This window comes from Phyllobates terribilis, unplaced genomic scaffold, assembly GCF_046119375.1.
Source record: "Phyllobates terribilis strain yellow unplaced genomic scaffold, ASM4611937v1 Scaffold_291__1_contigs__length_2406647, whole genome shotgun sequence".
Taxonomy (NCBI): domain Eukaryota; kingdom Metazoa; phylum Chordata; class Amphibia; order Anura; family Dendrobatidae; genus Phyllobates; species Phyllobates terribilis.
In genome coordinates this window covers 2073786-2145874 of record NW_027363051.1, presented here as the reverse complement: position 1 = coordinate 2145874, position 72089 = coordinate 2073786, and the positions used below count along the sequence as shown (strand labels likewise).

The following is a 72089-nucleotide window of genomic DNA, read 5'->3' as shown; positions in this document are numbered from 1 at the left end:
GAGACCACCAGAAGATTATTACACTTCACCCTGGAGATCATCTCCCTGCTGAGCGGAGAGGTAACTCCTCTACATTTCTATCAGCTTTATTGTGTTATGTAACAAGTCCGACATCGGGAAGAGGAAATCCAGAAGAGGAAGAGAAGGATTCTTTACTGTAAGAGCAGTGATTGTGTGCAGCTCTCTGCCAGGAGGAGTTGTCATGGGGATTCCCTATAAGAGCTGTAGAGGGGCCTGGATGTCTGTCCTGAGTGTAATAATATTCCAGGTTATGGCCCCAGATTACTGGAGACGGTTATTGATCCCGGGATTTCTACTGATTGTCAGATCTGGAGTCGGGAAGGAATTCTTCTCCCTAAGTGTCTCTCTCCATACACAGGATTACACAATAGTGAGGAAGACACCGGGGGAGGGTGTGACTCCCATCATCCATCTCCAGGAGTCAGGAGGGCGGAGCCCGGACCCCATCACAGAGCCTCCCCCGCACCCCCCGATACATGAGAGGAAGAAGAAGATCCTAGAGCTCAGCAACAAGATGATTGACCTGCTGAGCGGAGAGGTGACTGCTGGGACATTATACAGGACAGCACTGAAGGATTCTGGGTGATGAGCGGAGAGGTGACTGCTGGGACATTATACAGGACAGCACTGGAGTATTCTGGGGGATGACCGGAGAGGTGACTGCTGGGATATTATACAGGATGGCACTGGAGGATTCTGGGTGATGAGCGGAGAGGTGACTGCTGGGACATTATACAGGATGGCACTGGAGGATTCTGGGTGATGAGCGGAGAGGTGACTGCTGGGACATTATACAGGATGGCACTGGAGGATTCTGGGTGATGAGCGGAGAGGTGACTGCTGGGACATTATACAGGACAGCACTGGAGGATTCTGGGTGGTGACTGCTGGGACATTATACAGGACAGCACTGGAGGATTCTGGGTGATGTCCGGAGAGGTGACTGCTGGGACATTATACAGAACAGCACTGGAGGATTCTGGGTGATGAGCGGAGAGGTGACTGCTGGGACATTATACAGGACAGCACTGGAGGATTCTGGGTGATGAGCGGAGAGGTGACTGCTGGGACATTATACAGGACAGCACTGGAGGATTCTGGGTGATGACCCGAGAGGTGACTGCTGGGACATTATACAGGACAGCACTGGAGGATTCTGGGTGATGAGTGGAGAGGTGACTGCTGGGACATTATACAGGACAGCACTGGAGGATTCTGGGTGATGACCGCAGAGGTGACTGCTGGGACATTATACTGGAGGATTCTGGGTGATGACCGCAGAGGTGACTGCTGGGACATTATACTGGACAGCACTGGAGGATTCTGGGTGATGGCGGTGTCGCTGTTGTCAGGTTCCTATAAGGTGTCAGGACGTCGCTGTCTATCTCTCCATGGAGGAGTGGGAGTATCTAGAAGGACACCAGGATCGGTACCAGGAGGTGATGATGGAGGAGCTCCGGCCTCTTACACCAGGTTCGCTGTAGATGACGTGTAATGATGAATCTCCCATTTTCGGCTTTTCTCCTCTTTTTTTGCCTTGTACATGTGACTCTTGTGCTGCTGTTCTCGCTCCCTCCCTGTCTCGTCTTCTCCGCTCCGCTCCCCCATCGCTCACACAGGAGAGTGATTGTCAGCAGCGTTTGATTTTACATTCTGTGGATAAATCAGCAGATTTCCGATTGTGTTTGGAGGACAATGAAGCCTCATAAGGCGACAGCAGAAGAAATATTAGGAAGATTCATTCCTTCATGACATAATGGCCGATCAGTAATGAGGGCTATGAAGGGTCGTTCCTCCTGAGCTTGTTGGTGTCTCAGGACTCCTGTTCTGGTGACTGATGTGGTCCTCTGTTCCCTTATCCGACGTCCCACACTGGGCGGTTACTCCGGTGATGTCCCCCCCGGTATCAGTATGGTACAATATAAGGGAGGGCCCTGCTCACAGTCTACATGTTAGTGGGGAATAGAAGGAGTTTCTTATTGGACACGACCAGAATAAGATGTTACACGTCTCTGAGGTCTCAGATTTCATAGAATCATAGAATGGTAGAGTTGGAAGGGACCTCCTGGGTCATCTGGTCCAACCCCCTGCTCAAAGCAGGATTCACTAGATCATCTCAGACAGATGTCTGTCCAGCCTCTGTTTGAAGACGTCCATTGAAGGGGAACTCACCACCTCTCGTGGCAGCCTGTTCCACTCATTGATCACACTCACTGTCAAAAAGTTTTTTCTAATATCTAATCTGTGTCTCCTCCCATTTAGTTTCATCCCATTGCTTCTAGTCTTTCCTTGTGCAAATGAGAATAAAGATGATCCTTCTACAATGTGACAGCCCTTGACATATTTGTAGACAGCTATTAAGTCTCCTCTCAGTCTTCTTTTTTGCAAGCTAAACATTCCCAAATCCTGCAACCGTTCCTCATAGGACATGGTTTGCAGACCAGTCACCATTCAGGTCGCTCTTCTCTGAACTTGCTCCAGTTTGTCTATGTCTTTTTTAAAATGTGGTGCCCAAAACTGTACACAGTATTCCAGATGAGGTCTGACCAAAGAGGAGTAAAGACCGATAATGACTTCACGTGATCTAGACTGTATGCTTCTGTTAATACATCCCAGAATTGTATTTGCCTTTTTTGCTGCTGCATCACACTGTTGACTCATGTTCAGTCTATGATCTATTAGTATACCTAAGTCTTTTTCACATGTACTGTTGCTTAGCTCTATTCCTCCCATTCTGTATATGCTTTTTTCATTTTTATTGCCCAGATGTAGTACTTTGCATTTTTCCCTGTTAAAAACCATTCTGTTGGTTGCTGCCCACTGCTCCAGTTTATTTAGGTCTTTTTGAATCCTCTCTCTCTTCTCTAGTATTAGCTATCCCTCCTAGCTTTGTGTCATCAGCAAATTTAATCAGTTTACCCTCAATTCCTTCATCTAAATCATTGATAAAGATGTTGAACAATACAGGTCCCAGGACGGAGCCCTGTGGTACCCCACTTGAGACATTCATCCAGCTGGATGTGAAGCCATTTACAACCACCCTTTGAGTCCGATCACTAAGCCAGTTATGAATCCACCTAACAGTTGCCTGGTCCATTGCATACTTGGTCATTTTTTCAATAAGGATGGTGTGAGATACTTTGTCAAATGCTTTGCTGAAGTCAAGATATACTATATCTACAGCATTTCCCTGATCCACCCAGTCAGTGATTCTGTCTGACATGACTTGTTAGTTACAAACCCATGCTGACTCTGGTTAATCACTTCATTATTATCCATGTACTTACATACATGTTGTTTAATAATTTGTTCAAAGATCTTTCCTGGTATAGAAGTCAGACTCACCGGCCTATAGTTCCCTGGGTCCACCTTCTTCCCCTTTTTGAAGATAGGAACAACATTTGCTCTTCTCCAGTCTTCTGGGACTTCTCCTGTTCTCCAAGAATTTTCAAAGATTATGGAGAGTGGTTTTAAAATTTCTTCTACGATCTCCTTCAGTACTCTGGGGTGTAATTCATCTGGACCTGGAGACTTGAACTCATTTATGTTAGCTAAATATTCCCTCACAATCTTTCTGTTTACAGATAACTTGGATTCCTCTATTCCTTTAAAAGGACAGTGAAGATCAGTTGATGTTACATTTTCTTTCTGAGAGAAAACAGATGCAAAATAGGAATTAAAAAGTTCGGCCTTCTCAACATCCTCTCTTACCATTTCTCCATTTTCATCCTGTAAAAATCCTATAGCATCTTTGACTTTTCTTTTACTTTTGACATACCCCCAAAATCCTTTTTTATTGCTTCTGACATCTCTTGCAAGCCTTAATTCATTGTCAGCTTTAGCTAACCTGATACGTGCCCTGCAGGATCTGCAGACTGCATTATAATCTTCTTTAGATATGCCTACCTCTTTCCATTTAATAAACATTTCTTTCTTTCTTTTTAGCATGTGTTTAAGTTCTGTGTTCATTCATCCTGGTTTCCTTAAATGCTTCCCATTCTTCCTACTTTTTGGGATTGTTAACGATTGTGCTTTGAGAATCTCATTTTTAAAAATTTCCCATCCTTCCTGGACATTTTTGTCCTTAAGGACATCCAGCCATTGGATCCCTCCTATTCTCTTTCTGAGTCTCTTAAAATCTGCCTTTCTAAAATCTAACCTTGAAGTTTGAGTCTTCACATGTCTTCCTCCTCTAGTTATCCAAAATTCTATAATAGCATGATCGCTGCCTCCTAGGGTCCCAGCCACCTTTACCTCCTCAACCATTTCCTCCCTGTTTATAAGGATTAGATCCAAAGTAGCAGATCCCCTTGTTTTCTCCCCTACCTTTTGGAAGATAAAGTTGTCAGCAAGAGAGGATAAGAATTTGCTTGACCTGTTAGTTTTACTTGAGAGAGATTCCCAACAAATGTCTGGATAGTTGAAATCTCCCATGACCACTACGTCATATTTTTTGGAGAACTTGGTCATTTGATACATAAAGAGTTCATCCATATCTTCAGCTTGCCCAGGTGGCCTGTAGTAAATGCCTACAATGGTGTCCTTTCCGTTGTTCTCTCCTTGTATTCTTACCCAAACAGTTTCCACAGAACTCCCAGTCTCTGAAGCTTCAGTCTCTGTGCAGATATACGCTTTTCTAACATACAATGCAACACCTCCTCCTCGTTTATCAAGTCTGTTTCTTGCAAATAAGTTGTATCCTTTTAGCCTTTTATTCCAATCATGTGTATCGTCCCACCAAGTTTCAGTGATTCCAATGACATCATATTTCTTTTCCTGCATTAGTAGTTCCAATTCTCCTTGTTTGTTGCCCATGCTTTGTGCATTTGTATAAAAACATTTTAGTTTGTGATTGGTTTCTCTTTCTCCCCTATTTTTATTATTTAAATTGTTTTGTCTTTGTTCTTCCTTTCCACTTCCAGTAGCAGAGATCTCAATAGTATTTGTCAGCTGTATGGCTTTTTCTGGCCTTTTGCTTCCCTTCCCACATTGTTCTAGTTTAAAGCTCTCCTGATGAGTGTAGCAAGGCGACTTCCAAATACATGTTTTCCAGTCTTCGTAAGGTGCACCCCATCTCTAGCAAGTAGTCCATCGTATAGGTAATTCATTCCGTGATCCAGAAATCCAAATCCTTGTTGACGGCACCATCGACGTAGCCAGTTGTTCACCTGTAGAATCTTATTCCACCTCATTGTTCCATGGCCATCCACTGGGAGGATGGATGAGAAGACCACCTGCGCTCCCAATTCTTTCACTTTCTTGCCTAAGTCTTCAAAGTCACTGCAGATGGTTTCCAGGTCCTTTCTTGCGGTGTCATTTGTCCCCACATGTATTAGCAGGAATCAGTAATTTGTAGTGATTTACATTTATTATTTTTATTATTATTTATATAGCGCCATTGATTCCGTGGCGCTGTACACGAGAAGGGGTTACATAAAGAATACAGATATCACTTACAGTAAATGAATTAACAATGACAGACTAGTACAGGGGGAAGAGGACCCTGCCCTTACAGGCTTACATTCTACAGGAACGGGGAAAGGGTTATTGTGCATTGTTCCTTACAGGGAACCTGTCTGGTTGGATATCGCCAGTAACCTGCACATATGGGGTTAATCTGCTGGTTAATAACATTAGGGAGGTGCCCGGCCGCTGTACTGAGTGTGCGGCACCCGGAAGCTGCCGGCTTTCAGTCATGGAGGCGCCAACGCAGCTACAGTCACCGTACGCAGCACTGAGCGGCGTCTGTACCTGCGCCCGGGACTGAGACTGGCAGCCGGCTCAGCAGTGCATCAGTACAGAGCGACCGTCACTCAGTGTCGGGGCGCAGGTACAGCTGTCGCTCACAGTGCTGCCAATGGTGACTGTGGCTGCGCCGGCCCGTGTGTGTGACTGTGGCTACGCCGGCCCGTGTGTGTGACTGAAAGCCGGTGGCTTTTGGGAGGAATGAAGTTCATTTTGTCCTGGGTGCCGCTCTTCTAGTACAGCGATCAGGCACCTTCATAACGATATTAACCCCTTTGCGACCTTTGTCTTATAGGTACGTCATAGGTCACCTGCCCTTTTCTAGTGCAGGCTCCAGCGATGAGCCCGCACCTTTTTGAGCACATGACAGCTGATCTGTACAGCTGACATGTGCCTCTAACAGCCGCGATCCACCCGCAGTTGTTAAATGTTCAATCTCTGACAGCGGCATTTAACATCGCTGCCCCGAAAGTGAGTCACTGGCTGCGCCCACAGGCGACCCCGTCACATGACGGCAGGGGGGTTGCAGGAAACCCCTACGGTTGTCATAGCGGGGATGCTATGATCGCCGGCCCGTGGTTGGCGCTCATAGTAAGTGAGCAATTCTGCTACACCTAGCAGTACTGAAGCCCTGTGCAACACAGGCGATCAGATGATCACAGCTACAAGTCTATGGAGATTATTGAAGCAAGTAAAAAAAAAAAAAATGTTTTTAAGAATGTTAAAAAAATATTAAAGTTCCAATCACCCGCTCTTCACTCCATTCAAAATAAAACAATAAAAATCAAATATACACCTATTTATCATTGCTGAGTTCAGAATCTTCTGATCTTTCAAAATATAAAAATAATTAATTTGATCAGTAAACGGCGAATCAGGAAAAATAGTCAAAATGCCAGAATTACGTTTTTTTGGTTTCCACAACATTACAATAAAATCAATAAAAACGTCAGATCAGCGCAAAAGTAATAAGCTAACCACTGAGCCACCATGCAGTGCTAACCACTGAGCCACCATACAGTGCTAACCACTGAGCCACCATACAGTGCTAACCACTGAGCCACCATACAGTGCTAACCACTGAGCCACTGTGCTGCACACAGATGCCATTTACTTGGATCTGTGCCCTGTGACAATACAGCCCCCACTTCGGCCGTGTCAAACTCTACAATAAATGGCTGAGTGACGTCGGGCTGTATAAGGCTATGTGCCCACGATGCAGAAATGCTGCATATTTTTTCCGCTTCTCCCTGGCAGAAAAAACGCATGCGTATTTTCCATGAGTTTTTCCGGCCAGGTAGAAGCGTATGTCCCGTGTTTTTCACTTGTGATTTCTGCATGCAGGTTGACAAGCGATTTTAGTATCACTTGGAAAGTGCTTGACAACTTGGTCACACTATATAAATCCATGCTACTGGCATATGTAGTGTGACCAAGTAATAGTTAAAAATAATGGTAAAAAATAAACATATACTCACCTTCTGATGGCCCCCGGTCTCCTTCTCCGGTGTGTTGGGCGGCTCGCAGTGGTCTAAAAGGACCTTCCATGACGTCATTTAGTCATGTGACAGGTCACGCGACCTCCGACGTCAGCGGTCGCGTGACCTGTCAGATGACTAAATGACGTCATGGAAGGTCCTTTTAGACCATCGTGAGCCGCCGGTGAGCCAGGACGCATCACTAAGGAGACCGGGGGCCATCAGAAGGTGAGTATAATGTATATTTTTTATTTTATTCTTTTTTTTACAGGTACAATGGTACCCTGGTCCGGAGGAGAGTCTCCTCTTCTCCAAACCCGGGTATCATCCGCACATTGAGCCTCATGATATCCACATGTCCACACGTAGTCATGCTTATATTAAGCGATTCAATGCAAGTCAATGGCGGCGAAAACACAGCGATTACACAAAATAAATGGTAGTGCTGCGGATTTTTCCGCAATGATATTCTGCAGCGTAAACTTCCACAGCACATGCGGATTATCATTGGGGAACATGGCGGACCTTCTACCAAGCGTTTTTGAAGTGTTCCCACGGCGTAATTGCTGCTGCGGAAACGCTTAAAAATCGCATCGTGGGCACACAGCCTAAGAATTGGAACAAACAACTTGGCAATCAATATAGAATAAAGTTCCTTTTTCTTTGCATTCACTATAGGGTTAAACGTTTTCGGTCTTGAGTCAGACCTTCATCAGAACTACAAAAGGAGGTTAAGGGGTATACAGAAAAAAAGAGCAGTCCACCATTGCATAGGTGACCAATGTACATCCAATCTGGTAAATAGTCGCGTCAATGCTCTGAAAGAATAATTAGTTATTGAATACATAACCAAATCCTCCAGTGACAGATCAAGTATATACAGCAACAGTAGGACATACGATATAAAGTATAATAAAGGTACTGGCATCCAAACTAGTGTGACCGAAGAGAGAAAAGGATACAGGAACTTTCCATATGAGAAGCGGAGGAGCGTCCGGGTATTGCCTCCACGTTACAGAGGGAATGTCGTATCTCAGAATTGTGAAAACCTCCAGGGAGATCCCAGAAAAAGGAGATGGCACCCGGCAAAGAGGGGGTTAAAAACAACATCAGAGGCACAGACGAGGCTAACAGTCCGGAGAAGGCAGAAGGCGCTACATTCCCTCTGTAACTGGGAGACAATACCGGGAAGTTAATGCAAATACGGACAAATAGAATATTACACAGAATGGCGGCCTCTCCTACATCACACGTGTTGGGAGTCCTCCTATAATCCATGTGGTGACGGCTCGGAGGACCTGCTTCTCCCGCTGCTCAGTGACTGCGCTTCTGTATCTCACGTTATATCGTCCCCTGTGATCTCCATCTTCTACTTTTATTGTAAAGATGCCGGCAGGACGAGATCCCTCCAGATTATCCAGTGTTCATCCCTCCTTCTCCTGAATGACCCCCCGAGGATGGACGAGGACGAGACCACCAGAAGATTATTACACTTCACCCTGGAGATCGTCTCCCTGCTGAGCGGAGAGGTAACTCCTCTACATTTCTATCAGCTTTATTGTGTTATGTAACAAGTCCGACATCGGGAAGAGGAAATCCAGAAGAGGAAGAGAAGGATTCTTTACTGTAAGAGCAGTGATTGTGTGCAGCTCTCTGCCAGGAGGAGTTGTCATGGGGATTCCCTATAAGAGCTGTAGAGGGGCCTGGATGTCTGTCCTGAGTGTAATAATATTCCAGGTTATGGCCCCAGATTACTGGAGACGGTTATTGATCCCGGGATTTCTACTGATTGTCAGATCTGGAGTCGGGAAGGAATTCTTCTCCCTAAGTGTCTCTCTCCATACACAGGATTACACAATAGTGAGGAAGACACCGGGGGAGGGTGTGACTCCCATCATCCATCTCCAGGAGTCAGGAGGGCGGAGCCCGGGCCCCATCACAGAGCCTCCCCCGCACCCCCCGATACATGAGAGGAGGAAGAAGAAGATCCTAGAGCTCAGCAACAAGATGATTGAGCTGCTGAGCGGAGAGGTGACTGCTGGGACATTATACAGTACAGCACTGGAGGATTCTGGGTGATGACCGGAGAGGTGACTGCTGGGACATTATACAGGACAGCACAGGAGGATTCTGGGTGATGACCGGAGAGGTGACTTCTGGGACATTATACAGGACAGCACAGGAGGATTCTGGGTGATGAGCGGAGAGGTGACTGCTGGGACATTATACAGGACAGCACAGGAGGATTCTGGGTGATGACCGGAGAGGTGACTTCTGGGACATTATACAGGACAGCACTGGAGGATTCTGGGTGATAAGTGGAGAGGTGACTGCTGGGACATTATACAGGACAGCACTGGAGGATTCTGGGTGATGAGCGGAGAGGTGACTGCTGGGACATTATACAGGACAGCACTGGTGGATTCTGGGTGATCACCGGAGAGGTGACTGCTGGGACATTATACAGGACAGCACTGGAGGATTCTGGGTGATGACCGGAGAGGTGACTGCTGGGACATTATACAGGACAGCACTGGAGGATTCTGGGTGATAAGTGGAGAGGTGACTGCTGGGACATTATACAGGACAGCACTGGAGGATTCTGGGTGATGAGCGGAGAGGTGACTGCTGGGACATTATACAGGACAGCACTGGTGGATTCTGGGTGATCACCGGAGAGGTGACTGCTGGGACATTATACAGGACAGCACTGGAGGATTCTGGGTGATGACCGGAGAGGTGACTGCTGGGACATTATACAGGACAGCACTGGAGGATTCTGGGTGATGACCGGAGAGGTGACTGCTGGGACATTATATAGGAGAGCACTGGAGGATTCTGGGTGATGACCGGAGAGGTGACTGCTGGGACATTATACAGGACAGCACTGGAGGATTCTGGGTGATGACCGGAGAGGTGACTGCTGGGACATTATACAGGACAGCACTGGAGGATTCTGGGTGATGACCGGAGAGGTGACTGCTGGGACATTATATAGGAGAGCACTGGAAGATTCTGGGTGATGACCGGTGAGGTGACTGCTGGGACATTATACAGGACAGCACTGGAGGATTCTGGGTGATGACCGGAGAGGTGACTGCTGGGACATTATACAGGACAGCACTGGAGGATTCTGGGTGATGACCGGAGAGGTGACTGCTGGGACATTATACAGCACAGCACTGGAGGATTCTGGGTGATGATCGGAGAGGTGACTGCTGGGACATTATATAGGAGAGCACTGGAAGATTCTGGGTGATGACCGGAGAGGTGACTGCTGGGACATTATACAGGACAGCACTGGAGGATTCTGGGTGATGACCGGAGAGGTGACTGCTGGGACATTATACAGGACAGCACTGGAGGATTCTGGGTGATGACCGGAGAGGTGACTGCTGGGACATTATACAGGACAGCACTGGAGGATTCTGGGGGATGACCGGAGAGGTGACTGCTGGGACATTATACAGGACAGCACTGGAGGATTCTGGGTGATGAGCTTAGAGGTGACTGCTGGGACATTATACAGGACGGCACTGGAGGATTCTGGGTGATGACGGGAGAGGTGACTGCTGGGACATTATACAGGACAGCACTGGAGGATTCTGGGTGATGACCGGAGAGGTGACTGCTGGGACATTATATAGGAGAGCACTGGAGGATTCTGGGTGATGACCGGAGAGGTGACTGCTGGGACATTATACAGGACAGCACTGGAGGATTCTGGGTGATGACCGGAGAGGTGACTGCTGGGACATTATACAGGACAGCACTGGAGGATTCTGGGTGATGACCGGAGAGGTGACTGCTGGGACATTATATAGGAGAGCACTGGAGGATTCTGGGTGATGACCGGAGAGGTGACTGCTGGGACATTATACAGGACAGCACTGGAGGATTCTGGGTGATGACCGGAGAGGTGACTGCTGGGACATTATACAGGACAGCACAGGAGGATTCTGGGTGATGACCGGAGAGGTGACTTCTGGGACATTATACAGGACAGCACAGGAGGATTCTGGGTGATGAGCGGAGAGGTGACTGCTGGGACATTATACAGGACAGCACAGGAGGATTCTGGGTGATGACCGGAGAGGTGACTTCTGGGACATTATACAGGACAGCACTGGAGGATTCTGGGTGATAAGTGGAGAGGTGACTGCTGGGACATTATACAGGACAGCACTGGAGGATTCTGGGTGATGAGCGGAGAGGTGACTGCTGGGACATTATACAGGACAGCACTGGTGGATTCTGGGTGATCACCGGAGAGGTGACTGCTGGGACATTATACAGGACAGCACTGGAGGATTCTGGGTGATGACCGGAGAGGTGACTGCTGGGACATTATACAGGACAGCACTGGAGGATTCTGGGTGATAAGTGGAGAGGTGACTGCTGGGACATTATACAGGACAGCACTGGAGGATTCTGGGTGATGAGCGGAGAGGTGACTGCTGGGACATTATACAGGACAGCACTGGTGGATTCTGGGTGATCACCGGAGAGGTGACTGCTGGGACATTATACAGGACAGCACTGGAGGATTCTGGGTGATGACCAGAGAGGTGACTGCTGGGACATTATACAGGACAGCACTGGAGGATTCTGGGTGATAAGTGGAGAGGTGACTGCTGGGACATTATACAGGACAGCACTGGAGGATTCTGGGTGATGAGCGGAGAGGTGACTGCTGGGACATTATACAGGACAGCACTGGTGGATTCTGGGTGATCACCGGAGAGGTGACTGCTGGGACATTATACAGGACAGCACTGGAGGATTCTGGGTGATGACCGGAGAGGTGACTGCTAGGACATTATACAGGACAGCACTGGAGGATTCTGGGTGATGACCGGAGAGGTGACTGCTGGGACATTATATAGGAGAGCACTGGAGGATTCTGGGTGATGACCGGAGAGGTGACTGCTGGGACATTATACAGGACAGCACTGGAGGATTCTGGGTGATGACCGGAGAGGTGACTGCTGGGACATTATACAGGACAGCACTGGAGGATTCTGGGTGATGACCGGAGAGGTGACTGCTGGGACATTATATAGGAGAGCACTGGAAGATTCTGGGTGATGACCGGTGAGGTGACTGCTGGGACATTATACAGGACAGCACTGGAGGATTCTGGGTGATGACCGGAGAGGTGACTGCTGGGACATTATACAGGACAGCACTGGAGGATTCTGGGTGATGACCGGAGAGGTGACTGCTGGGACATTATACAGCACAGCACTGGAGGATTCTGGGTGATGATCGGAGAGGTGACTGCTGGGACATTATATAGGAGAGCACTGGAAGATTCTGGGTGATGACCGGAGAGGTGACTGCTGGGACATTATACAGGACAGCACTGGAGGATTCTGGGTGATGACCGGAGAGGTGACTGCTGGGACATTATACAGGACAGCACTGGAGGATTCTGGGTGATGACCGGAGAGGTGACTGCTGGGACATTATACAGGACAGCACTGGAGGATTCTGGGGGATGACCGGAGAGGTGACTGCTGGGACATTATACAGGACAGCACTGGAGGATTCTGGGTGATGAGCTTAGAGGTGACTGCTGGGACATTATACAGGACGGCACTGGAGGATTCTGGGTGATGACCGGAGAGGTGACTGCTGGGACATTATACAGGACAGCACTGGAGGATTCTGGGTGATGACCGGAGAGGTGACTGCTGGGACATTATATAGGAGAGCACTGGAGGATTCTGGGTGATGACCGGAGAGGTGACTGCTGGGACATTATACAGGACAGCACTGGAGGATTCTGGGTGATGACCGGAGAGGTGACTGCTGGGACATTATACAGGACAGCACTGGAGGATTCTGGGTGATGACCGGAGAGGTGACTGCTGGGACATTATATAGGAGAGCACTGGAGGATTCTGGGTGATGACCGGAGAGGTGACTGCTGGGACATTATACAGGACAGCACTGGAGGATTCTGGGTGATGACCGGAGAGGTGACTGCTGGGACATTATACAGGACAGCACTGGAGGATTCTGGGTGATGACCGGAGAGGTGACTGCTGGGACATTATACAGCACAGCACTGGAGGATTCTGGGTGATGATCGGAGAGGTGACTGCTGGGACATTATATAGGAGAGCACTGGAAGATTCTGGGTGATGACCGGAGAGGTGACTGCTGGGACATTATACAGGACAGCACTGGAGGATTCTGGGTGATGACCGGAGAGGTGACTGCTGGGACATTATACAGGACAGCACTGGAGGATTCTGGGTGATGACCGGAGAGGTGACTGCTGGGACATTATACAGGACAGCACTGGAGGATTCTGGGGGATGACCGGAGAGGTGACTGCTGGGACATTATACAGGACAGCACTGGAGGATTCTGGGTGATGAGCTTAGAGGTGACTGCTGGGACATTATACAGGACGGCACTGGAGGATTCTGGGTGATGACCGGAGAGGTGACTGCTGGGACATTATACAGGACAGCACTGGAGGATTCTGGGTGATGAGCGGAGAGGTGACTGCTGGGACATTATACAGGACAGCACTGGAGGATTCTGGGTGATGACTGGAGAGGTGACTGCTGGGACATTATACAGGACAGCACTGGAAGAATCTGGGTGATGAGCGGAGAGGTGACTGCTGGGACATTATACAGGACAGCACTGGAGGATTCTGGGTGATGACGGTGTCGTTGTTGTCAGGTTCCTATAAGGTGTCAGGACGTCGCTGTCTATCTCTCCATGGAGGAGTGGGAGTATCTAGAAGGACACCAGAATCGGTACCAGGAGGTGATGATGGAGGAGCTCCGGCCTCTGACATCACCAGGTGAGAGGAGACTCTTGTTGGCTCCGGTGGATGTGATGACGTCTCTCGGCCTCCTCCTATAATAGATGATTTTTCTCCAGACTTGCTCTGGTTTTCTCTACATTTTCTCACAGCTTTCATTCCCTGATTCTTCTCTTCTGATCTGTGAGTCGCGGTTTCTCCGCTGTCGTCTTCATCAGTCTTGAGTCTTCGTCCTCGGCGGCTTCTTTCAGAATCTTTCACCTTCCTTAGAGCATCGGTCACATTTTGTCTGCAGATGTCCCAGCGCTTCTGTCCGTTCTCTCCTGTGAGATCTTTCGGTATCTGAGTCTGTCGTGGATTGTTACTCAGCAGAGTCGGGGTTAATTTACTGATGATTTTCCCCCTAATCCGCTGTCACTCGTCCGTCCCTCAGAATCAGTGACGGCTCAATGTCGTCATCAGTCGTGGTCAGGCGTCCGGCTCCTCCCTCTTGGCTGACACTTGTGTGACCTTCCTTGGTCTCCTCCGTTCATTCTTCTTCTTTGTGACAAATCACTTTCTCCGTACTGAGCACAAAGTCCTGGATAAATATCGGCACCGGACCGTCCCTCAGACCCCGAAACACGAGTCCTGAGATAAAGATGGAGCGTGGTGGAGCCGATCACCCACCAGAGCCTGACATGGAGGCTCCAGCAGTTCTCGGCCCCCGCGTCTACTCACCACTCGCTCTGCAGGCGGAGAAGCACAGAACTTTCCGTACTGGAGGAGAAGGTCGGATCATCGCGCACTCCTCTCTATAGGGGGGAATGTGTCTCCTGGAGGAGAGCGGAGATTCTGAGTACAGAGAGTTATAGGCCATGCAATGCCCCATGGGAAATAAGATATGCAGAGAACGGGGTCTCTAGCGCCACCTACAGGAGGCAGCAATCCTAGGAGTCAATATCAATGTTTCAACCCCATCCTGTTGGGGAAAATTTCCATTTTTTTTCATTTTTTTTTCCTCTCCTTCCATCAGCCAGAACATTTTTATTTTCTATCCACAGATGTTTGAGGTTTTGTGTTTTTTTTGCAGGACAAATTGTGCATTTTACCATATAATGTGCTGAAATCAGGAAAAAAAAAATCCAGCTGAGGTGAGACAGTTAAAAAAAAAAAAAAACGCAATTCCACATTTAGATTTTGTTTTTTGTTTCTCTGCATTTATTGGGCGGTAAGAACGACCTTGTGGCGATTTTCCAGGTCAGAACAGGTACAGCGATTCCAAACTTCTGGGTTTGTTTTTTGAATATATTTTTTGGGTTAAAAAGATTCTGTGGCATCGGACCAGACAATCTCTCCTTGGCTCCCCGTGTGCATCAGTAAGCACCCATGACCCCGGTGCCTGCTCTCTAGTTGTCCTTTCTACACATTGATAGACGCTAACCGCTGCGTACCGGGTGCTCCCCACAACACCGTCCTTCCGGGTTCTGTGACTTCGTATGTTAGCCGTACATGTGCCCTTTTTTCCTCCTTCAGAGACAAATGCAGAACTTTTCAGCACTTGCTGCCTATTTTAGTGTTTATATCGAGGTGGATGCGGAGATTTATGTCTATTTAAAAAGGAATAAAAATGCATTAACTCGTGGTTTTTTTTGGCTCTCAAAATACAATTACTGGTAAATGGTCACCGTCCTTCCCCCAATCTCCATACAGTGAATTAGGAGAGAAGAAACCAATGGATGGAAATGTGGAGCTTTCTCCAGCTCCTCTGTGGTTCCATCCCTGGTGGAGATGAAACTTGGAGAAGTTGTATTTCTTAGTACGGCTCCTTCATCTGACTGACGAGGGTCTTCTCTGTCCCTCTCCTCAGGGTCCTCATCCTCCGAGTCCAGAGCAGAGAGCATTAGGCTTTGGCCTCGCTGATTATCACTTCATACTTGAGGCCCACAATGTGCTGGGACCTCGGTATCGGGGGTGAGGACCACAACAATGTAATTTATTCCCTGATACATAAACATAGAATTACCGGTTCTGAGAGACGAGTCTCATATATAGACAGATACACGGCAAGTCATGTATTCAGTCTCTGTGTCTCCACAGATGGATCCAGGAGGAGAAATCCACCAGAGAGATGTCCCCGTCCTCTGTATCCCCAGGACTGTCCAGAGGAGAATCACAACATCCCGGAGAGTCATCAGGTAGACGGAGCTGAGCCCTGTACCGGATCTGTATATGGGGGGACATTTCTGATCGAGGTCATAGATGTCACAGATTTTGGTGGTTTCTTGTATTGTGCTGATTGTTACATCTGATATATCAGGAGGAAGATCCGACTAAGAATAAAGTGAAGGACGAGACAGAAGAAGAAATGATGACGAGGGGGGATCAGCCGTGTGTGAGTGACGGGAAGGAGGAGATTCCGGTAGATGTTTCCACAGGTGTGTAATAATGACCGGCGTGTGATGATGATGACCGGTGTGTGGTGATGATGATGATGATGACCGGTGTGTGATATTGTATGAAGTCTCCGGTGCAGTGAAGCTTTATCCGTTGTCCACATCACAGCAGAAGCGTCCGGTGATGGCGCGGCTGCTCCTGTAGAGTCCGGCTGTGCACCGATGACTAACAGGGCCGCCTCCACACTTGTTTTTGATGATTTAGGAATCAAATTCTTAATTTTCCTAATTATATGACTTCTAATATTACTTCCATATTGTTCTTACACAAGTCCCGTGCTGCCATATAAATGACTGAGCTTGTGATCCAGACAGAACCTTTTGCAGAAGATTACCTGTAATGAGGCAGATGGAGGCATTGTGGACCCCGTCTGACCTGGATTTGGCATTCTCCGTCTTTTTCAGCGTGCGTAAAAGAGCCGTTAGCACAGTTTTGTGCATCTCTGAAAAGAAGGACACAGCTGAACAGAGGTCTGACGGTGTCCAGAGTAACTCTGCTGCCACATTATAGTGAATGGATCCCTTGGGGGTGTCATCCGAATCACGTATTTTGTAGATTTAGATGGAAACCCTGATGTAAGTGCTCAGCGTAGAGCGCAGGATAAATGTGATCTAAAATGTTTTGTTCCCCAGAATGCCACCAATTAAAGCTTCTACTCAACCCACGAAAAACAAGTCCCCACTCTGGTTCATCATATTAACAAAAACATAGGGTGTCCACATTATGTGACGTGGCTCCCACCTAATGAAATCCAGCAAAATCTGCTCATCTAATTATCCTCTCCACCTGTGCCCCACAGTATGCTTAAACCTCAAGTAAGGCTATGTGCCCACGATGCAGAAATGAAGCAGAAAAATTCTGCAGCATTTCTGCATCTCCCTGGCAGAAAAATTGCATGCAGATTGTGCATGCTTTTTTCCTGCAGAATACATGCGGATTCACATGCGTACCCACGTGCGTTAACGCATGTGTTTCCGCATGCGGACTGACAAGCACTTTCCAGGCGATAGCATCACTTGGAAAGTGCTTGACAACTAGGTCACACTAGGTCACACTAGGTCCATGTAAACGGCATGGATTTATACAGTGTGACCCTAAAAATAAAAAAATAAAGCTATACTCACCCCCGATGCCGCCGCGTGTGCTGTCGCGCTCCTTCCTGGTTGCCGGCATCTCGCGAGACAGCCTGCGGTCACATGACCGTAACGTCATCTCAGGTCCTGGAAGGAGAAGCGCTGCAGGGGCCGCCGGACAGGTGAATATAACTTTATTTATTATTTTATTCTTTTTTTTACAGGTACAATGGTACCCAGTTCTGGATGAGAGTCTTCTCTCCTCCAGAACTGGGTACCATCCGCACATAGGGACGCATAGAAGCCGCTTGTACAAATGTACAGACACGGATTCTATGCGTCTCAATGCAAGTCAATGGCGGCGCTTCCGCAAAATTAATGAACATGCTGCGGATTTATGAGCGCTGCAGAAACGCTGCGGAAAAATCCGCAGCATGTGCATTGACATTGCGGAATGCCATTGGGGACCATGGGGTGCGGATTACCATGCGTTTTTGATGCGTTTCCGCAGCGGAAATGCATGAAAAACGCATCGTGTGCACGCCGCCTTAGCGTCCACATGTTTGGCATTATTGTAGCTAGGAGAGCCCACTTCATTTACAGGGTGCGTGTCTCCAGAAGCACAAGCTGAGCATAATGTACTAGGCACTGCAATATACCGGGCGCTACAGTGTACTGGGCACTACATCGTATGGGCACTGTGACGATACAGCTTAAAATTTTAATTAGCCAGACGATTAGATTTGTTAAGTCACAGTGGCTCAGTGGTTAGCACTGTTGACTTGTAAATGTTTGTGTATTTATGTGCCTGGTCAATAAGAACAGACCAGTATTTGTATTACCCTGAATATTAACTTCTATTCGTTTGGAAACAAAGATGTTTACTATGCTAAAGACATGTTGCACTAAAAGGCAACTAGATGTTTATTTACAAGACCCCCCTGTGATACCAACTATGTAAATTGATTAGCTCAAACAATGCCCTCCCTAACACCTTACCTGTGAATGTGTACTTGCACAGACAACTGTAGCTATTTTTAAGGGACATGTGCTTCTGTAGTAGTTAGTCTTGAAGCAGAGAATCAGAAAGGAGAATGAGAGACATCCTTCAGGACAGTAGATGGGTAGCATGGCAATTCCATTCAAAGAGACACAGATTTGGATTCTACATGACTCCGGCATAAGGGTATCAGCCCTGACTGGAAAGATACGGATCTCTGCTCTATTGACCATCAGAGAACAAGGATACATTTGGGGAGACCAGGTTATGACGATGAAGTCACTTGGCCCCATGGATATGTTGTTTGGAGTTGCCAGGAGGGACCCACCGGTCGCCTGGAACCCATGGAGACATTCAAAGAAGCCAGAGTGGGACCCACCGGTCATCTGGCCCCATGGAAACTCTCGGAAAAGCCAGGGTGGGACCCTCGGGTCACCTGGCCTTGTACCTTGATGGACTACTAGCTTCCTAAGCTTACCGCTACCTTCTCTCTGTGGGGAGCCGCCAGAAGCGGGAAGCCACTGGTTGAGGTAGTTGGCCCTGGAAGTTTCCAAAGTCGCAGCTGTTTTATCCCATTTGGGCGGAGAAGGAAGGGTGAGACTGTGTAATGTTGTACCATCTTAGGTATTTGCTGGGGCTGTTCTGTGTGTTTATTGTCCTCTTTGTGGGTCAGTAAAGTATTGCCACGGTGTTTTACCCTCACCCTGTGTTGTCTGAGTAGCATTTCGTCATGGAAGACCCCGGGTCTTCACAGGCACTATAATGGAATATTTGCATTTTCACTTTGCAACATCCGTTGCTGCTCGTTTCTGAAAAACATTGATGTAGTCAAATCAATCACTACACCTGTAGATAAATTCCCAGATAGATGTAATTTCCAAGACGGGATCACTTGAGGGGGGATTCTGCTCTTCTGCACTTAGGGGCTCCTTATATGGAGTCCGCAAACTATTCTAAAAAAAATTTTTCTCCTAGAGTCAAGTAGCGCTCCCTATATGCAGCCCCACGCTGCATATCTGACCGTCTTTTCCAAGCTGTATCTATCTGTCTCCCAGTATGTTCCCTGCATCCAATATCTGCTGTGTATCCACTGATCCCTGCTAATTTCATTCTATCTGTCCTTGGTATGTTTGATCCCATCTGCACGTTCATCACCTCAATCCTTTGATCCCAATACACACTGGTCCCTGACTGTCTGTTTCCTGAATACATTTAGCCTCTGTGTCCTAATTATCCCCCCCCTCCCCCACTCCACCCATGCTTTTGTGAGCAGTCTTCCTGCGGCTCCTGCACACCTGAGCCATCTCATGTGCTGTTCAGAACTCCATAAATCAAGTGAGCCAAGTCTGGCACAGACGGGTCTGGTTTCTAAAGGGTCGCTTTTTAAGGGTCTAAAAATGAAATATGCCAGAAATGGGCCAGAAGTGACCAGAATGTACGAATAACTATTTACTAATTGTACTTAGATTCTCTTTCTCATTCACACTTAACATTCATTATACTAACATACACCCTTACTGTTTTTGCCCCACTAATCCTCACTGTGCTTCGCTATCCCCAAACCCCAGCACCCTCTACCCAAATCATCATCTCTCCTTCCCTCTTACCTCCCCACCTGACCTCATCTACAGACCTGCTCCTCAACCTCAGGTCTATCCTTCCAAAACATAACACAAGCCGGACACTCTCCTTCTCCCACCTGCTCTCCCTCTCTCTACTTTTCCTCACTGCTGGCGACATATCTCCCAATCCTGGACCCCCACAGCTTGCACCTTCCACCAATTCCCCCACCTATCGCTTCAAACCAACTGCAAACTACCACAACCTCTCCTACGTAAAACCCATGCCCATGATGCCCACCCCCATGCTCCCTCTCTCTGGAGCACCCTGGAATGCCCGCTCTGTCTGCAACAAACTCCATTTTGTCCACGACCTCTTTACCTTTCGCAGTCTCTCCTTCCTGGGCATCACAGAGACATGGCTGACACCTTCCGACACTGCCTCCCCTGCTGCGCTGTGTTACGGTGGCCTCCACTTCACCCACACTCCTCGCCCTGGTTACAGACATGGTGGAGGAGTGGGTCTTCTCCTTTCTAACAACTGCACCTTTGGCCCTATTCCCCCTCTACCTGACACCTTCCGACACTGCCTCCTCTGCTGCGCTGTGTTACGGTGGCCTCCACTTCACCCACACTCCTCGCCCTGGTGACTGACATGGCGGAGGAGTGGGTCTTCTCCTTTCTAACAACTGCACCTTTGGCCCTATTCCCCCTCTACCTGACACTTTCCGACACTGCCTCCCCTGCTGCGCTGTGTTACGTGGCCTCCACTTCACCCACACTCCTCGCCCTGGTGACAGACATGGTGGAGGAGTGGGTCTTCTCCTTTCTAACAGCTGCACCTTTGGCCCTACTCCCCCTCTACCCTCCCTTATTCTCCCTTCTTTTGAAGTCCACTCTGTCCTCATCTACTCTCCCTGCAACCTCCAAGTGTCTGTCATATACCGACCGCTAGGCTTGGTCACTGCCTTTATTGACCAATTCGCCACCTGTCTTCTTTACTTTCTCTCTGCTGACATTCCTACAATCATCATGGGCGATTTCAACATCCCCACTGACACCTGCCAGTCAACAGCATCCAAATTCCTGTCACTTACTTCATCCTTTGGACTTACTCAGTGGTCCTCCTCAGCCACCCACACAGAAGGACACACACTAGACCTCATCTTCACCCGACTCTGCTCCCTATCTAACCTCACAACCTCCCCCCTTCCCCTATCTGACCACCATCTACTCACTTTCTCATCCCTGTCCTGGTCATCTGTCACCCATGTCCAGCAACTAGCACACCCCGTCAGAAACCTTGTACATCTAGACCAGGGGTCCTCAAACTACGGCCCGCGGGCCACATGTGGCCTGCGGAGGACTTTTATCCGGCCCGCCGGGCTGTGGGCAGAGGAGAGCGGTGTCAGCGCCCGCCCTTCCCCCCGCTTTCTCAGAGCCCCGGCAGCCCGATACTTACCTCTCCCCGAGCCTTCGCAGATCCGCTGTCTTCCTGGTCTGCCCTCCCTGTGACGTGTCAGGTCAGAGGGTGCGGTGACGTCTTTACACCGCGCCCTCCCCTGAGCCGTCGCAGGGAGCGCAGAGAGGGACAACGCCGGAGACACTGGAGTCCGGACCTGAGCAGCGGCAGCAGGCAAGGAGGGAGGTGAGTATTGGATTTTTTTTTTTAATGTATGGAGGCATGGGGCATAATATTAGGGGTGACATCCTGCATATGGCATTATATGGGGGAGGGGGAGTGACATCCTGAATGGGGCATTATATGGGGGGGGGTGACATCCTGAATGGGGCATTATATGGGGGGGGTGACATCCTGAATAGGACATAATATTAGGGGTGACATCCTGCATGTGGCATTATATGGGGGAGGGGGGGTGACATCCTGAATGGGGCATTATATGGGGGGGTGACATGCTGCATGGGGCATTATATGGGGGGGTGACGTGCTGCATGGGGCATTATAAAGACAGGGGAGTGATATCCTGCATGTGTCATTATATGGAGGGGGGGTGACATCCTGAATGGGGCATTATATGGGGGGGTGACATCCTGAATGGGACATTATATGGGGGGGTGACATCCTGAATGGGGCATTATAAAGACAGGGGAGTGATATCTTGCACGGGGCATTATATGGTGGGAGAAAGGGAAATCCTGCTTGGGGCGTAATAAGGGGGAACAGCCTGCATAGGGCATTATAAGGGGGAAACAACCTGCCTATTGAGGACCTATGCTGCCTATTGGGGACATTTACCTGCCTATTGGGGATATTTACCTGCCTATTGGGGACCTATGCTGCCTATTTGGGACATTTACCTGCCTATTGGGGACATTTACTTGCCTATTGGGGATATTTACCTGCCTATTGAGGACCTATGCTGCCTATTGGGGACATTTACCTGCCTATTGGGGATATTTACCTGCCTATTGAGGACCTATGCTGCCTATTTGGGACATTTACCTGCCTATTTGGGACATTTACCTGCCTATTGGGGACCTATGCTGCCTATTGGGAACATTTACCTGCCTATTGGGGACATTTACCTGCCTATTGGGGACCTATGCTGCCTATTGGGTACATTTACCTGCCTATTTGGGACCTATGCTGCTTATTGGGTACATTTACCTGCTTATTGGGGACCTATGCTGCCTATTGGGGATATTTACCTGCCTATTGGGGACATTTACCTGCCTATTGGGGATATTTACCTGCCTATTGAGGACCTATGCTGCCTATTGGGGACATTTACCTGCCTATTGAGGACCTATGCTGCCTATTTGGGACATTTACCTGCCTATTTGGGACATTTACCTGCCTATTGGGGACCTATTCTGCCTATTGGGAACATTTACCTGCCTATTGGGGACATTTACCTGCCTATTGGGGACCTATGCTGCCTATTGGGGACCTATGCTGCTTATTGGGTACATTTACCTGCCTATTGGGGACCTATGCTGCCTATTGGGGATATTTACCTGCCTATTGGGGACATTTACCTGCCTATTGGGGATATTTACCTGCCTATTGAGGACCTATGCTGCCTATTGGGGATATTTACCTGCCTATTGAGGACCTATGCTGCCTATTGGGGACCTATGCTGCCTATTGGGGATATTTACCTGCCTATTGGGGATATTTACCTGCCTATTGAGGACCTATGCTGCCTATTGGGGACCTATGCTGCCTATTGGGGATATTTACCTGCCTATTGGGGATATTTACCTGCCTATTGGGGACCTATGCTGTCTATTGGGGACCTATGCTGCCTATTGGGTACAGTTACCTACCTATTGAAATACCGGTTGATTTAACTTTACTTGTTCTTCATTTTAAATATTGTATTTGTTCCTGTATTGTTTTTTTTTTTTTACTACAAAATAAGAAATGTGCAGTGTGCATAGTAATTTGTTCATAGTCTTTTTAAAAAACTATATTCCGGCCCTCCAATGGTCTGAGGGACCGTGAACTGGCCCCCTGTTTAAAAAGTTTGAGGACCCCTGATCTAGACACTCACACACTCTCTGACTATTCTACCACTGACATCCATATCCTCACTCCATGACACAGACAGCACCACTGCTTTCTACAATGCCACTCTCGCATCAGCTATTGACTCGGTCGCCCCTCTTATGCATGGCAGAGCGCGACGAGTCAATAGGCAACCCTGGCATAAAAACCTCACTCAACAGCTCCAATCAAGCATCCAGGGTAGCAGAGCGGCGTTGAAAGAAAACACATTCTCAAGATGACTTCACTACATTCAAACAAGTAACGCTCGCATTCAAATCAGCACTCACCTCTGCTAAACAGGCCTACTTCACAACCCTCATATTTTCCCTGTCCTACAACCCCAAACAGTTATTCAACACTTTTAACTCTCTCCTCTGCCCTCCACTTCCCCCTCCGACCTCCGTCTTCTCTGCTGAGGAGTTTGCCACACACTTCAAAAACAAGATTGACCAAACACGGCAAGTCTTTACTGTCCGACGAGCCACAACCCCTTTGTTTTCCACACCATTTCCCTACCTCTATAACCTCCCTTCCCAATATCACTTAAAGAGACCTTACTCGTCTCCTCTCCAAATCACACCTCACCACATGTGCACTCAACCCCATCCCTTCCCACCTCACCCCCAAACTCACCCCATCCCTAGCCCATCTCTTCAACCTATCACTAACTTCTCGTACCTTCCCCGCTGCCTTCAAATATGCCACAATCACGCCCATCCTCAAAAAGCCATCCCTCCACCCAACCGCCTTGTCCAGCTATCACCCCCAATTATCCAGCTATTTTTTTGTGTCTTCTCCGTTCAATGGTATAACATTTTGTGAAACACATATGGCGTCAAAACGCTGACTACACCCCTAGATAATTTATTTGTGAAATTATTAATTTGTGGCCAAAATAACATTTTTGGGGGAAAATTATTTTTTTTTAACTTTCACGGTCCAATTTCTTAAAATTCCGTGAAGCACCTGTGGTTTCAAAATGCTCCCCATACATTTTAGATAAATTCCTTGAGGGGTCTAGTTTCCAAAATGGGGTCAGTTGTGTGAGGTTCTTTCTGTTTAGGCACATCAAGGACTCTTCAAATGTAATATGGCGTCCGCTATCTACATCAGCCACTTTTGCACTCCAAACTTCAAATGGCGCTCCCTCCCTTCTGAGTCCTGCTGTGCACCCAAACTGTAGTTTTCCTCCACATATGGGGCATTGACATACTCAGGAGAAAGTGTACAACAAATGTTATGGTCCATTTTCTCCTGCTACCTTTCTGAAAATTAAAAATTTGGAGCTAAAATAACATTATTGTGGAAAAACTTTTCCCTTCCACATTGCTTTAATTCCTGTGAAGCCCTTAAAGGGTTAATAAACTTCTTGAATGTGGTTTTGAGGACTGCGAGGGGTGCAGTTTTTAAAATGGTGTCACTTTTGGGTATTTTCTATCACAGGACCCTCAGTCACTTTAAATGTGATGTTTTCCCTAAAAAATATGGTTTTGTAAATTTTGTTGGAAAAAATGAGAAATTGCTGATAAACTTTTAACCCTTCTAACTTCCTAACAAGTTTCATCAATGATGCTGATGTAAATGGAAAATGTTATTTATTAACTATTTTGTGTGATATAACTCTCTGGTTTAAGGGCATAAAAATTCACAGGTTGAAAATTGCAAAATACTCAAAAAAATTTTGACAATTTTTTTTTTATATTTTCATAATTAAAGGCAAATAATAACGACCAAAATTTACCACTAACATAAAGTCCAATCTGTCACGAAAAAAACAGTCTCAGAATCAGTGGGATACGTTGAATTACCACATAAAGTGATGCTGGTCAGAATTGTAAAATGAGGCCGGGTCATTAACCCACATAACGAGCAAAGTATCTTGGTCCTTTAGGGGTTAATGTACCTTCAGCACTATTGCAGTCTTCTAAGGTTTCCTATTATGCTCTTATTTATGCTGTGGACATGATTACGGTGGCCGGAGCTCGACTGCTCCTGGATGTAGGGCCGCCTTCACTTTACCCGTCATTGTGTTAATGTTATGGCATGTAGTTGTCCTCCTTATTACCGGTACTTTCACTGACGAGGGTCTTCATTGTGAGATCCATAAAATACATTTAGAAATCTCTTTTGTGTTGAAGAAAATCTCTCATCTAATTTATCTTTCCTCCTGATAGGAAATCCTTGTGAGAATAACGGTTTATCACTAAATTGTAAAAAAGATATCAGGAAGCACTCTAATGGAGAAAACCTCATCACCTTTCCTGCACCTCCTGGACTTCACAGCACTTCACCTTCTTATAATCCTCCTAATCATGAGGAATCATCTCCTGAGCAATCTCACATTATTACCAAAAGTCCAGGGGGCAAAGTGGATTCAAGATTTCAGTGTGACAAGCAACTTACTAAAAGCTCAGCTCAGACACAAAGAAAACACAAAGGAGAAAAGCCATACTCCTGTTCAGAATGTGGGAAATGCTTTACAAGTAAATCAAAATTTGTTATACATGAGAGAATTCACACAGGAGAAAAACCATTTTCATGTTCGGAATGTGGGAAGGCCTTCACAGATAAAGGGAGTCTTATAAAACATCAGAGAATTCACACAGGTGAGAAGCCATATTCATGTTTAGAATGTGGGAAATCCTTCACAGATAAAGGGAGTCTTATAAAACATCAGAGAATCCACACAGGAGAGAAGCCATATTCATGTTCAGAATGTGGAAAATGCTTTACAGATAAAGGGAATCTTATTACACATCAGAGAATTCACACAGGAGAGAAGCCGTATTCATGTTCAGAATGTGGGAGATGTTTTATAGATAATTCAGTGCTTGTTAAACATCAAAGAATTCACACAGGAGAAAAGCCTTTTTCATGTTTACAATGTGGAAGGTGCTTTCCAGATAAATCACATCTTGTTAAACATCAGAGAATCCACACAGGAGAGAAGTTATATTCATGTTCAGAATGTGGGAAGTCCTTCATCGATAAAGGGAGCCTTATTAGACATCATAAAATTCACACAGGAGAGAAGCCATATTCATGTTCAGAATGTGGGAAATGCTTTAGACATAAAGGGGATCTTATTAAACATCAGAAAATTCACACAGGAGAGAAGCCGTATTCATGTTCAGAATGTGGGAAATGTTTTATAGACAATTCAGTGCTTGTTAAACATCAAAGAATTCACACAGGAGAAAAGCCTTTTTCATGTTTACAATGTGGAAGGTGCTTTACAAATAAATCACATCTTGTTAGACATCAGAAAATCCACACAGGAGAGAAGCCATATTCATGTTCAGAATGTGGGAAATGCTTTACAGATAAAAGGAGTCTTATTACACATCAGAGAATTCACACAGGAGAGAAGCCATATTCATGTTCAGAATGTGGGAAATGCTTCACACATAAAGGGAATCTTATTAAACATCAGAAAATTCACACAGGAGAGAAGCCATATTCATGTTCAGCATGTGGTAAGTCCTTCACAGATAAAGGGAGTTTTATTATACATCAGAGAATTCACACAGGAGAGAAGCCATATTCATGTTCAGAATGTGAGAAATGTTTTATAGATAATTCAGTGCTTGTTAAACATCAAAGAATTCACACAGGAGAAAAGCCTTTTTCATGTTTAGTATGTGGAAGGTGCTTTACAAATAAATCACATCTTGTTACACATCAGAAAATCCACACAGGAGAGAAGCCGTATTCATGTTCAGAATGTAGGAAATGCTTTACAGATAAAGGGAGTCTTATTAGACATCAGAGAACTCACACAAGAGAGAAGCCATATTCATGTTCCGAATGTGTAAAATGCTTTGCAAATAAAGGGAATCTTATTACACATCAGAGAATTCACACAGGAGAGAAGCCGTATTCATGTTCAGAATGTGGGAGATGTTTTATAGATAATTCAGTGCTTGTTAAACATCAAAGAATTCACACAGGAGGAAAGCCTTTTTCATGTTTACAATGTGGAAGGTGCTTTACAAATAAATCAGAGCTTGTTGCACATCAGAAAATCCACACAAGAGAGAAGTTATATTCATGTTCAGAATGTGGGAAGTCCTTCATCGATAAAGGGAGCCTTATTAGACATCATAAAATTCACACAGGAGAGAAGCCATATTCGTGTTCAGAATGTGGGAAATGTTCTAGAAGTAAATCAGATCTTGTTAAACATCAAAGAATTCACACAGGAGAGAAGCCATATTCGTGTTCAGAATGTGGGAAATGTTCTAGAAGTAAATCAGATCTTGTTAGACATCAAAGAATTCACACCGGGGAGAAACCGTTTTCTTGTTTACAATGTGGAAAAAGCTTTAGAGATGAATCAAAACTTCTTGTACATCAGAGAATTCACACAGGAGAGAAGCCGTATTCATGTTGACTTTGAGAAATGCTTTACAAAAAAAATCAAGTCTTTTGAGCCACGACAGAAGTCACACAGGAGAGAAGCCGTATTCATGTTCACAATGTGGGAAATCTTTTATACATAAATCATATCTTGTAAAACATGAGTAGTCAAACAGGAAAGAAACTGTAATTATGTTCTCTGTGTTTCATCAATTTTAATAAACATTGCTCAGCATAAATGAGTACACCCCTTTTGATAAATTTTATTTAATATCTCACAGAACACGAGAACAATTTCTAAAATTTTGCCAACACTGAATTTCATAGAAAATGTTGTAGAATCAAAACATGAAAGTAAGGTTAATTAGTGATGAGTGAGCATGCTCGCCATTATTCACTACTAGCCCGAGCATCTCAGTGCTCGAGATGCTTGGTACTCAGCGAGCATATTTTGAATGCTCGGGCTCGAGCCTGAGTCCTAGCCCTGCATGTTTGGTGCTGTTTAGACAGTCAGTTAACATGCAGAGATTGCCTGCCAGCCATGGTAATGCCTCAGCCATGTTGGTTGTGGCATTACAGTGATTGGCTGGCCGCATAGTGTCATTGGGTCTATATAAGACCTGGCGCCGCCATGCTCGTCATAGTCACTCCGGAATCAGACAGTGTAGGGAGAGGTGCTGCTGAGCGAGGGAGAGAATTGGCGGTTGTTTTAGTGAGGTATTCCACAGCATTACAAATCCACACTAACAGTCCTTCTAAGGACTAATGCTACTGAATATTAATCCTGGTGATAGCAGGAGTTAGGCAGGCAGAGTTTGTGGAGAGCGTATACAACACAATAGGATCCTTTGCATGTTCTTTCTGCTGCTGTTACTCATATCCATAGTCCTAGATATCAGGGCTAATATTCTTATTGCTCTTAATCCTGATAATTTTGGTGAAAGCAATATAATACACCATTTTTACTGCTCCATTTGCTTGTTAGCAGCATACAGCCAGATTTGGTTGATTTGAATAGCATTGCTGTATTGTGGAAGCAGAGAAACTTGTCCATCATCTCAGGTGGTCAGATATTACTGCGGTAATAATCCAGACATTTTTGGGAACGTGACAGATATTATACTCCATTTAAAGTCTGCCAGTTGTGTGTTCAAACCTATTCACACTTGGTCGCTGACCAATAGCTTATCTATTAGGGCAGTGTTCCCCAACTCCAGGCCTCAAGGCCCACCAACAGGTCATGTTTTCAGGATTTCCTTAGTATTGCACAGGTGATATTTACATCATCTGCACAGGCAATAATCCCATCACCTGTGCAATACTAAATCCTGAAAACATGATCAAAGCTATACATGGAGTGAACATGCATGATTATATATAAAAGACCCACCAATACAATTCAAGATTGACATCACATGATTACACTACCAATACAAAAGACAATCAAGATAACGTCACATAATAAAGTCATCAGTAGAAAAACCCCAATATAAAACTTCACAAGTAAGTACAATAATATATAGATTTTAAATAATTATACATGCGAGCATATAAGATGCGATGTTAATAGTGGAGCGTAAGTTCGCGTCGCATATTCAGGCCGGTAGGATAACATGTATCCAAATTCATCATCCAATTATGCCTCTGGGTTTTGGAGACGTTTTCTGATGTCTCCTCGTCTGGGATTGGGTATAATTTTTTCGATACTGAAAACCTCCAGTGAAATCTTCTTGTTGTGGCATTGTATGAAGTGCCTGGAAGCATAGGATGTGTTGCGTCTGTATCTGACATATTATATACATCTGTGATGTGCTCAGAGATTCGTTTTTTTAATCTTCGTATGGTGCACCCCACATACATTTTGTCACATGAATTACATTTAATAACATACACCACATGATCACTGTTACAATTAATGTATTGTTTGATATGATTGTGATTTGTCTGAATTATGAAAGTCCTTTGTTATTTCTACATTTTGGCATAAATTACATCGACTGTGTCCACACTTATAAAATCCCAGGCAATTAAGCCCGGTGTGGCGTTTTTGTATTGGATTACATACATTTGGGGATAAAATATTTCCCAAGGTTTGTGCTCTTTTGGATACTACCCGGATACCTGGGGTTAGAATTTTAGAGAGTCTGTTGCATCATCCTGAAGAATAGGTAAAAAAAAATGTTAAGATTATCTTTTTTAATACTATAAAATTGTGGACTGAATTGTAAAGAAAGTACTAAAGTATTAGAAAGATAATCTGAACATTTTTACCTATTCTTCAGGACGATGCAACACTCTCTATAATTCTAACCCCAGGTATCCGGGTAGTATTAGTTATTTAAAAAAAATATATATTTTTGTACTTTCTTATTTGTGTAGTTTTATATTGGGGTTTATCTATTGATGACTTTATTATGTGACGTTATCTTGATTGAAATCACACGATTAAACTACCAATACAAAAGACAATCTTGAATTGTATTGGAGGGCCTTTTATATATAATCACGCATGTTAATTCCAGGTATTACTGTTGAGCGAGCACTAAAATGCTCGGGTGCTCGAAGCTCGGGCCGAGCTCGCCGTGATACTCGGGTGCTCGACCCGAGCAACGAGCCCAATTTTAGTCTATGGGAGACTCGAGCATTTTTGCGGCGGCACCCCCGGCAGTCTTTTAAAAGCCTAACAAGTGCCCAAAACGATAGTGACAGTGCTCAAATGACATAGGGACAGCATGGGGATCGCCCCAGGAAGCATTTCTGACCCCCAGGTCACTGCTGTCAACAACGTGGTCAGAGGTATTAAGCCACTTTTACAGGCTCACAATAAAACGTTCAAAAACGAAAGTGAAACTTTTTTCCTGTGAAATATGTTAAGGAACATCCTTTCCAGGGTAAAGACTTGTGTATAAGTTAAAATAAATGACCAAAAACAAAAATACTCCTCCACACCTTCGGCTATGTTCACAAGTAGCATTTTTTCAAATTCAAGTTTTTTTATTTTTTGTGTTGAAAAAGTACAAGAAAATACAATATACATAGTAAAAGGGGTAACGTAACTATAAATCTATGCATAACTACAGTACATTGGGGGGGTACAGGGAGGGTTTTCCATCAATATCCAGATCAAGCATGTATTTTTCCATATGAAAGATAGAGAGAGAGGGAGTGGACCACGGCAGACCACCAATCAATAGAGTGTGATTATGATCTTTGTTGTGACGACATCCTGGATAACTTTAGTTGGGGGCTAGATGGTAGGCGTCAGAGTTTTGGAAATCCATCCAATCCCTCCAAGTCACACAGTGTCTATCAACATCAGCCGGTGAGATGGCAATCAGATGCTCCATCCTATTAAGGAGGGAGATCTCCGCAAACCATTCCTCCACAGTGGGTGGGTCTCTGCTTTTCCAGTGTCGTGGAATGATATTCTTAGCCGCCTGTATTAGGTAGCCTATTGATGACCTTTTATAACTACGTTTACTTATTGGTAACATTGATAAAAGGAGGGCTTCTGGCGTATTAGGGATAGTCAAACCAGTTATTTTCTCAATCATGGGAACCACCTTTGCCCAAAATGCATTTATTATAGGGCACCCCCACCATATGTGTGACATTGTCCCTTCCCCCTCCCCACATCTCCAACATCTGTCTGAGACCACTGGGTACCATCTATGAAGGACTGCTGGTACCCGGTACCATCTAGAGATAATTTTGAAGGAGGTTTCCTGAGCTTTGGACCCTATTGAGGTTTTATGTGTTAGGAAGAAACATTTATCCCATTGTGAGTCAGAGAAGGACTTCCCCAGTTCCCTTTCCCATGCACCGCAGAATCCTGGCCTATTGTCAGCTACCTGGGCAATGAGGAGATTATATAGTAGGGAGATGGAGTGTGTAGGGGGTGACGATGATAGGCACAATTTTTCAAAGTTTGTGAGATCTCTATGAAGATGTGTGCGCTTCTTCACAGTTGAATAGAAGTGTTGTAATTGACTATATTCAAAATTAGCCTTCGGGGAAGTGGCTCTTCCCTGTAACAAGTCATTGAGGGGGAGCAGCGAAGTGTTGGAGATGACATGAGAAAAGAATATCGGATGGGATTTGTTTGAACCGAGAAATCTATTTGCAGATAGTCCTGGTGGGAAATCCGGATTATCTGAAATCGGGAGCAAGGGGCCCTGGGGGTCGACTAAGGATAAGCTTTTTTTATGGGATCTCAAAGCCAGAGCAGTGGCATAAGTACTATATGACATAAGGCCAAGAGAGGGGACAGTTAAATGGGTGCACCATGGGAGAGTGGTAAGAGCTTTAGGACAAATGGATTGAGCTATTTTGACCCATAACTTCCCCTTCCCCTCGGTGCCTCCCACCCCAATTCCCCTAATATTGGGATTATCGCGGATTGATGAGAGCAGGTGCTCCATCACTAGGATGTATAACAGAGGGGACAGAGGACATCCCTGTCTTGTCCCATTGGTTATTATGAAAGGTGATGATAATGTTCCATTTATCTTCAGCCTAGCTGACGGATTGCGATACAGGGCCATGATTTTGGCTATAAAAGGGTCCCCTACCCCAAGCTTTTTAAGAGAGTAATATATGGCGTGCCAGGAGACTCTATCGAATGCTTTCTCAGCATCCAAAGAGAGTATCAGTAGAGGGATACCTCTTGATTGGGCATGATGAATAATGTCAATTGTCTTTAAAGTGTTGTCCCGAGCTTCCCGCCCAGGGAGGAATCCCACCTGATCCAAGTGTATGTGTGCGGTTAAGAAAGGTTGCAGCCTATTCGCCAATATTTTCGTGTAGATCTTCAGATCCACGTTCAGCAGAGAGATTGGTCTATAGCTAGAACATAAGTGTGGGTCCCCACCCTTTTTTGGGAGAACAGTGATATGTGCCTCTGTAGTTTGGGGAGGGAAGGGGTTTGTGCAGGATGCGTGATTAAATCCTCCCAGCAGGAGAGGTGAAAGGAGCGGAAGGAATGTTTTATAGAATTTGACTGTATATCCATCTGGGCCTGGACTTTTTCCACTCGCTAACGACTGGGTAGCTAACTGCAATTCGGACTCTGTTAAGGGTTCATCTAGAGATGTGGCGGGAGACATTTTTAAAGGGTTCTGTGCTTGTGTCTCAGGCGTGTCGGTCCCAATCAAGGAAGTATTAACAGGGGATGTGTTGTTTGGTATACCATCGAGATTGTATAGTTGAGTATAATATTTATGGAATTCAGTTGTAATATGTTCCGTTTTGTTTAGCATTTGACCCGAGTTGTCTTTTATTTTTGGGATGTGATTTTGGGCTTGTTGGGATTTTAGAGCTCTCGCTAGCATGCGTCCACATTTATTGCTATATTCATAGAACTTACTGCTACAGACCTGGAGATAGCGTCTATATCCCAAGTCTAATAGTTTTTTGGCTTCCTGTCTGGCTGCTAATAGGTCTCGGAGTGTTGCTGTGGAGAGGGCATGTTTGTGGGCTACCTCAAGGGTTTCTACTTTACGCAGAGCGAGATTGAGGTTATGTGCCTTCTCTCGCTTCAATCGGGAGCCATGTTTAATAAATAGACGCCTAAGAACGCAGTTCAGTGCCTCCCATTTGATTGTGGGGGGAGATACGTCAAATTTGTGGTCTTCCTCAAAGTTTGATATTGTGTTGGTTACATCCTGGGTGCACACCGGGTCCAGTAACAAGGATTTGTTTAGTTTCCACGACCCTGAAAGCTTGGGTAGATTGGGAATAACGAGAGAACAGAATATGGGAGCATGGTCAGACCAAAGCATAGTCCCTATCTCCGTCTCCGGCTGCCAAGATAGGGCTCGGTGTTGCACCAGGATAAAGTCAATTCTGCTGTAAGAATCATGAGGGGAGGAATAAAAGGTATAATCTTTGACAGTCGGGTGTGTGAGGCGCCAAACGTCACAGAGCTGTAGTTGGAGAAATGCCCTCTTTACTTTTTTGATAGCTGAATAAGATAGAGATGCTTTTCCTGTTGAATTATCTAATGTAGGATCTAGTGTTAAATTGAGGTCTCCACACAGAATGACGGTACCCTGGACAATGGGAATGGCTTTGTCTATTAGGTCGAGAATGAACTGAGTTTGACCCTGGTTAGGGGTATAAGCATTGATGATTGTGAAAAGTCTGCCTTCAATTTTTTAAATTAGGAGCATATACCTTGCATTTGGATCTTTAATGCATTCGACAAACTCGTGTGTCAGGCTTTTGTGAATGAGGATAGCAACTCCCTTACTCTTAGATTGGGTGTTATTACACAGGTGCCAGTGGGTATAATATTTGTTTTTAGGGGTAGGGGTATGATGTTCTTTAAAGTGTGTTTCCTGTAAGCACGCAATCTGTACCTTTTTTTTGTGAAGTAGTCTAAGAATTTGGGCCCTTTTTCCCGGGATGTTAAACCCCTTCACATTGAAGGAGGCATACTTAAGTGTCGCCATTGGGTTGAATCTCTCGGCGGTCCGCTCCCCTCAGAGTGAAATGATTGCAAGCATCGATGGACATTTGAAGCAACTGTGGGAAAAAGACAACAGGGTGAAACAAACATAACAAAAGAAACAGTAAGTAAAGAACTACTGTTCGGGGTATAAGTAACCATTTTAAGTAGAACCAAGCGTATGGGGGTATCCGATCGCCTGGCGGTGTCCCTTCAGGGGGAAAGTGACAGCTAAGCATCGTGAACACTAAAACTCCTTTTGAGAATTGCGTTGCAGGAAAAAAGACTAACCAACCGACTATGAAAAACATTACTGAAACTTACTGAAAGGCAAAACCATTAAACTCCCACAGGGTTACAGTGGGGTCAACAAATCTAGGTGAATATTCTGTTGATAGGTACTAGCAAAGTTAAGGCATTAAGACCTATACATTTAATCAGATATTTGTATGTGTTCCCCAGTGGAGCTACCCGTTTTTCCCTCCTGACTCCTTTCAAGAGAAGACGTTAGGCTATCTTAAGACTAACAGGCAGTTCAAATGAAGTACACCACTAAACATGGGCCTCCAGGTTCAGGGTCCTTTTCTGGGCATCTGCGGCGGTCGCTGGGAGCGCTTGGTGACTCTCTGGGGGAGATTAATAGAAGATGAAGCCTCTCTGTCCCGCCCACGGCGATTTCTGCCGTCCTCTAAAGCCGAAGACAGTGTGAAAAACTGGAACCACTGTGGGATCGATATTTGTGGGAGATTGAGTTGTTTTAAAAACTCTGGCAGGTCTCCCGGGGTGAGTAGTCTCGCCGAGCGTCCATTGTGTCTAACTTGAAGGGAGAACGGGAAACCCCAACGGTAGGGGATATCCCGTTCCCTGAGTGCGTCTGTGAGTGGTTTCAAAGCTGCTCTCATTGATAATGTCCGCCTAGACAAGTCAGGGAGGATCAACTGCTTGCCTTTGTACATTGTTGCAGAGCTGTCCCTGGATTTGAGCAGGATCTCCTCCTTAGCTTTGTAGTAGTGGACTCGACAGATGACATCTCTTGGTTTATTGGGGTCTAAGTCCATAGGGCGTAATGCCCTGTGAGCTCTGTCTAGCTCTATCACGGAGGAAGGAGGGGCCCCTAGTATTTTATTGAATATGTGATTAAGAGTGCAGGGTAAGTCCGCAGTAACCACCGATTCCGGCAAGCCCCTGATGCGTAGATTGTTTCGTCTTCCGCGGTTCTCCAAGTCGTCCAGGTGAGATTGGAGGTTGATGATATGGGCAGATTGGACGTGTATTGTATCCTGGAGCGCTGTGATAGTGGCAGAGGTAATAGTCATGTTCTGTTCTATGGTGTCCACTCTCATTGTCAGGGTAACCACATCAGATTGCAGTTTTGCAAATTCCTGTTTGCACTCCTCAACAATGTATTTTGCAAATGAGGTCATATCCTCTTTAGTTGGGAAAGATTGCAAAAGTGTTTGAATGTCAGCCAAAGTCACTGGTCGTGAGCTCGCGGCCCATGATGGTGCTGGTTGTGGTGCAATTGAGGGTTCTATGGAAGTAGGATATTTAGTGGCATCAACCATGGATTGTTCGGTTTGTGTTCTTAGAAGTTGTGGAACCCCTGTTAGAGGCTCTGAAGAGAGATCCATGAGATTCTAAGCAGGCTCCAAAGGGGTTAATATATGATCCTGGGCACACAGTGAGCTGTGATTAAATGCTTTTTCTAAGCCAGCTGTATTTCCCTGTGTGGATAGTTGACTCAAAAAGGCCCTCTGTGGAGGTATGTTATCAGGAGGGATAGGGTTAATTAATCTTCTATGAGGAGCTGCCAGATCCTGTTCTGTTTCAGATGCACAGACTCCACTTTCACTTTCCACTGTATCGCTGTGTAGGGGCTGGTCTGCATTCACTCCCTCCTGTGCCCTGCCCCCTCTGTGCCTGTCTGTCTCTGACTCCACACAGGAGGCCAGCGCCATCTTGGACATAACATGTGTACTTGTAGGAGATGTAACTGCAGTAGTGATTACCCTGCAGAAGCCATGATCTTCAGCAGAGTTCATACTGTGGCTGGAGTGAGTCTCCAAAGCAAGCATTTGGGAGGGGGAGGCAGGAACTGATTGCATATTACCTCCTGTGTCCAGGTCTCTGTTGTTGTGGTAGCTATTACAGGTGCTGATAAGCTGCTGCACAGGAGATAAGCTTGGATATTTCCCTGCACAATGGCTGTTGGTGATGCAGAGACAGTACTCCTGCCTTTTTTGGCTTTTCCCATGCCTTGTAGAGCCGGTTAATCAGATCTTTTCACAACTGATGTGGAGGAGCTCTGGTGTGTGTGTCCTCACAGATCCATAGCTGGCCGCGCCCCCACAAGTAGCATTTTTTATGTGTTTTTGCACTTTTGTATTGCTTTCAACTATGACAAATGCATTCACCGGAAAATGTCATTTTAACATTTTACAGCCTTATCTGGCCATGTGCTGTGTGACACATGCATAAAGTGCTGAAAAGACATGGGAACAGCATGGGGAAAACCCCTGGAAGCATCTCTGACTCCCAGGTCACTGCCTAAAAGTGTGCCCATCATAAGTGATCCTTGCCGCATCAGAAGATGCAGACTTGCAACTATCCCCATGCAAGTTCTAGTCCCAGGGCAGTGTTCAATTGTACCTCCCCCATTCCTTGCAATACAAGTGCAAATATGCAGCCTGCCACCCACCCACCCCCAGGCTGCAATACCATACTGCTTGCTTACTTGAACTTGAAATTGGGCCTTTTAAGCATGTGGAGGCGGAATCTGGCCACCACGTCATGGCTGTGTTGGCGGCCTGGAATCCATACTCAGTCCCCAGCCGCCCGGCGGCCAGGTGTCCATACTCGCTCCCCAGCCTCCCCGCGGCCGGGTGTCCACACACGGTCCCCAGCCGCCTGGGGGCAGCCGGGTGTCCATAAATGGTCCCCAGCCGCCCCTATTTCTCCTTGGAACATCCCCCCACACACTTTTCTTAGCCCGGCCTGCTTTAGGCAGCATTGGACGAGCCCACTAGAGAACCAGACTCCTCAGGTGGGCCCTGACTTCTCCATCGGTGGAGTTGAGAGTGCCAAGGTGAGGAGCATGATGATGATGACAGAAGTTAGCATCTGCTATGTTTTCTTTTAATGCAAGTGTAAGTGTGCAGCCTGCCACCCACCCACCCCCAGACTGCAATTCCATACTGCTAGCTTGCACTTGAAATGGGGCCTTTTAGTTTGGAGGAGGCCGAAGCTGGCCACTACCTCATGGCTGCTTCGGCAGCGAGGTATCCATACTCAGTCCCCAGCCGCCCCTATTTGTCCTGGTGTGCCTTATACATAAGATTAAGCGTGTATACCAAAACATTACCTGTGCCCTCCCCAGTGCATTTAGTGGGAAGGAGAGCCTATTCCGCTGTAGTGTGTGCATGCCAAACCCCTGTTCATGGTACATGCGAAGATGCCTCCCACCTTGCACCTGTCGTTGCAGACTTGCAACTATCCCCATTCAAGTCCTTGTCCCAGGGCAGTGTTCAGTTGTACCTCTCCCATTCCTTGCAATGCAAGCGCAAGTATGCAGCCTGCCACCCGCCCACCCCCAGGCTGCAATACCATACTGCTTGCTTGCTTGCACTTTAAATTGGGCCTTTTAGGCATGTGGAGGCGGAATCTGGCCACCACGCCATGGCTGTGTCGGCGGCCTGGTATCCATACTCAGTCCCCAGCCGCCTGGTGGCCGGGTGTCCCCGCTTGCTCCCCAGCCTCCAGGGGGTGGCCGGGTGTCCATACTCGGTCCCCAGCCACCCCTATTTGTCCCGGTAACCTTTCCCACACTTTTATTAGCCTGGCCTGCTTTAGGGCAGCATTGGCCGAGCCCACCGGACTATCAGACTCCTCCGGTGGGCCCTGGCTTCTCCATCAGGGAAGTTGAGAGTGCCAAGGTGAGGAGCATGATGAGGATGATAGAAGTTAGCATCTGCTTTGTTTTGTTGTAATGCAAGCGCATGTATGTAGTAGCGTCTAGGCCTGAGGTGGTCAGCGTTTTGGCGCATATCCTACCTCCTCCGAGGATTGTTGGATGTTTTCCTGCTACTATCCCAGTTCTATGACTCCCTTTAAAACAAAGCTTCAGGTGATAAATGATGGATGAGGTAGTGGCAAAGGAGAAAGAGCAGGAGGAACAGGGACCATTCACATCAATATCAGGCCAGTCAACCAGATATGTCTTGTAGGATATGTTTCTGTAACAAAAGGAGCGGTTCGGCTACACAGTTATAGGGCATACAGTGAGTGCAATGCCTATCAAAAATTTCGAGGCACTCCAATGCCCCTTGGAAATGACATGGAGGTCAGTGGGCGTTAACTAAACCTTTTTTTCCATTTATAGCAACTGGGTCTCCTGTGCACTGTTGGCCTAAGCAGTGAATGGAAGGCTTTCCAAAAATTATGAGGAACTGCAATGCCCCTTACAAGAGCCATGTGTGGCACCCCAGGGGTCTGGTCACCACAGTAATAGAGATATTACGTCGGAGATTAAGTGGGAGGTTTCCTGGTCAGGATCCCTTAAACATGCAACATCCTCCTGCCCCAGTCCTGGGAGGGGAGAATTCTGCCCTTATAAACTGGATCTGGGGCGGGGTTGAGTGAGTCAGAGAACAGTCAGAGTCAGAGTGAGAACAAGGGAAAGTAACAGCAAGGAGCTCTGTAGGCGCTAGGAGCTAAAGACCAGGGGCTGGAAGCTGAGCAGAGTTCGCCCTGGCAGAAGACAATAGGAACCGAACACAGGAGTCCGAGGCTGTGAGGACTTATATATCCAGCAGCAGAAACCAGCCGGCAGGGGATTTCAGGTCCTCTGGCCATAGAAGCCCGGAGGCTCAGTCACAAGCAAGGGACCAGCACCGCCGTCGTGGAGCGGAGGCTAAAAGAAGGCCCCAAGTCACCAGCCATACGGGTGAGCACTACACGGTACACTCAGGGACGTGGGCTACTTCTACCAGCTTACAGCAAGGTAGCCAGGAAGAGTGCAGACAGACGGGGAGGCCTACAACTCCACCTGGCCAGGGGAACTCCTGCTTGCTCACAGACTGACCAGGCCTCTTATGCTAGCCAGTACTCCCGGGAGGGTCTACCTTATAATCATCAGTAAAGACCCTGAACTGCACTGCAAAGACTCTGAATCGTTCCTGCTGCGCTCATGCACCATCACCTCCATCATCCACACTCACTGCCCTGAGGCTATACTCCTCCCGTGGGGAGTTATCCCATTCTCTGCTGCGCACACAACACCAGCCTCAGCGGTCTGCCTCGCAGCGGTGGTACTCCCTGACCGCAATCCACGGGTGGCGCAGTCGGACAATTAACCTCAAAACCTAAGAAAGACTGCCACTGGTTTGACCAGCCTGAGCCACGGGACCGGGTCACCGCCACGGAGACTACAGACCCCAGAGACCCGGCACCGGGTATCCCACACACATGTACACACGGCCCTGGGGGCGCGTCACATGTGGTACAGCATATTACAAACATAAGTCCCATTATTGGGGAGTGGGTGTCCTATAGTATTTGCTTATGCCTTGCAAGCAAAAGCTGCCAAAAATTAGGACGGAGCAACTTGCAATGCCCCTTACAAGAGCCATGCAGTACAGCATATTACAAACATAAGTCCCATTATTGGGGAGTGGGTGTCCCATAGTATTTGCTTATGCCTTGCAAGCAAAAGCTGCCAAAAATAAGGACGGAGGAACTTGCAATGCTGGCACCCTGGTGGTATAGTGGTGGTGGAGGCTGAGGATAAGGAGAAGAAGATAAAACAGCTGAAACGAGGAAGCGTATACCCATGTGTGGGTGTGAAGCGGTGCATGTGAATACACCTCCCGAAATAACACAGTGGATTTGACTTTATGTTACTCTGCTGTCATTTGGTGGTGATTAGAAGTCTGGCCCAATCCAGCCCTTGTTCATTTGATAAGGGTCAGCTTGTCAGCATTGTCAGTTGACAGTGTTCCCCTGCCTCTGCTGGATTGGAGTTGCATCTCTCTCGCCTGTACACCTTGGTTGGGCAACGAACTGTGACCTCTGCCGCTAGCGTTTTCAGATGGGAATTTTTTTAAGAGTTCTGCAGCAAGGGCCTTCTGGTACTGCCCCATTTTTGTAGACCTCTCCACCTCAGGAATAAGAGAGTGAAAGTTCTCCTTGTAGCGGGGGTCTACAAGTGTCACCAACCAGTAATGACTGTCACCCAACATTTTGACAACGCGAGGGTCACGGTTAAGGCAGCGTAACATAAAGTCAGCCATGCGTGCCAGACTGGTAACGGGCAAGATTTCCGTGTCCTCACCAATATGATGACTGACCATGCTCTCCTCCTCCTCCTCCTCTTCCTCCTCCCCCCTGTCCTCAGGCCACCCACGCTGAACCGACGGTATGACACTTGTACAGGTACTACCGTCTACAACGCATGATAGCAGCTCCTGTTCTTCCTCCTCCTCCTCTCCCTCATTGTCCCCCAATGCACGTTGGGATGAGATGAGGCTGGGCTGTGTGTAATCGCCCGCTACGGCTTCTTGATCCATCTCATCATACTCTGGCTGCAATGCCTCCTCTTTAGTTCTCTGCAGAGAGCGTTGCAAAAGACAGACAAGTGGGATGCTGACACTAATGATTGTTAGAACCTTGCTCTTAGTTTTTTTTCCTTTGCTGGTCACATGACCTTGTTGGCCTATTTAATCCTGCTCCGCCCTTCTGGCTTTGCTGGACTTCATTGTATATCTACTTTCTAGCTAGCCTGTGCTCTGTGTCTTGCTCTGTTTGTTTGCTTGGTCTACGGACCTCTATGTTCTATATATTTTGTTTGTTCGTCTGTCTGCTACTATTTCTGTTAGGAGGTGTTCCATATTCCTCCCAGTCCTTAGTACTTGTAGGGATTCCTTCCCCACATCTATAGGTCTCCGTACAGACTAGCTTAGGACTTTAGCAGGTCTGATCGCAGGATCAGGTCCCCTGTTACATCGTAGGGATTAAGCTGAGTTCTATCGCAGGGACAGATCTCCTCTCTTTCCTTAGCTCTGGTAGCAGAACATAACAGTAAGTCCAGCCAGCAAATTCTCTAAGGAAAGATTTTTCTGTTCCATCATGGTGTCGGTTCAGGATTTGGTTCATCGCCTGCAGGGACTCTCTCTGGAGGTGGCCGAGCTCCGTCAGCACGTGAGTAACTGTCCTGGAGCACATTTCTTGGAGCCTAAGGTATGTTTGCCGGATTTATTTTTTGGTGAACACCGAGAATTTTTTTCATTTAAAAATGCTTGCTTATTGTATTTTCGTTTGAGACCTAAGTCCTCTGGGGATGAATCCCAGCGCGTAGGGTTCATAATGTCACTTTTGCGCAAAGAGCCTCAGGAGTGGGCCTTTTCTTTGCAACCTAGTGATACATGCTTCAGATCAGTGGATAGTTTTTTTTCTGCTTTGGGCCTATTATATGATGATCCTGACCGTGTCGCATCAGCTGAGACTGAGTTGAGACGTTTAAAACAAGGATCAGGTAATGTGGAAAAATATTGTACTCATTTCCGTCGGTGGTCTACTCAAACAGGGTGGAACGATTCTGCTCTGAAAAGTCTATTTCTTGCTGGGCTCAGTGAAAGGGTTAAAGACCTGCTAATTGCTTATCCTACACCTGAAGATTTGCAACAGGCTATGCAATTAGCTATACGGGTGGATAGAAGACTGCGTGCAAGGGTTAATGAGAGCAAATCCTCTGCTATGTCAGTTTCTGGTTATGAGAATGTATGTACTAACAGTGGTGAACCGATGGAAATTGGATCGGTGGCACCTCGCTCTCAAGAAAAAGACCGTCGATTTTTTGAAGGCTTGTGTTTCTATTGCGGAAAATCTGGTCATTTGATAAAAGCCTGTGAGCTTCGTATGAAGAAAGAAAAAAAAATGGTCAGTCACGCCCGTATTGCCTGTTTAAATTCCAAGGGTATATTTTTAGCTGCTTCCACGATTGCTCAGGAAAAAGTAATGGAATTTCGGGTGTTTGTTGATTGCGGGTCTACTCTGAATGTAATTGATGGGGGATTCTTGGAAAGACTCAATTTAAAACCCGAACCTTTGTCATCCCCCATTGCTGTGGTTTCTGTGGATGGTTCCCCTTTGAAGAATATTACTCTCAAGGTCAGTGAATTTCCTCTCACTATTAATGGTGTTCACCATGAGAAATTGGATTTGGTAGTGTTGAATAACTTGCCTTCTCCAGTAATATTGGGATTGCCCTGGTTAAAATTTCACAATCCTGTACTGGATTGGTCTACCAGTGAAATTAAATCCTGGAGCCATAAATGTTATGACAAGTGTTGTAACGGGCGTATTGCAGCTTTGGATAGGGGAGAATTGCCTGTTCCTATTCAGGATTTTTGGAGAGTTTTTTCTGAGAAGGAATCGCAGGTTTTGCCTCCCCATAGAGACTATGATTGCTCTATTGAATTTGTCCCTGGAGCGACTCTTCCTAAAAGTCGTTTATTTAACCTTACTATTCCTGAGAGGAAGGCTTTGGAGGAATACATACAGACAAGTTTGGCCGCCGGTCACATTAGGCCCTCTAAGTCTCCTGTGGCGGTTGGATTTTTTTTTGTAAAAAAAAAAGACGGCGGTTTACGTCCTTGTCTGGATTTTCGTGAGATTAACAAAATTACTGTACGCAATCCTTACCCACTGCCATTGATTCCTGATCTGTTTAACCAGTTAATGGGGGCCAAGTGGTTCTCTAAAATTGACCTTAAGGGGGCATACAATCTGTTGCGCATGAAGGAGGGTGACGAATGGAAGACTGCTTTTAACACTCCTGTGGGTCATTTTGAGAATCTGGTTATGCCTTTTGGTCTTACCAATGCTCCTGCATTTTTTCAGAATCTTATTAATGACATCCTTGGGCCTTTGATCGGCAAAAATGTGGTTGTGTATTTGGATGACATTTTGATTTATTCGCCGGATCTGGAGTCTCATTGGCGGAGCGTACGTGAGGTATTACAGTTATTAATGGACAATTCGCTTTTTGCTAAGCTGGAGAAATGTGAATTCGCTGTACAGAGAATTAGTTTTTTGGGTTACATTATCTCCAGCGAAGGTTTTGAGATGGACCCGGTTAAAGTTCAAGCTATACAGGAATGGCCTAGGCCTATTGGTTTGAAATCGATACAGAGGTTTTTAGGTTTCGCCAATTATTACAGAAAATTCATAAAAAATTTTTCTAGTATTGTCAAACCTCTGACCGATCTCACCAGGAAAGGTGCTGATGCGGTTCAGTGGTCTGCTGAGGCCATTGAAGCTTTTGTGTATCTCAAGGAGAGGTTCACCTCTGCTCCCATCCTTATGCAGCCTGATGTGACTAAGCCGTTTTTGGTTGAGGTTGATGCTTCCTCTGTGGGGGTTGGAGCAGTATTGTCTCAGGATAACGGGGATGGATTACATCCCTGTGCCTTTTTTTCAAAAAAATTTTCGGAGACTGAACTGAATTACGATATTGGTAATTGGGAATTAATGGCTATTAAGCTCGCATTTGAACACTGGTGCCACTTCTTGGAAGGTGCGGAATTTCCCGTTCAGGTTCTTACGGATCATAAAAATCTGATATATCTTGATGCTGCCAAGCGCCTGAATGCCCGTCAGGCTAGGTGGGCACTGTTTTTCTCGCGGTTTAATTTCTCCGTTACTTACATCCCTGGTACTAAGAATGTTAAGGCGGATGCCTTGTCTCGCAGTTTTTCTCCCATAGTCGGTGCTGAGAAAGAGGAGAACATTTTACAAGAAGGTGTTGTGATAGCTGCTTTAGACTCCGTTTTGGAAGATGAGATTCTTAAAGCACAGGAGAATGCCCCTTCTAACACTCCTCATGGGAGGTTGTTTGTGCCTGGGACCTTTAGGAGAGATTTGTTTGTTGAGTGTCACGAATCCCGGTTGGCAGGTCATCCCGGAATCTCTGAGACCAAGAGACTGGTGGGTCGCAGTTTTTGGTGGCCTGGATGGCAGAAGGAAGTCATTAAGTGGGTGCGCCAATGTACTATATGTGCTAGATCTAAGTCCTCACATACTCCTGCTGCGGGGTTGCTTTGTCCTTTGGAGGTCCCCAGTGCTCCTTGGACACATTTGGCTATGGACTTTATAACTGACCTTCCCCCCTCTGAGGGTTTTACTGTCATCTGGGTGGTCGTGGACCGTTTTAGCAAGATGTGTCACTTGGTTCCCTTCGTCAAACTGCCCTGCGCTAAAACTCTCGCTAAGGCCTTTGTCAAGGAAATTGTCAGACTTCATGGTGTTCCTACTGACATTGTTTCTGATAGGGGTCCTCAGTTCGTGGCTCGTTTTTGGCGTGCCTTTTGTGACAGGTTGGGAATTCATTTGTCGTTTTCGTCCGGATATCATCCTGAATCTAATGGCCAGACAGAAAGGAAAAAACAGGATGTTGAGCAGTTCTTGCGTTGTTTTGTGGCAGACAATCAAGAGGGGTGGTCTGAGTTTCTGCCACTTGCTGAATTTGCTCTGAACAATCATACATCTTCTTCTGCTGGTTGTTCGCCTTTTTTTTGTTGTTCTGGGAGACATCCGTCGTTTGGGTCGTTCTCCAAGTTGGGATCTGCCGTGCCTGAGGAGAATTTTTCCGGTGATTTGGAGAGAGTTTGGACGGATGTGCGTGGTAATCTTCAGAAGGCCAACAGAAAATCTAAAGACTACTTTGATAGGAAACGACAGGAGGTTTTATTCGCTGTTGGTGACATGGTTTGGTTGTCCTCTAGGAATCTGCGGTTGAGGATTCCTTCTAAGAAATTGGGTCCCAAGTTTGTAGGGCCCTTTAAGGTGCTTCAAGTTGTCAACCAATCTGCTGTTAGGTTGGAGGTTCCTACCTCCTGGAGAATTAATCCGGTATTTCATGTCTCTCTGTTAAAAAAAAGCTGTTGTGTCGGATGGTGACGCCTCTGCCTCTGTTCCTCTGGTGGTGGAGGACGGGGAATATGAAATTTCTCGCATCCTTGACTCTAGACGGTATAGAGGTAGTTTGCAGTATCTTGTGGCCTGGAAAGGTTTCGGACCCGAGGATAACTCTTGGGTGAGGTCAGATGATGTTTCCGCGTCCAGACTTATCAGAGCGTTTCACAGGAGATTTCCTGATAAGCCTGGTCCTAGGGGATCCGGAGGATCCTCTTAGAAGGGGGGGTACTGTTAGAACCTTGCTCTTAGTTTTTTTTCCTTTGCTGGTCACATGACCTTGTTGGCCTATTTAATCCTGCTCCGCCCTTCTGGCTTTGCTGGACTTCATTGTATATCTACTTTCTAGCTAGCATGTGCTCTGTGTCTTGCTTTGTTTGTTTGCTTGGTCTACGGACCTCTATGTTCTATATATTTTGTTTGTTCGTCTGTCTGTGTCACACTGTCTCAGTATACTGGAGGTAGGGGGCCTAAGCTGACCCTAAGCTGGGGCCCTGACTAATCCCTCAACCTGGAGGTACTGTTAAAGGTACAGAGGTCCAGGCCGCCAGCGTAACCCCTACCTCCTGAGGATCCCTGCACCTAAGTAATCTAGTCCTGAGAAGGACCCCGATCACAACAAAAGAGGACAAGTAATAATATGCCCACACACAGTACTTAGACGAACGAGACAGTACAAGGGAAAAACCAAAACCACCTTGCATACAAAGACTACACAACTACAACAGAGGGAACACGAACGGGAAAGGAGATAAATGATAAAGCGAGGAAGGGGAAAATACACTCCAAATACACTTATCTCAGAAACTCCAAATACCACGATCCGCTCTGTAAGTCTGTATGAAATGCTTTCACCGACACTTCCCAAACAGACCAGCAGGCATTTGAAGGAGACTCACTACAGCAGCATTGATTGCAGCTGGGCGAGGCTGGACCTCGTCTAGCACAGAGAGAAAGAGAATTAACTCCCTCACTGCCGAAAACACAAAGCACCAAAAAGTCAGCTGCGAGAAGTCAGGCTGTGTAATCGTGACGATCTTCGTGGCGACACACCCGTGACAGTACCCCCCCTTCTACGAGGGGCCTCCGGACCCTCAGGGCCAGGTTTATCCGGGTGAGTCGTGTGGAAGGCCCGAACTAATCGGTCTGCGTTAATATCCGACGCAGGAACCCACATCCTCTCCTCAGGACCATACCCTGTCCAATGAACCAGGTACTGAAGGGACCGACGATTAAAACGTGAATCGATGACCCTTGATACCTGGAACTCCAAGTTACCATTGACCACCACTGGAGGGGGAGGCAAAGGTGACGGTACCACCGGCGCCACATACCTCTTAAGCAACGATCTGTGGAACACGTTGTGAATTTTAAACGTAGGGGGGAGGTCAAGACGGAATGCCACCGGATTAATTATAGAACTGATCCTGTACGGCCCGATGAACCTGGGACCCAGTTTCCAGGAGGGAACCTTAAGTTTAATATTCCTGGTAGACAACCATACCCGATCGTTCACACTTAGGTCCAGACACTCTCCTCCTATCAGCCATACGTTTGTATCGGTTCCCCATAGTATTCAGATTCTTCAGCACCCCTCTCCATACTGAAGCGAGTGATGAGGAAAATCGTTCCTCCTCAGGAACCCCCGAAGAGCCCCCCCTACTGAAAGTACAAAACTGGGGGTGAAAACCATATGCCCCAAAAAACGGGGACTTACCAGTGGACTCGCTCCGCCTATTATTGAGAGCAAACTCTGCCAGAGGTAAGAAAGACGCCCAGTCCTCCTGGTTCTCTGACACAAAACACCGGAGATATGTCTCCAAGCTCTGGTTCATACGTTCCGTCTGACCGTTGGTCTGAGGGTGAAAAGCCGATGAGAATGACAAATGCATCCCCCGCCGTGCACAAAACGCCTTCCAGAACTTGGACACAAACTGAGACCCCCGATCAGACACCACATCGGAGGGTACCCCGTGAAGCCTCACAATCTCCCCAATGAACACCTGCGCAAGAGTTTTAGCATTAGGGAGAGCCGGAAGAGCGATAAAATGTGCCATCTTGCTGAACCTGTCCACTACAACGAGTATGACCGTTTTACCCGAAGACGGAGGGAGGTCCGTAATAAAGTCCATAGACAGATGAGTCCAAGGACGCTCCGGGATCTTCAAAGGTAAGAGGGCCCCAGACGGACGGGTATGTGAGGTCTTAGAGCGCGCACAAACCCCACAGGACGCGACAAAAGTTACCACCTCCTTATGTAAGTTAGGCCACCAAAACCGACGCGAGAGAAGATCCACAGTTGCTTTACTCCCCGGGTGTCCTGCCAAAACTGAGTTATGGTGTGCCTCGATCACCTTTTGTCGCAACTGATCTGGAACAAACAGTCTCCCCGGAGGTCCAACAGGGGCGTCCCCCTGAGCCTCCAATACCTCCTCCTCCAGCTCAGAGCATACTGCCGAAACCACCACCCCCTCCTGAAGGATAGGAATCGGGTCGTCCGTATTCCCGGCCCCAGGGAAACTACGAGATAAGGCATCCGCCTTTACATTTTTTGACCCAGGACGATATGTAACGACAAAATTAAACCTGGTAAAAAACAATGACCACCTAGCTTGTCTGGGATTCAGACGTTTCGCGGACTCCAGATATAGCAGGTTCTTGTGATCGGTGATGACGGTGACCGGATGGACTGCCCCCTCCAAAAAATGGCGCCACTCCTCAAAAGCTAACTTAATGGCTAAGAGTTCCCTATTGCCGACATCGTAATTCCTCTCAGCGGACGACAATTTTTTAGAGAAAAAGGCGCACGGATGCCACTTACCAGGGGACGAACCTTGTGACAATACTGCTCCCACCCCTACCTCGGAAGCGTCTACCTCTACAATGAATGGCTGTGACGCATCAGGTTGAATGAGTATGGGTGCCGAGGCAAAACATTTTTTCAAGCAGGAGAATGCTTGACAAGCCTTGTCAGACCACCTAGAAAAATCCGTCCCCTTTTTAGTCATGTCTGTGAGAGGCTTAACCATGGACGAGAAATTACGAATGAACTTCCGGTAATAATTAGCAAACCCCAGGAAACGTTGTAGTGCCTTAAGATTCTCTGGCCGATCCCACTCAAGAACTGCCCGCACTTTCCCAGGGTCCATACGAAAACCGGACGCTGAAACCAGGAAGCCTAAAAACTGGAGTTCCTGTACGGCGAACACACACTTTTCCCATTTGGCATACAGTTTATTATCCCGCAAGATCTGTAACACCTGCCTAACGTGCTCCTGATGAGACACCAGATCCGGCGAGTAAATTAAGATATCATCCAGATATATGACAACAAACTGTCCCACCAGGCGGCGAAAAATGTCATTAACAAAGTGTTGGAACACCGCCGGGGCATTAGTCAGACCGAATGGCATGACAAGGTTCTCATAATGCCCCTCCGGAGTGTTAAACGCCGTCTTCCACTCATCCCCCTCCTTCATCCTAATCAGATTGTACGCCCCCCTGAGATCCAACTTAGAGAACCATTTGGCGCCCACGATCTGATTAAAGAGATCGGGAATAAGTGGGAGTGGATACGGATCTCGGACCGTAATCCGATTAAGTTCACGGAAATCCAGGCAAGGGCGTAGGCCTCCATCTTTCTTCTTAACAAAGAAGAACCCCGCAGCCACCGGTGAAGATGAAGGTCTAATATGCCCCTTAGCCAGACTTTCTGAAATATAATCCTTCATGGCCTGCCTCTCAGGACCAGAAAGGTTATACAACCTAGCTTTAGGTAACTTGGCCTCAGGGAGCAGTTTTACAGAACAGTCATACTCGCGATGAGGAGGTAGTTCCTGACACCCTTTCTCCGAGAATACATCCTCAAAGTCCGCCAGAAATGGAGGTAAGACCCAAGGAGTAACCGCACCGATGACCGTGTTCATGCAGTTTTTATTACAGAATTTACTCCATTGGCTTATCTCTCTGGTTTGCCAATTAATAACCGGGTTATGCTTAGTTAACCAAGGAAGGCCCAACACTATAGGAGTGGGAAGACCCTCCAACACGTAGCAAGACAACAGTTCTTTATGTATCGCCCCCACTTGAAGTTTTACGTCATGCACAGCTTGCAAAAAACTTCCCTGACCGAGAGGCCTGGCATCGATCGAGAATATGGGGATGGGTTTAGCCAACTCACTCAATCGCATACCTTGAACCCGGGCAAACCGAGCATCAACCAGATTAGCCCCGGCCCCACTATCCAGAAGAACAGATATCCTCTCAGTTCTCGTACCCACCACCACCTCCGCCGGTACGAGAAACTGAGACGAACCTAGGGACGAAATACCTACTCCCAGATTGCCGTCCACCACACAACCTGGGATCAACAGTTTTCCGACGACTCTTCACTCTGCAAGGGACGGGATGGACACCCCCCAATAAAATGTCCCTTTCTCCCGCAGAAGAAACACCTTCCTGTCTTATGGCGCACCACCGGTCCCCTCCCCCGAAATGATGTCCCTCCTAATTGCATAGGCTCCTCTGGACTGACCAGGGGAACCACCATATGAGGGGACCTTGTAGGAGGTGGAGTCATCACAGGGGGTCGAGTTATCCCGCACCTCTCCCGAAGCCGTCTGTCAACGCGAATAGCCAGGGCCATAGCGGCTTCCAGTGACGCGGGAGAGTCATACTGTGCCAACACATCCTGTAATTTGTCGGATAAACCTTGACAAAACTGGCTCCTAAGAGCCGGGTCATTCCACTGGGTGTCCGTGGCCCACCTACGGAACTCCGAACAGAATTCCTCCGCCGGACGATCTCCCTGCTGGATCCTACGTAACTTAGACTCAGCAAGGGAGATCCGATCTGGGTCATCATATACGAGTCCCAGAGCAGCGAAAAACCTATCCACTGACTGGAGAGCCGGGGAGCCCGGGGGAAGAGAGAACGCCCAAGATTGTGGGTCCCCTTGTAGGAGCGAGATGACAATTCCCACCCTTTGTTCTTCACTCCCCGATGACCGAGGCCGCAGCCGAAAGTACAATTTGCATGCCTCCCGGAAAACAAAAAACTTGTCCCGCCCCCCAGTGAACCTGTCAGGGAGAGCTACTTTAGGTTCTGGTCCGGCTTGCTCCAGAGGATGCAAAACCTTGGACCTAACGTCCGCCAGCTCCATGGACAAACTCTGCAACTGCCGAGCTAGACCGGCTACTGGATCCATGGTAGCTGGAGAAAAACTAAGTGGGTCGGTGAAAATGTCACACTGTCTCAGTATACTGGAGGTAGGGGGCCTAAGCTGACCCTAAGCTGGGGCCCTGACTAATCCCTCAACCTGGAGGTACTGTTAAAGGTACAGAGGTCCAGGCCGCCAGCGTAACCCCTACCTCCTGAGGATCCCTGCACCTAAGTAATCTAGTCCTGAGAAGGACCCCGATCACAACAAAAGAGGACAAGTAATAATATGCCCACACACAGTACTTAGACGAACGAGACAGTACAAGGGAAAAACCAAAACCACCTTGCATACAAAGACTACACAACTACAACAGAGGGAACACGAACGGGAAAGGAGATAAATGATAAAGCGAGGAAGGGGAAAATACACTCCAAATACACTTATCTCAGAAACTCCAAATACCACGATCCGCTCTGTAAGTCTGTATGAAATGCTTTCACCGACACTTCCCAAACAGACCAGCAGGCATTTGAAGGAGACTCACTACAGCAGCATTGATTGCAGCTGGGCGAGGCTGGACCTCGTCTAGCACAGAGAGAAAGAGAATTAACTCCCTCACTGCCGAAAACACAAAGCACCAAAAAGTCAGCTGCGAGAAGTCAGGCTGTGTAATCGTGACGATCTTCGTGGCGACACACCCGTGACAGTCTGCTACTATTTCTGTTAGGAGGTGTCCCATATTCCTCCCAGTCCTTAGTACTTGTAGGGATTCCTTCCCCACATCTATAGGTCTCCGTACAGACTAGCTTAGGACTTTAGCAGGTCTGATCGCAGGATCAGGTCCCCTGTTACATCGTAGGGATTAAGCTGAGTTCTATCGCAGGGACAGATCTCCTCTCTTTCCTTAGCTCTGGTAGCAGAACATAACAATGATGGCGTCATCGCCACTCACCATCTTGGTGGCCTCCTCAAAGTTTGTCAGGATGGTACATATGTCAGACATCCAGGTCCACTCCTGAGGTCTTATGTGTGGAGTCTGACCTGAATATCGACGGCCTTGTTGCAGCTGGTACTCCACAACTGCTCTCTTCTGCTCACAAATCCTTTGCAACATGTGGAGGGTAGAGTTCCAATGTGTGGGGACATCACACACCAGTCAGTGTGCCGGAAGCTGCAAACGCTGCTGCAACACAGCAAGGGCGGCGGAAGCTGTAGCCGACTTGCGAAAATGAGCTAACAGGCGCGTACTTTCACGAGCAGATCTGGCAACTCGGGGTACGATTTAAGAAACCGCTGAACCACGAGGTTAAGCACATGAGCCAGGCATGGTACGTGTGTGATCTCGCCTCAGAGCTGCCACTAGGTTACGGCCATTGTCATACATGACCATGCCTGGATGTAGGTTCAGCGGTCTCAGCCACAGATCTGCCTGCTCTTTCACAGCTGTCCACAACTCACAAGCAGTGTGAGGTTTATCACCTAAGCTGATGAGTTTCAGCACAGCCTGTTGCCGCTTGGCGGAGGCAGTACTGCAATGCTTCCAGCTTGTAACTGATATGGTGATATCTGAGATGGAGGCTGAACATGAGGAGGAGGAGGAGGATGCGCAGTAGCTGTACACTGTGGGGGCAACTCTGACTGACATAGGGCCCGCAATCCTCGGTGTGGGGAGGATGTGTTCCGTCCCATGGTCCGACTGGGTCCCGGCTTCCACTATGTTTACCCAGTGTGCCGTCAGAGAGATGTACCGTCCCTGGCCACAAGCACTTGTCCACGTGTCCGTTGTCAGGTGGACTCTCCCAGTAACGGCGTTGTTGAGGGCACGGCAGATGCTTTGGGACACGTGCTTGTGTAGTGCGGGGATGGCACACCGGGCAAAATAGTGTCGGCTGGGGACCGAGTACCGAGGGACGGCCACCGCCATAAGATTGCAGAAGGATTCCGTCTCCACCAGCCTAAAAGGCAGCATTTCCAACGCAAGCAGTTGTGAAATGTGCGAATTTAGGATTGTGGCCTGTGGGGCGTTTGCTGCGAATTTCCGCTTTCACTCAAAGGTCTGGGATATGGACAATTGAACTTTGCGGTGGGACGTGGACGTGGATGCTGTTTCTTGAGAAACTGCCATAACAAGTGAAGGCTGAGAGGAGGGGGCATCTTTACATGCAGTATGGACAGGGGATTGCCTTGCACATACAACAGAGGGTTCTATTGCACGCACAACAGTGGAAGAAGCAGTGGTGACACCCGCTGACACTGGTCGTGGACCCTGGGTTTCGCCCCACAAAGTCGGGTGCTTTGCTGCCATGTGCCTGATCATGCTGGTGGTGGTCAGGCTGGTAGTTTTGTCACCCCTGCTGATGTTGGCATGGCAGGTGAAACATATGGTCTTTTTGGGGTTATCAGCAGAGTCTTTAAAAAAATTCCAGACTCTAGAAGACCTACCGCTTGTACTGGCAACGTCCCTCGTGTTGGTGTTACGGGGAACGGTTGCCTGCCTTCTGTCTGCGGCCACCACACTGCTTCTTCCTGCCTGTTGGGGTACTCTGCCTCCCTCCCCCTGTGTGCTGCTGGCCTCACTCTGCATGTCCTCCTTCCACGTTGGGTCAGTTACTAGATCATCCACCACCTCCTCCTCTTCCACTTGCGCACCACGATCCTCCTCCTCACTTCCTGGCAATTGTGTCTCGTCATCGTCCACCTCTTGTGACAGATTGCCAACGTCGACTTCCTGTGGCCGTGGCTGTTCAAATATTTGGGCATCGCAACATGGGATCTCCTCTTCCACCACTTCAAGCGTATCAGGCGAGGGGCCCAAATATGGAAATGGACCAGTGAACAGCTCTTCAGAGTGTCCAAGTGTGGGATCACTTGCTGTCTGACGACACTCAGCATGGTGGGAGGAAGGAGCATCAGGGTGAGGAGGAGTATGCGGTCGAGACTCACGGCTACTAAGAGTTGACCGTGTGGAAGACAGACCGGAGGTGGTGGTGCCCAGGTAACTGGAAGTATTATCTGCTATCCAATTAATAACCTGTTCACACTGATCAGTTCTCAATACTGGTGTTGTTCTGTGCTTCCCTAGTAATTCGGTCAAGAAGTGGGAGCGAGAAGATGTGGCTGTTGGTTGTGGCACATTTTCACCTTGGCCACGGCCCCGTCCTCTGCACGAACCATCACCAGAACGTCCACTTTCACGTCCCTTGCCACGCGCCTTGCCCATTGTAAATGAAGTAAAATAGCTTACACTTGCACTATCAATGGAAAAAGGGTAATAAAGAGTAGATTAGAACCGTGGAAGAGGAAAACCACAGTTATTGTTTACTGGGGTATACCACACTTTTTTAAATAGAGATATTTGCGACTGAACAGTGAGCGACACACTCAAACTGCTTTTTTTTTAGATACCAAAGGCCCAAAACTGGATAGTACAGCGATTTGACCCGTGGAACTGCGAAACCACAATGGGATGTCGGGCCTACACAAGACTATTTTCAACAGATATATTTTTGTGTTACAACAGTCAGGAGACACTACTGTTTTTCTTTACGGAAAAAACTACCAAAAGCTGAATAATAGAGATTTTTTACCGTGGGATGGCAAAACCACAGTTATTGTTTACTGGGGTATACCAGACTTTTTTAAATATATAGATTTGCGGCTGAACAGTGAGCGACACACTCAAACTGTTTGTTTTTTTTAGATACAAATGGCCCAAAATGGATAATACAGAGGTTTGAACCGTGGAAGTGCAAAACAACACTTCTGTTACTCTAGCCTACACCAGACTATTTTCAACAGTTATATTTGTGTCTGAAAAATCAGAGACACGCTTTTTTTTTTGGGGGGGGGGACACCAAAAGGTTAATAAGACGGGTATTTGTACAGTGTGAAGGAGGGAAAAAAAAGGAGGATTTAGATGAAAAAAAAAGGATTTTTCCTGGCCCCCGACACCTGGTGCTAAGTCCAGCAATTTCAGCAACAGGAGCACACAGGACTGTAATGCAGCGTTTGCTGGTATAACCACTGCGTCTCCTATACAGCCTGCCTGCCTGGTATCTGGGATGGATATTAGTCCTGAAAAGGACTGTTTGTTTGTTCTGGCAGCCTTTACAGACCCTACACTAACTATTTCGCAGTTTATATCTCTCCTTAAATCAGCAGCGCTGTCCCTACACTGTCTAATCCGGAGCGACTGTGTCCAAGATGGCGGCGCCCAGTTTTAAATACTCGAGGTGACGCTGTGCGGCCAGCCATTCATTGTAATGCCCACAACCAACATGGCTGCAGCATTACAGTGACTGGCTGGCAATCCCTGCATGTTCATTGGCTCTGTAAAGAGCGCCAAACATGCTGGGCGGAGACCCGAGCTCCCGCCCGAGTAACCTGGAAATGCTCGGTGCTCGCCGAACATCCCGAGTAGCGTGATGCTCGGGCGAGTACCGAGCAGTGTCGAGCATGTTCGCTCAACACTACCAGGTATAGCTTTGACTAAGAACGCAGGCTTGCGTCTGAAACGCGTTGCTTTGCCCTTTTTCTCCATGGAATTTCCATTTTACCATTAAAATATTTTTGTACATGACAGAAGCTGGAACATTTTGTATTTTTCCTTCTAACGCAAGTAGTCCCTTGAGTTCCATGCTTCAGGACGCCAGGAAGTGTGGGTAAGCTGTTTTCTTTTTTCTCTTGTTTGACAGATATTATACTCCATTTAAAGCCTGTCGGTTGTGTGTTCAAACCTATTCACACTTGGTCGCTGACCAATAGCATATCTATTAGGCCACTACCTAAAACTGTGGTCATTAGACATGATCCTATATTACTGCAGTAATAATACAGACATTTTTGGGAATGTGACAAATATTATACTCCATTTAAAGTTGGCAAGGCGTGTGGCAAGGGACGGGGAAGTGGATGTTGCCAGTCCAACTGCTAGGTCTTCCCGAGTCTTGCTCTTTTTTAAAGACTGTCCAGTTAACCCAAAAAAGGCCATTTGCAACATCTGCAATGCCAGCATCAGCAGGGGCAGCAAAACCACCAGCCTAACTACAAACAGCATGCTCAGGCACATGACAGCAAAGCACCCGACTAGTTGGTCAGAGCGCCAGGGTCCAGCAACAGTGTCTGCGGGTGACACCACTACCTGTTCCGTTGTTGTGCGCGCACGACAATCCCCTGTCTATGGCGCAGGCGAAGATGCCTCCCGCCTTGCACTTGCCATTGCACACTTGCAACCACCATCATCAGCAACCATGTTCTTGTCCCAGTGCTGCGTTCAGTTGTCCCTACCCCAGCCCTTGGAACGCAAGCGCACATACGCAGCTGACGCACCCCCTGGGCTGTGGGGTACCCGGTGCCGGGCCGGCAGATGCTGGGGGAATGTCACAGTGGCGGTGACCCGGTCCGTGACCCAGGGCGGTCAATAAAAGGGGTTATGTATAGGGGATTTATAGAGTTTTTATAGAGTTTGTGACGCCACCTGTGGAATGCGGCTAAAGGGAGCCGCCGCTGCGGAGCAGTTCTCTGAAGCTAATGTTACTGCAGCAGGGATGGTGTGGCTCTCCACAGGAAGAGCTAGCTCCAGAGCAGTGTAGATGATGTTGCAGGTTGTGCTGGGCGTTGTAGTGCTGGGGTTGATGGCGCAGCAAGAAACACAGAGACAAGGAAGTGCAGTCCCAGGGTCTTTACTGGTGCTGATTAGACAAGCCGGGACTAGGGTACTGGCTAGAAGTGGAAGTCCGGGCAGCCTGGAAACAAGTAAAGAATCCTCCTTGCCAGGTGAAGTTGGAGGCCTTCCCTTTCCACTAAACTCTATGGCCCTGCTACTTGTAGCGGTGTGGTGGCCCTCGTCCCCGAGTGCGGCGTTTCTGTGCTCACCCGTATGGCAGGCAGCTCGGGCCTTGCTGATGCGTCGCTCCCACGTGGCGGTGCTGGACCCCTGCGGTGCTGCTGAGCCTCCGGGCGTCTGATGGGCCAGGAGACCTGCAGTCTCCTGCCCTCCGGTTTCTGCGGCTGGGCCTTCAGTGCCCCACTGCCTCAGACTCCGGTGTCCGGTTCTTCTGTGCTTGTTCCTTCTGGGGTGAGCTGCCGCGCAGCTCCAGTCCCCAGCTCCTCTCTCCTCGACTTCCTCTCTTCAACTCCTTACACTAAGACTAACTAACCCCACCCCCAGATCCCAGTTGCCAAGGGACCTTGCTGGTCTGGAGCCAGGAAAGTGTTGCATGTTTAGTATACCTGACTAGGGGATCCCTGCTTGCTTCCAGCTACTAGATATTGAACCGGTTCTACGCCCTGGTGGCGAGCATTTTTATTGGTATATGGTCTCCCATGCTGGTATGTGCTGCCCCCCTCCTGATATTTGTGCTGCCCCCATCCTGTCCCCACCATCCTATCCTGTTATGCATGGCACCCCTCATCCCTATCCTGGCATGCATGGCACCCCTCATCCCTATCCTGGCATGCATGGCACCCCTCACCCCCAATCCTGGTATGCATGGCACCCCTCACTCCCATTCCTAGTATGCATTGCAACCCTCACCCCCAATCCTGGTGTGCATGGCACCCCTCTCCCCCAATCCTGGTATGCGTGGCACCTCTCATCCCCAATCCTGGTATGCGTGGCACCCCTCATCCCCAATCCTGGTATGCGTGGCACCCCTCATCCCCAATCCTGGTATGTGTGGTACTCCTCATCCCTATCCTTGTATGCATGGTACCCCATCCCTCTTCCCTCTCTTGGTATGTATGGTATCCCTCATCCTGGTATGCATGGGCCTCTTACCCACATCCTGGTATGCATGGTACACCTTATCCCTCTTCTGGTATGCATGGCCCCTCATCCAAATCCTGGTATGCATGACCCCCCCACTTCCGTATCCTGGTATGCATGGTACCCCTCATTCCTATCCTGGTATGCATGGCCCCTCATCTGAATCCTGGTATGCATGGCCCCCCCACATCCCTATCCTGTTATGCGTGGCACCCCTCATCCCCAATCCTGGTATGCATGGTACCCCTCATTCCTATCCTGGTATGCATCACCCCTCATCTGAATCCTGGTATGCATGGCACCCCTCATCCCCAATCCTGGTATGCATGGCACGCCTCATCCTTAATCCTGGTATGTATGGCACCCCTCATTCCAAATCTGGTATACATTGCACCCCCCATCCAAATCCTGGTATGCATGGCCCCCTCATCCCAAATTTGGTATACATGGCACCTCTCATCCCAATCCTGGTATGCATGGCACCCCTCATCCCCCAATCCTGGTATGTATGGTACCCAATCCCTCATCCTGGTATGCATGGCACCCCTCATCCCCCAATCCTGGTATGTATGGTACCCAATCCCTCATCCTGGTATGCATGGCACCACTCATTCCCCAATCCTGGTATGTATGGCACCCGAACCCTCATCCTGGTATGTATGGTACCCCTCATCCCCCAATCCTGGTATGTATGGTACCCCTCATCACTATCCTGGTATGTATGGTACCCCTCATCCTGGTATGCATGGCACCCCATCCCTCATCCTGGTATGCATGGTACCCCTCATCCCTCATCCTGGTATGCATGGTACCCCTCATCCCAATTCTGGTATGTATAGCCTCCTCATCCCAGAAACCTGGTATGCATGGCACCCAATCCCTCATCCTAGTATGCATGGCACCCCTCATCCCTATCCTGGTATGCATGGCACCCCTCATCCCAATTCTGGTATGTATGGCACCCCTCATCCCCCAATACTGGTATGAATGGTACCCCTCATCCTGGTATGTATGGTACACCTCATCACTATCCTGGTATGTATGGTATCCCTCATCCTGGTATGCATAGCACCCCATTTCTCATCCTGGTATACATGGCACACCCTCATCCCAATTCTGGTATGTATGGCCTCCTCATCCCAGAAACCTGGTATCCATGGCACCCAATCCCTCATCCTAGTATGCATGGCTCCCATCATCCCTATCCTGGTGTGCATGGTACCCCACATTCCTATCCTGGTATGTATGGTACCCCTCATTCCTATTCTGGTATGCATGGCACCCCTCACCCCCCAATCCTGGTTTGCATGGTCACCTCACCCCCCAATCCTGGTATGCATGGTCCCCTCACCCCCCAATCCTGGTATTTGTGGTACCCCTCATCCTGATATGCATGGTCCCCTCATCCCCCAATCCTGGTATGTGTGGTACCCCTCACCCCCCAATCCTGGTATGTGTGGTACCTCTCACCCCCCAATCCTGGTATGCATGGTCCCCTCACCCCCCAATCCTGGTATATGTGGTACCCCTCATCCTGATATGCATGGTCCCCTCACCCCCCAATCCTGGTATGTGTGGTACCCCTCACACCCCAATCCTGGTATGTGTGGTACCCCTCACCCCCCAATCCTGGTATGCATGGTCCCCTCACCCCCCAATCCTGGTATGTGTGGTACCCCTCATACTGGTATGCATGGTCCCCTAACCCCCCAATCCTGGTATGTATGGTCCCCTCACCCCACAATCCTGGTATGCATGGTACCCCTCATCCTCCCAATCCTGGTATGTGCGACTCCCTCACACCCCAATCCTGGTATGTATGGCACCCCTCATCCCTTTCACGCTGCACACATACAAAAAATAAACATTTGTACTCACCTTTCTTCCCTGTGCTCCAGCGCTGTGGTGTCCTGTTCTGGCGGGGGAGGAGTGTGGCGCCGGAGTACGCGCGTGCCCATACCCCGCGGTCTGGCGCCATTTTGTTGAAGACACACTGCAAATGTGTCTTTAGTAAAATGGCGCCAGAGAGCGCTATGCGCATGCGCCGATTCCGACGCCTCACTCTTGACCCGGTCTCCGGCAAAGAGGGGCGCCGCGGCAACACTCCTACCAGTCAGGTAAGAATGTAAGTATGGCGCTGGATATCGCGGTATGCATTCAGTGTCTACGCATGCCTTGATCTCCGGCGCCATACACTCTTCTTACCTGTAACGGCTTCATGCGTTCTTCTGTCTGGAGCCAGACTGCACAGGCGTGTCGCGCTTGCGCAGTCTATAAAGGCTTCAGACAGAGACATGCATCTCCCTTTATATTATAGATATCCACCACACCATCGCCCCTTAACAACTATGACCTATACACTGTCCATCCTACACACTATACCTACGTTATGACATATAGCCTCCACTCTGTCCCCATCTTCCGTGCCCCTCCCCACATTGCCCCCTCTCCATACTGTGCCCCATCTTCACACTGTACTCCCTCCATACTGTGCCTACACAATGTCCCTCCGCATACACTGCCTGCCATACTGTGCCCTTACTGAATATTCAGCTCCACTTAGGAGCACTTAGCTTCCCCTCATTTATGTCGCTATATCACACAGCTAGTACCACATGTACCTCTCAAATACAGCCAGCACCCTATGTACCCCCCATGCAGCCAGCACCCCATGTACCTCCCAAATACAGCCAGCACCCCATGTACCTCCCATATACAGCCAACACCCCATGTACCTCCCAAATACAGCCAGCACCCCATGTACCTCCCAAATACAGCCAGCACCTCATGTACCCCCCATGAAGCCAGCACCCCATGTACCAACCATAACAGCAAACATCCCATGTACCCCCACACAGCAAACACCCTATGTAGTCCCTACCCAGTTAACACCCTATGTAGCCAGCACCCCATGAGAAGCCAACGTGCCATGTACTCACAACACAGCCAGCGCACCATGTACCCCCCACACAGTCAACATGCCATGTACTCACAACACAGCCAGCGCACCATGTACCCCCCACACAGCCAACGTGCCATGTATTCACCACACAACCAACATCCTCATTTACTCACCACCCCAATGTACTCCCCATACAGGCAGCACCCCATATACAGCCTGCACTCCATGTATCCCCCACATGCAGCGTATAGCCCAACATGCCCTGCCCATATACAGCCTGCACCCCATGTACCCCCAGTGTTTGTTTTCCACCACACATAGCATTTTGCAGTTAGCCCAAAAAATTTTACAGTCGTGTGAAAAGTGTTTGCCCCTTCCTGATTTCTTTTTTTTTTGCCATGTTTGTCACACTTAAATGTTTCAGATCACAAAACAATTTTAAATAAAAGACAAAGATAACACAAGTAAACACAAAATGATGTTTTCAAATGAAGATCTTTATTATTAAGGGACAAAGAAATCCAAACCTACAGGGCCCTGTGTGAAAAAGCGATTTCCCCCATAAAACATAAGTTAACTGTGGTTTATAACATCTTTGGGAAGCGGAGTACAATTTCTCTAGCCACACACAGGGCTGATTACTGCCACACCTGTTCACAATCAAGAAATCACTTACAGACTGTGGCCTCACTATCAGTATTTTTCCTCAGTATTGCAAATATGACCAAATACTGATAGTGGGGCCGTAGCCAAATAGTACTTGCCTGACAAAATGAAGTAGACCAAAAGATCCTCAAAAGCTAGACATCATGCTGCGATCCAAAGAAATTCAGGAACAAATGAGAAACAAAGTAATAGAGATCTATTAGTCTGGAAAAGGTTATAAAGTCATTTCTAAAGCATTGGGACTCCAGCAAACCATAGTGAGAGCCATTATCCACAAATGGCAAAAACAAGGAACAGTGGTGGACTTTCCCAGGAGTTGCCAGCCAACTAAAATTACCCCAAGAGCGCAGCAACAACTCATGGACCCATCCATTCTTTTCTAACAACCCGCAACCCAGCTCCCAGGTGCACAAAATAGTCCTCTTAGTGCGTGCGTACACTAGAGAAACACTCCGGGCTACATCACAGAGACCAGCCATCTCTGTGACACATACTTCAAATCGATTATGTGACCATTAGCCACCTTACATACCTCCCCCCTCTGCCTAAAGCTGTGGGGCTTGGCACCTTCTACCACTAGACAGGGGATTCTCGAGAGGGCATCAGCATTACCATGTAGCTTCCCTGCTCTATGTTCTACATGGAAGTTGAAATACTGTAGGGTTAAAAACCAGCGGGTGACCTTGGCATTTTTCCTTTTTGTTTCCCTCATCCATCTGAGTGAGGCATGGTCTGATACCAATCTAAATTTTCGACCTAGCAGATAGTACCGCAATGTTTCCACCGCCCACTTTATGGTCAAGCACTCCTACTCTGACCGCATAATTTTTCTCGCAGGAGGACAGCTTCCTACTTAGGTAGAGGACAGGGTGCTCCTTCCCATGTATCTCTTGGGAAAGGACAGCTCCTAAACCGACATCTGAGGCATCTATCTGGAGCATAAACTCTTTCTTGAAGTCAGAGGCAACAATGACCGGTTGCCTACACAGACCCACTTTCATTTCTTGAAAGGTCGTCTCCGCCTCTGTAGTCCACTTGGCCATGGCTGATTTTGTCCCATACATTCTCCTGCCTCCAATAATATATACCTGACAGGAGCCCATACATTCTCCTGCCTCCAATAATATATAGCTGACAGGAGCCGATACATTCTCCTGCCTCCAATAATATATACCTGACAGGAGCCCATAGATTCTACTGCCTCCAATAATACATACCTGACAGGAGCCCATACATTCTCCTGCCTCCAATAATATATACCTGACAGGAGCCCATACATTCTCCTGCCTCCAATAATATATAGCTGACAGGAGCCGATACATTCTCCTGCCTCCAATAATATATACCTGACAGGAGCCCATAGATTCTACTGCCTCCAATAATACATACCTGACAGGAGCCCATACATTCTCCTGCCTCCAATAATATATACCTGACAGGAGCCCATAGATTCTCCTGCCTCCAATAATATATACCAGACAGGAGTCCATACATTCTCCTGCCTCCAATAATATATACCTGACAGGAGCCCATACATTCTCCTGCCTCCAATAATATATACCTGACAGGAGCTCATACATTCTGCTGCCTCCAATAATATATACCTGACAGGAGCTCATACATTCTCCTGCCTCCAATAATATATACCTGACAGGAGCCCATACATTCTCCTGCCTCCAATAATATATACCTGACAGGAGCCCATACATTCTCCTGCCTCCAATAATATATACCTGACAGGAGCCCATACATTCTCCTGCCTTCAATAATATATACCTGACAGGAGCCCATACATTCTGCTGCCTCCAATAATATATACCTCACAGGAGCCCATACATTCTGCTGCCTCCAATAATATATACCTGACAGGAGCCGATACATTCTCCTGCCTCCAATAATATATACCTGACAGGAGCCCATACATTCTCCTGCCTCCAGTAATATATACCTGACAGGAGCCCATAGATTCTCCTGCCTCCAATAATATATACCTGACAAGAACCCATAGATTCTCCTGCCTCCAATAATATATACCTGACAGGAGCCCATAGATTCTCCTGCCTCCAATAATATATACCTGACAGGAGCCCATAGATTCTCCTGCCTCCAATAATATATACCTGACAGGAGACCATAGATTCTCCTGCCTCCAATAATATATACCAGACAGGAGTCCATACATTCTCCTGCCTCCAATAATATATACCTGACAGGAGCCCATACATTCTCCTGCCTCCAATAATATATACCTGACAGGAGCCCATACATTCTCCTGCCTCCAATAATGTATACCTGACAGGAGCCCATACATTCTGCTGCCTCCAATAATATATACCTGACAGGAGCCCATACATTCTGCTGCCTCCACTAATATATACCTGACAGGAGCCCATACATTCTGCTGACTCCAATAATATATACCTGACAGGAGCCCATACATTCTGCTGCCTCCAATAATATATACCTGACAGGAGCCCATACATTCTGCTGCCTCCAATAATATATACCTGACAGGAGCCCATAGATTCTGCTGCCTCCAATAATATATACCTGACAGGAGGCCATAGATTCTGCTGCCTCCAATAATATATACCTGACAGGAGCCCATAGATTCTCCTGCCCCCAATAATATATACCTGACAGGAGCCCATAGATTCTGCTTCCTCCAATAATATATACCTGACAGGAGCCCATAGATTCTCCTGTCTCCAATAATATATACCTGACAGGAGTCCATACGTTCTCCTGCCTCTAATAATATATACCTGACAGGAGCCCATACATCCTCCTGCCTCCAATAATATATACCTGACAGGAGCCCATACATTCTCCTGCCTCCAATAATATATACCTGACAGGAGCCCAAACATTCTCCTGCCTCCAATAATATATACCTGACAGGAGCCCATACATTCTCCTGCCTCCAATAATATATACCTGACAGGAGCCCATACATTCTCCTGCCTCTAATAATATATACCTGACAGGAGCCCATAGATTCTCCTGCCTCCAATAATATATACCTGACAGGAGCCCATACATTCTCCTGCCTCCAATAATATATACCTGACAGGAACCCATAGATTCTCCTGCCTCCAATAATATATACCTGACAGGAGCCCATAGATTCTCCTGCCTCCAATAATATATACCTGACAGGAGCCCATAGATTCTCCTGCCTCCAATAATATATACCTGACAGGAGACCATAGATTCTCCTGCCTCATATAATATATACCAGACAGGAGTCCATACATTCTCCTGCCTCCAATAATATATACCTGACAGGAGCCCATACATTCTCCTGCCTCCAATAATATATACCTGACAGGAGCCCATACATTCTCCTGCCTCCAATAATATATACCTGACAGGAGCCCATACATTCTGCTGCCTCCAATAATATATACCTGACAGGAGCCCATACATTCTGCTGCCTCCACTAATATATACCTGACAGGAGCCCATACATTCTGCTGCCTCCAATAATATATACCTGACAGGAGCCCATACATTCTGCTGCCTCCAATAATATATACCTGACAGGAGCCCATACATTCTGCTGCCTCCAATAATATATACCTGACAGGAGCCCATACGTCCTCCTGCCTCCAATAATATATACCTGACAGGAGCCCATACATTCTCCTGCCTCTAATAATATATACCTGACAGGAGCCCATACATTCTCCTGCCTCCAATAATATATACCTGACAGGAGCCCATACATTCTCCTGCCTCCAATAATATATACCTGACAGGAGCCCATAGATTCTGCTGCCTCCAATAATATATACCTGACAGGAGTCCATACATTCTGCTGCCTCCAATAATATATACCTGACAGGAGCCCATACATTCTACTGCCTCCAATAATATATACCTGACAGGAGCCCATACATTCTGCTGCCTCCAATAATATATACCTGACAGGAGTCCATACATTCTCCTGCCTCCAATAATATATACCTGACAGGAGCCCATACATTCTGCTGCCTCCAATAATATATACCTGACAGGGGCCCATACATTCTCCTGCCTCCAATAATATATACCTGACAGGAGCCCATACATTCTCCTGCCTCCAATAATATATACCTGACAGGAGCCCATACAATCTGCTGCCTCCAATAATATATACCTGACAGGAGCCCATACATTCTGCTGCCTCCAATAATATATACCTGACAGGAGCCCATACATTCTGCTGCCTCCAATAATATATACCTGACAGGAGCCCATACATTCTCCTGCCTCCAACAATATATACCTGACAGGAGTCCATACATTCTGCTGCCTCCAATAATATATACCTGACAGGAGTCCATACATTCTCCTGCCTCCAATAATATATACCTGACAGGAGCCCATACATTCTCCTGCCTCCAATAATATATACCTGACAGGAGCCCATACATTCTCCTGCCTCCAATAATATATACCTGACAGGAGCCCATAGATTCTCCTGCCTCCAATAATATATACCTGACAGGAGCCCATACATTCTCCTGCCTCCAATAATATATACCTGACAGGAGCCCATACATTCTGCTGCCTCCAATAATATATACCTGACAGGAGCCCATACATTCTCCTGCCTCCAATAATATATACCTGACAGGAGTCCATACATTCTCCTGCCTCCAATAATATATACCTGACAGGAGCCCATACATTCTCCTGCCTCCAATAATATATACCTGACAGGAGCCCATAGATTCTCCTGCCTCCAATAATATATACCTGACAGGAGCCCATACATTCTCCTGCCTCCAATAATATATACCTGACAGGAGCCCATAGATTCTCCTGCCTCCAATAATATATACCTGACAGGAGCCCATACATTCTGCTGCCTCCAATAATATATACCTGACAGGAGCCCATAGATTCTGCTGCTTCCAATAATATATACCTGACAGGAGCCCATAGATTTTTCTGCCTCCAATAATATATACCTGACAGGAGCCCATACATTCTCCTGCCTCCAATAATATATACCTGACAGGAGCCCATAGATTCTCCTGCCTCCAATAATATATACCTGACAGGAGCCCATAGATTCTCCTGCCTCCAATAATATATACCTGACAGGAGCCCATACATTCTCCTGCCTCCAATAATATATACCTGACAGGAGCCCATACATTCTCCTGCCTCCAATAATATATACCTAACAGGAGTTCATACATTCTGCTGCCTCCAATAATATATACCTGACAGGAGCCCATACATTCTCCTGCCTCCAATAATATATACCTGACAGGAGCCCATAGATTCTCCTGCCTCCAATAATATATACCTGACAGGAGCCCATACATTCTCCTGCCTCCAATAATATATACCTGACAGGAGCCCATACATTCTCCTGCCTCCAATAATATATACCTGACAGGAGCCCATACATTCTCCTGCCTCCAATAATATATACCTGACAGGAGCCCATACATTCTCCTGCCTCCAATAATATATACCTGACAGGAGTCCATACATTCTCCTGCCTCCAATAATATATACCTGACAGGAGCCCATACATTCTCCTTCCTCCAGAAATATATACCTGACAGGAGCCCATACATTCTGCTGCCTCCAATAATATATACCTGACAGGAGCCCATACATTCTCCTGCCTCCAATAATATATACCTGACAGGAGCCCATACATTCTGCTGCCTCCAATAATATATACCTGACAGGAGCCCATACATTCTGCTGCCTCCAATAATATATACCTGACAGGAGCCTATACATTCTCCTGCCTCCAATAATATATACCTGACAGGAGCCCATACATTCTCCTGCCTCCAATAATATGTACCTGACAGGAGCCCATACATTCTCCTGCCTCCAATAATATATACCTGACAGGAGCCCATACATTCTCCTGCCTCCAATAATATATACCTGACAGGAGCCCATACATTCTCCAACCTCCAATAATATATACCCGACAGGAGCCCATACATTCTGCTGCCTCCAATAATATGTACCTGACAGGAGCCCATACATTCTCATGCCGTCAATAATATATACCTGACAGGAGCCCATACATTCTCCTGCCTCCAATAATATATACCTGACAGGAGCCCATACATTCTCCTGCCTCCAATAATATATACCTGACAGGAGCCCATAGATTCTGCTGCCTCCAATAATATATACCTGACAGGAGCCCATAGATTCTGCTGCCTCCAATAATATATACCTGACAGGAGCCCACACATTCTCCTGCCTCCAATAATATATACCTGACAGGAGCCCATACATTCTCCTGCCTCCAATAATATATACCTGACAGGAGCCCATACATTCTCCTGCCTCCAATAATATATACCTGACAGGAGCCCATACATTCTCCTGCCTCCAATAATATATACCTGACAGGAGCCCATACATTCTCCTGCCTCCAATAATATATACCTGACAGGAGCCCATACATTCTCCTGCCACCAATAATATATACCTGACAGGAGCCCATACATTCTCCTGCCTCCAATAATATATACCTGACAGGAGCCCATACATTCTCCTGCCTCCAGTAATATATACCTGACAGGAGCCCATACATTCTGCTGCCTCCAATAATATATACCTGACAGGAGCCCATACATTCTCCTACCTCCAATAATATATACCTGACAGGAGCCCATACATTCTCCTGCCTCCAATAATATATACCTGACAGGAGCCCATACATTCTCCTGCCTCCAATAATATATACCTGACAGGAGCCCATACATTCTCCTGCCTCCAATAATATATACCTGACAGGAGCCCATACATTCTCCTGCCTCCAATAATATATACCTGACAGGAGCCCATACATTCTGCTGCCTCCAATAATATATACCTGACAGGAGCCCATACATTCTGCTGTCTCCAATAATATATACCTGACAGGAGCCCATACATTCTGCTGCCTCCAATAATATATACCTGACAGGAGCCCATACATTCTGCTGCCTCCAATAATATATACCTGACAGGAGCCCATAGATTCTGCTGCCTCCAATAATATATACCTGACAGGAGCCCACACATTGTCCTGCCTCCAATAATATATACCTGACAGGAGCCCATACATTCTCCTGCCTCCAATAATATATACCTGACAGGAGCCCATACATTCTCCTGCCTCCAATAATATATACCTGACAGGAGCCCATAGATTCTGCTGCCTCCAATAATATATACCTGACAGGAGCCCATAGATTCTGCTGCCTCCAATAATATATACCTGACAGGAGCCCATAGATTCTGCTGCCTCCAATAATATATACCTGACAGGAGCCCATAGATTCTCCTGCCTCCAATAATATATACCTGACAGGAGCCCATAGATTCTCCTGCCTCCAATAATATATACCTGACAGGAGACCATAGATTCTCCTGCCTCCAATAATATATACCAGACAGGAGTCCATACATTCTCCTGCCTCCAATAATATATACCTGACAGGAGCCCATACATTCTCCTGCCTCCAATAATATATACCTGACAGGAGCCCATACATTCTCCTGCCTCCAAAAATATATACCTGACAGGAGCCCATACATTCTGCTGCCTCCAATAATATATACCTGACAGGAGCCCATACATTCTGCTGCCTCCAATAATATATACCTGACAGGAGCCCATACATTCTGCTGCCTCCAATAATATATACCTGACAGGAGCCCATACATTCTGCTGCCTCCAATAATATATACCTGACAGGAGGCCATACATTCTGCTGCCTCCAATAATATATACCTGACAGGAGCCCATAGATTCTCCTGCCCCCAATAATATATACCTGACAGGAGCCCATAGATTCTGCTTCCTCCAATAATATATACCTGACAGGAGCCCATAGATTCTCCTGTCTCCAATAATATATACCTGACAGGAGTCCATACGTTCTCCTGCCTCTAATAATATATACCTGACAGGAGCCCATACGTCCTCCTGCCTCCAATAATATATACCTGACAGGAGCCCATACATTCTCCTGCCTCTAATAATATATACCTGACAGGAGCCCATACATTCTCCTGCCTCCAATAATATATACCTGACAGGAGCCCATACATTCTCCTGCCTCCAATAATATATACCTGACAGGAGGCCATAGATTCTCCTGCCTCCAATAATATATACCTGACAGGAGCCCATAGATTCTCCTGCCTCCAATAATATATACCTGACAGGAGCCCATACATTCTCCTGCCTCCAATAATATATACCTGACAGGAGCCCATACATTCTGCTGCCTCCAATAATATATACCTGACAGGAGCCCATACATTCTCCTGCCTCCAATAATATATACCTGACAGGAGTCCATACATTCTCCTGCCTCCAATAATATATACCTGACAGGAGTCCATACATTCTCCTGCCTCCAATAATATATACCTGACAGGAGCCCATAGATTCTCCTGCCTCCAATAATATATACCTGACAGGAGCCCATACATTCTGCTGCCTCCAATAATATATACCTGACAGGAGCCCATACATTCTGCTGCCTCCAATAATATATACCTGACAGGAGCCCATACATTCTGCTGCCTCCAATAATATATACCTGACAGGAGCCCATAGATTCTGCTGCTTCCAATAATATATACCTGACAGGAGCCCATAGATTCTTCTGCCTCCAATAATATATACCTGCAGGAGCCCATACATTCTCCTGCCTCCAATAATATATACCTGACAGGAGCCCATACATTCTCCTGCCTCCAATAATATATACCTGACAGGAGCCCATACATTCTCCTGCCTCCAATAATATATACCTGACAGGAGCCCATACATTCTCCTGCCTCCAATAATATATACCTGACAGGAGTCCATACATTCTCCTGCCTCCAATAATATATACCTGACAGGAGCCCATACATTCTCCTGCCTCCAATAATATATACCTGACAGGAGGCCATAGATTCTCCTGCCTCCAATAATATATACCTGACAGGAGCCCATAGATTCTCCTGCCTCCAATAATATATACCTGACAGGAGCCCATACATTCTCCTGCCTCCAATAATATATACCTGACAGGAGCCCATACATTCTGCTGCCTCCAATAATATATACCTGACAGGAGCCCATACATTCTCCTGCCTCCAATAATATATACCTGACAGGAGTCCATACATTCTCCTGCCTCCAATAATATATACCTGACAGGAGTCCATACATTCTCCTGCCTCCAATAATATATACCTGACAGGAGCCCATAGATTCTCCTGCCTCCAATAATATATACCTGACAGGAGCCCATACATTCTGCTGCCTCCAATAATATATACCTGACAGGAGCCCATACATTCTGCTGCCTCCAATAATATATACCTGACAGGAGCCCATACATTCTGCTGCCTCCAATAATATATACCTGACAGGAGCCCATAGATTCTGCTGCTTCCAATAATATATACCTGACAGGAGCCCATAGATTCTTCTGCCTCCAATAATATATACCTGACAGGAGCCCATACATTCTCCTGCCTCCAATAATATATACCTGACAGGAGCCCATACATTCTCCTGCCTCCAATAATATATACCTGACAGGAGCCCATACATTCTCCTGCCTCCAATAATATATACCTGACAGGAGCCCATACATTCTCCTGCCTCCAATAATATATACCTGACAGGAGTCCATACATTCTCCTGCCTCCAATAATATATACCTGACAGGAGCCCATACATTCTCCTGCCTCCAGTAATATATACCTGACAGGAGCCCATACATTCTGCTGCCTCCAATAATATATACCTGACAGGAGCCCATACATTCTCCTGCCTCCAATAATATATACCTGACAGGAGCCCATACATTCTGCTGCCTCCAATAATATATACCTGACAGGAGCCCATACATTCTGCTGCCTCCAATAATATATACCTGACAGGAGCCTATACATTCTCCTGCCTCCAATAATATATACCTGACAGGAGCCCATACATTCTCCTGCCTCCAATAATATGTACCTGACAGGAGCCCATACATTCTCCTGCCTCCAATAATATATACCTGACAGGAGCCCATACATTCTCCTGCCTCCAATAATATATACCTGACAGGAGCCCATACATTCTCCAACCTCCAATAATATATACCCGACAGGAGCCCATACATTCTGCTGCCTCCAATAATATGTACCTGACAGGAGCCCATACATTCTCCTGCCGTCAATAATATATACCTGACAGGAGCCCATACATTCTCCTGCCTCCAATAATATATACCTGACAGGAGCCCATACATTCTGCTGCCTCCACTAATATATACCTGACAGGAGCCCATACATTCTGCTGCCTCCAATAATATATACCTGACAGGAGCCCATACATTCTCCTGCCTCCAATAATATGTACCTGACAGGAGCCCATACATTCTCCTGCCTCCAATAATATATACCTGACAGGAGCCCATACATTCTCCTGCCTCCAATTTATATAACTGACAGGAGCCCATACATTCTCAAACCTCCAATAATATATACCCGACAGGAGCCCATACATTCTGCTGCCTCCAATAATATGTACCTGACAGGAGCCCATACATTCTCCTGCCTCCAATAATATATACCTGACAGGAGCCCATACATTCTCCTGCCTCCAATAATATATACCTGACAGGAGCCCATACATTCTCCTGCCTCCAATAATATATACCTGACAGGAGCCCATACATTTTGCTGCCTCCAATAATATATACCTGACAGGAGCCCATAGATTCTGCTGCCTCCAATAATATATACCTGACAGGAGCCCACACATTCTCCTGCCTCCAATAATATATACCTGACAGGAGCCCACACATTCTCCTGCCTCCAATAATATATACCTGACAGGAGCCCATACATTCTCCTGCCTCCAATAATATATACCTGACAGGAGCCCATACATTCTCCTGCCTCCAATAATATATACCTGACAGGAGCCCATAGATTCTGCTGCCTCCAATAATATATACCTGACAGGAGCCCATAGATTCTGCTGCCTCCAATAATATATACCTGACAGGAGCCCATAGATTCTGCTGCCTCCAATAATATATACCTGACAGGAGGTCATACATTCTCCTGCCTCCAATAATATATAACTGACAGAAGCCCATACATTCTGCTGCCTCCAATAATATATACCTGACAGGAGCCCATACATTCTCCTGCCTCCAATAATATATACCTGGAAGGAGCCCAT

The 72089-nt window shown here is 47.0% G+C and overlaps 1 protein-coding gene across 1 annotated transcript; it reads left to right on the top strand.

Annotated features, from left to right (window-relative positions):
• The first annotated feature begins 16358 nt into the window (after positions 1-16358).
• On the top strand, positions 16359-28145 carry LOC141220383 (uncharacterized). Its single transcript, XM_073666316.1, has 2 exons — positions 16359-16448; positions 25788-28145. The coding sequence occupies exons 1-2, from the start codon at positions 16379-16381 to the stop codon at positions 28004-28006; spliced, it is 2289 nt and encodes a 762-aa protein (XP_073522417.1). The 5' UTR covers positions 16359-16378; the 3' UTR covers positions 28007-28145.
• The last annotated feature ends 43944 nt before the right edge of the window (positions 28146-72089 follow it).

What these genes read in the sequence shown, in the direction of transcription:
- LOC141220383 (XM_073666316.1), top strand. Translation starts at nt 16,379, where the DNA reads ATGATGACGAGGGGGGATCAGCCGTGTGTGAGTGACGGGAAGGAGGAG. An exon ending in TCCGGTAGATGTTTCCACAG is followed by an intron (nt 16,449 to 25,787) that starts GTGTGTAATAAT and finishes TCCTCCTGATAG; the next exon opens with GAAATCCTTGTGAGAATAAC.